The 51,368-nt window shown below is 31.8% G+C and overlaps 7 protein-coding genes and 1 long non-coding RNA gene across 18 annotated transcripts; all 8 read left to right on the top strand.

Moving 5' to 3' along the window:
- Nucleotides 1-1,857: 1,857 nt before the first annotated feature.
- LOC107897392 (uncharacterized) lies at nucleotides 1,858-5,420 on the top strand. Its single transcript, XM_016822845.2, has 7 exons — nucleotides 1,858-2,201; nucleotides 2,284-2,423; nucleotides 2,569-2,658; nucleotides 2,755-2,807; nucleotides 3,590-3,692; nucleotides 4,558-4,663; nucleotides 5,105-5,420. Exons 1-7 carry the CDS (start codon nucleotides 2,006-2,008, stop codon nucleotides 5,122-5,124), a joined length of 708 nt encoding a protein of 235 aa, XP_016678334.1. The 5' UTR covers nucleotides 1,858-2,005; the 3' UTR covers nucleotides 5,125-5,420.
- Nucleotides 5,421-6,232: 812 nt separating this feature from the next.
- On the top strand, nucleotides 6,233-7,066 carry LOC107896112 (cysteine-rich repeat secretory protein 38). The gene has a single exon (XM_016821248.2). It carries the CDS (start codon nucleotides 6,274-6,276, stop codon nucleotides 6,991-6,993), a length of 720 nt encoding a protein of 239 aa, XP_016676737.1. The 5' UTR covers nucleotides 6,233-6,273; the 3' UTR covers nucleotides 6,994-7,066.
- Nucleotides 7,067-9,136: 2,070 nt separating this feature from the next.
- LOC107896111 (uncharacterized) lies at nucleotides 9,137-11,315 on the top strand. Of its 2 annotated transcripts, none has more exons than XR_001683596.2 (4): nucleotides 9,137-9,387; nucleotides 10,177-10,246; nucleotides 10,335-10,473; nucleotides 11,072-11,315. It is a non-coding gene; the product is annotated as an uncharacterized lncRNA (long non-coding RNA). The 2 variants fall into 2 exon arrangements; XR_001683597.2 differs by having other exon boundaries at nucleotides 10,184-10,246.
- Nucleotides 11,316-15,484: 4,169 nt separating this feature from the next.
- Nucleotides 15,485-16,243, top strand: LOC107895727 (cysteine-rich repeat secretory protein 38-like; the record flags this gene model as incomplete). Its single annotated transcript, XM_041078477.1, is given in 2 exon segments — nucleotides 15,485-15,995; nucleotides 15,998-16,243. Coding segments are annotated over 2 exon segments (660 nt in total), but the record flags the coding sequence as incomplete, so codon positions are not given.
- A 2,452-nt stretch (nucleotides 16,244-18,695) lies between these two features.
- Nucleotides 18,696-24,924, top strand: LOC107897390 (DEAD-box ATP-dependent RNA helicase 20). 3 transcript variants are annotated; one of them, XM_016822842.2, is made up of 11 exons: nucleotides 18,696-18,993; nucleotides 19,443-19,519; nucleotides 19,601-19,708; nucleotides 20,948-21,127; nucleotides 21,224-21,385; nucleotides 21,583-21,737; nucleotides 22,579-22,671; nucleotides 22,980-23,065; nucleotides 23,165-23,391; nucleotides 24,057-24,290; nucleotides 24,641-24,924. In XM_016822842.2, the coding sequence occupies exons 1-11, from the start codon at nucleotides 18,938-18,940 to the stop codon at nucleotides 24,709-24,711; spliced, it is 1,449 nt and encodes a 482-aa protein (XP_016678331.1). In that variant the 5' UTR covers nucleotides 18,696-18,937; the 3' UTR covers nucleotides 24,712-24,924. The 3 variants fall into 3 exon arrangements, with proteins under 3 accessions (XP_016678331.1, XP_016678330.1, XP_016678332.1); XM_016822841.2 differs by having other exon boundaries at nucleotides 19,443-19,708; XM_016822843.2 differs by lacking the exon at nucleotides 19,443-19,519.
- A 612-nt stretch (nucleotides 24,925-25,536) lies between these two features.
- LOC107897391 (uncharacterized) lies at nucleotides 25,537-28,501 on the top strand. Its single transcript, XM_016822844.2, has 3 exons — nucleotides 25,537-25,695; nucleotides 25,818-26,003; nucleotides 28,015-28,501. Exons 1-3 carry the CDS (start codon nucleotides 25,653-25,655, stop codon nucleotides 28,326-28,328), a joined length of 543 nt encoding a protein of 180 aa, XP_016678333.1. The 5' UTR covers nucleotides 25,537-25,652; the 3' UTR covers nucleotides 28,329-28,501.
- Nucleotides 28,502-30,344: 1,843 nt separating this feature from the next.
- On the top strand, nucleotides 30,345-40,541 carry LOC107897388 (protein FLX-like 3). Of its 8 annotated transcripts, none has more exons than XR_005903712.1 (8): nucleotides 30,367-30,534; nucleotides 30,675-30,732; nucleotides 31,613-32,153; nucleotides 32,308-32,453; nucleotides 32,790-32,872; nucleotides 32,979-33,079; nucleotides 36,729-36,813; nucleotides 40,184-40,541. XR_005903712.1 is itself a non-coding variant. In XM_016822838.2 (7 exons), the coding sequence occupies exons 3-6, from the start codon at nucleotides 31,624-31,626 to the stop codon at nucleotides 33,051-33,053; spliced, it is 834 nt and encodes a 277-aa protein (XP_016678327.1). In that variant the 5' UTR covers nucleotides 30,345-30,534; nucleotides 30,675-30,732; nucleotides 31,613-31,623; the 3' UTR covers nucleotides 33,054-33,079; nucleotides 36,729-38,125. The 8 variants fall into 8 exon arrangements, 2 of the variants coding, with proteins under 2 accessions (XP_016678327.1, XP_016678325.1); XR_001684136.2 differs by having other exon boundaries at nucleotides 32,979-33,181; nucleotides 40,184-40,500; XR_005903714.1 differs by lacking the exon at nucleotides 40,184-40,541 and adding an exon at nucleotides 39,111-39,400 and having other exon boundaries at nucleotides 32,979-33,181.
- On the top strand, nucleotides 38,305-39,400 carry LOC107897389 (PRA1 family protein F2). The gene has a single exon (XM_016822840.2). The coding sequence runs from the start codon at nucleotides 38,657-38,659 to the stop codon at nucleotides 39,203-39,205; it is 549 nt and encodes a 182-aa protein (XP_016678329.1). The 5' UTR covers nucleotides 38,305-38,656; the 3' UTR covers nucleotides 39,206-39,400.
- Nucleotides 40,542-51,368: the final 10,827 nt, after the last annotated feature.

Raw genomic sequence — 51,368 nt, forward strand, 5'->3', positions numbered from 1 at the left:
CTCCAACTTGCATTATTTGTCAATTTATTCTCCTAACGTGAATTAATTAATTTTTTAAAGATTAACTTTTTTTACTTTTGAAAATAAACTAGCAAGTTCCATACGAACTTACTGGTTTAAAATATGAAAAGAGAGGATACTTTAGGGACTGATTTGTAATTTTAACTTTTTTCCTTATTAATTCCACTTCGATCCAATTCTTGATCTATACAATTATTTCATATTACTAATCAATATCAAATATTTTCATACTATACCATGATATGCATGATTTCATATAATTTTATATTTTTCAATTTTCCTCATATTTTATATTTTATTCAATTTAGTCCTTAAATTCGGGATAAGCATAACCTTCGCTTCCTAGCTTTGGATTAAAATCTAATTTCATATATTCTCATTAAGGACCTTATACATTCTATTTCTAACATAATTTCATGAAAAGTTTTACATTTATTCAATTTGGTCCCTAATGTGACAAAGTTAACAATAAGCTAAATTAACTTTACAATCTAGTCCTTTCATTTTCTAAGCTTAAAATCTATCAATTACAAGCCTAGCTCTTCAATAAGTCAACAATGGAAACTTTCTAACATTCATAGATCATATAAATCATGCTCAATTACTCTATATCATGCATTGACATACCTTGACATCTCAAGTAAATTGTTATGATAGCATGCAATCCTAAAGTCACAATTCAATTACTTAACATGTCAAATTTGCAGCTCATGCATTTCTAAGTGCAAAATAGGTTCATTTCATACCAATATGACATTTAAAACTTGTCCAAATGTTCAACATACCATTTGAGCATCTATAACAACATTTCACTAGTAGACATACATACCATTCATCATGCATCTTCAACAAACATGTCATGCATATTCAAGCATTAAATTCAATCAAACAAACAATCATAAAGTAGATATAAAATACTTGAAACAATCCTTAAAAATTTCATTACAACTAGCAATTAATAAAGTCTAACACCTTCAGTTTTGGTCCCACATTGCCTTTCTTATTGAAGTAGAAAACACAACACATACCCGTCGCAAGCTTGCCCACTTCTCCTCCCTACTCAATCTATTTTTCTGCAAAATATACATAAGAGAGTGAGTTTTTTTCAAGCTCAGTGAGTGCTCAAAGATTGCCATAAATAATCCACAATGTCAAGGTTAATTGAAAGCATACTAGATCATTTATGTATCATAGCAATTCATGTTAATATATTGACATATTGTGACTAGGAAACATATATAAACACATATGCATTGGATAAGTGGATCTCCCAATACACCTCACGACTCATAAAGCCCATACTAGTCCCATAAAAGTGTAGTATGAAGCTAAACACTTTCCAAACACACCAACTAGTCTCGTTGAATGGAAACATTCCCTTTATCTCTCCAAACCAATCCCAGGGCCTCAATTCCCTCACATACAAGCACAATAATGGAAGCTTAAGGTCTGGACTAGATGGTGCGTCAAGAGGGGCCTTTATGAATAAAACCTATTCGGGAGCCTATCAGCTTAATGAGGACATGGTAATGAACTCATATATGTGGCCAACAAACATGTTCACATACAACCCAAGACCACCAGCAGTGAAAGTGGTACAAGAGGAGGACTTATGATAAAATTGATAGAATGTGCAAATATTAGAAGACCAAATTTATTATTAAACCAATAAAAAGTCTACATCAATTTTCCTTAATTTCTCCAACAGGAAGTGGCTAAATAATTTATTTCAAAATATTCAGTGAATACATGAAAAAAATTAAATGACGAAAATAGAACGAAAATAATAATTTAGTGAGATTTGAGTTTAAATAGGAAAAAAAATGCCAAATTTGCACCATAACCTTAACAAACTACTAGTATTTGAATTTATCTTATTTGCTTATGACTGTACTTATTTTGGGCTCAGAACCCATCAACCCCTTTTAAACCCTCCCTTAAAACCCGTCTCAAAATCTTCGCTCTTTCAGATAACGGGGGCGAAATGGCAATTCTGACCTGGATACCACCATCTCCAGTGGCGGTTACCGCTTCATGGGACACCCAGCAAAGGCCATCTTACAACCCCAACGCTCCACGCAAGCTAAAACCCAGCCCCAACCTTAAACCGTCACCGCCAATCACCCTCCCCACCCGCACCGACCCTTCGGTTTTCGATATCCTCAAGCGTCCCTCTCAAGGTAATCCTTTCCTTGCCAATGTGTTACCATTTTGTAGCTAAATATTGAGTTATTATCTCATTTCCTTAACTATAAATTGTAGAAGTAACGCCCGTAAAGGTAGATTTGGATGACACTTATTTGGGTTATGAGAGATGGTTACCCACCCCACCTAAAGTGGAGAAACCTCGATCGGTTTTCAATGCGGCCACATTAGCCTATATTGGTGATTGCATTTACGAGGTTGTTTTATTCTAACATTTTCAACTTGTTAGTCACTGGGGTCATATCCTTTGTCAGAGTATAAGATGACAGTAACTTTAATTTTGAAGTTCGATTATGTCTTTCTGGGTATCTTACATGTAATGTTTTTTCTTGTAATCTGCAGCTATATGCGCGTAGACATTTTCTGTATCCTCCTCTAAGTATTGAAGAGTATAACGATCGTGTGACATCGGTAGTACGCTGTGAGGCGCAAGTATGAGTCTTTTTTAATGAATATTTAGTAATGTTGTGAAGACTACTTTGATTATTTGTGCATGTTAATAACCTTTAGTTCCGTTGATTCTTTTAGGATGCATTGCTAAAGGAACTTCTTAATGATAGTTTCTTATCGAACACTGAAAGGTTAGTAGTATGAGTGAGACATGGGTATGTTTAATTTTTTAAAAATGTTTTTTGCCATTTATATGAAGGATCCTTGGAGTCTTATTCTTGTATCCAAATTTGAATGTGTTGGACATGGTATATTGAGAAAAATGAAGAACTAAAGCGACATAGTCTTTGTTTCTATGTATATGGATGCCCCATTACAATACTTAAAAATTTGGAATTTCTGACTTCAGCATTTGAGTTGCAGTCAAGCTGCTATATAACTAATAAATTTAGAACAACTGAAGACAAAAGAACTGCTCTAGTTATTCGAATATTGGTTAGAATAGATGGATTGATTGGTGTAGACATCAAATGTCTTTGGCTTAAAAAGAGAAAAGCTTGATAAGTTTTCTACTCAAGTCTATGGTGCTCCATTAAGACATAAGAAAGATTAATTTTTCCCCTATGTGTTTTAAATGGTGATAAGACCAGAAGGTGTGACATTTAAGGCAGTTAAATATTCCATGATACATATAAATTTCTAATGTATTGTAATGGCAGGAGAAGTCTAGAAATAATAATAATAATTAGTATCTTTCAAAAAAATAACAATTAGTATTAGGGGCAATAACCAGTTGTTATGTTGCTTAAGTAGAGGCATCAAGAAACAGCCATGGATTCTTGTCAGCACAGATATAGAGATTCAAAATCTTATGTTTGCACTTTCCACAGCCTTCTAACATGAGCATGCAAAACCTAAACCTCTCATGAGTATAATTAAAAAAATATTATTGTATTTGATCATTTTACTGCAGGGATGTTCTTCGATGGGGAAAGAACATTAATTCCGCTAAAACACGGACAAAAAAGCGTGCTGGTGCGGCAGTTTATAATAGAGCATCTTCACTCGAAACACTGGTTAGTATCCTAAGTTATTGTGTTTCCTTTGGAAAGGTATTTGATTGATTTAGTTATCGTTGATTTGGCAAGGGGATTTGCACTTAAATTCTTCTTTTGGAGGAAATTGTGGACCAATAGCCTATGGACCTATGGCTTGGTCTGAAGTATTTCATTTATTGTAAACAAGAAATTTGTCAGATTTGAAATCTATTTATGACTTTATAATACCAAAAAAAAAAAAACAAAAACAAAAAAAAAAAACAAAGAAGAAAAAGAAAAAGGAGGCCATTCTGTTTTCTTCTTATAAAGGTTTTCTGGAATTTTCATTGTATTTGCACGTTAATCTTAGTCTTGTCAAGGTATCTGCATGGTAAAACAGGATAATGCCATGTATCATTGGGTATATCTTGAGATTTGACATAATTCCACCAGTCAGTTTATACGATCTTTATTAAAATAGTTTCACTTAAACGTATGCATCTATGAGATTTTTTTTTTTCGGGTGGGGGGGGAGTGTTTACAGAGTAAATTTAGGGGAGAACCCACACATGGTAATTACCACAGTGGGACTTGAACTTTGGTGTTCATCGACCCAAGGTCTCAACCTTGCTAAGGCATCATTGGCATGTAGCTATGATATTTCATTTAGTACCATAGAGTGTTTGATTCTCTAAAATTCGTCTTAGGATTTACCATGTTGTATATGCACTGTGTTTTGCCATTGTAAGTCTTCCAAGATCATGTATGATATGGTATCTACTTGATACGTAACCAGTTTCTTGCTGTTTAATATTTGGATTTAAACATGTTTAAAAGAAGTCATAAGTCGAAAATTCAAGAACCTTTTCTCTTGATTTAAGTTGTTAATCATGCAATTTTTCAGATTGGATATCTCTACCTTACAAATGTGAACCGTTTGGAAAAGCTCATGGTAAGGCTTGGATTTTCCACTGGTGCATCTGCAGAGATGATATTGAAGGAAATAAATGGTAAGTTAAAAGTTAATCCATGGTGCAAAAGCAGCTCCTTGTTATGTCTCACATTTGCATTCTTCTCTAGATAGTTGACTTTTTCCCCAAATGCTTATCCTTATGTTTTAGTTTTGGGAGGGAGGCTCATGCAACAAGCTTGCATGAATCACAGACACTAGGTTTTAATCTCTAGATAATGTTGCAACTTGCAAATGTGGTGTAGAATTATTGGAAAGTTAAAAACAGTAGTCATTTTCTGATCTAATTCATGATTGCTTGCTTGCCACTTTTTATCTCCGGCCTCTTGTAACAAAATGACCCTTTTATATTATAAATGGAATAAGAAACTCCTGCAATTTGACCAAGTAGTTTTCTTCCAAGTTTCAGCTCAGTGTTCGTTTATCTTTTCACTATCATCTGATTCAATAATAATCACCTTCTACTTTTTCCTTTAAACAGGTGCAAAACCAGTGCAGTAGATAAAGATGGTGCTCAACACTTTTGCTCAGTTCAAGCTGGCTCAACTGACATATATATATATAGAGAGAGAGAGAAGAGAATGGATAGTATATCATTTGTTTCCTTCTGGGTTTTAGCCCCTTAGGTTAAAGTTGAGGGTTCTTGCATAATCTTTAGACAAAGCATATTTGTAGGTTTTAGTATTGACATTTGCTTTTGTATCTTTCAGTTGTTTGTATCAATTTAAAAAGTATATATTTTTATATTTAAATTCAATTATAATAAATATAATGTTAATATAAAAATATTTTTTAAATTTGTAAATAAATAGTGATTTGAGTTTATAAATAGAAGGGAAAAAAAGGTTGACCAGTGTGTGGAGAAACATCTATGAAGCTGACAAATGAGATACAAAGTCAACTCTTCATAGGATTCTTACACTTATTATTTTCATCAAACCGTTGATTGTTAAAGCTGAATTTTTCATATAAAGTTGCTTGAAATCTAGATTTATGAAAAATACAAACAAGCATGCGATGAAGTTCTAAAACCAGAAAAACGCTTTCAATCTGTAATAAAATTCATAATCTCATAATTAAAAGATAAAATGAATAACCATTACATGACATATAGAGAATATTATTTCTTCATACGAGTTAATTCAAAAACGTAAATATATATTTTTATTTTCTTTCCTATTTATTTTATTATGCTTAAAATTTTCCTTTTTATTTTTTCATATTGGGGTTACTCATCTAAGCTTTGAGTTCCTTTCAGCAAAAACTTTATTCAGTTTAATAATATATATTTACCAATTTATCAACTAATATATTTTAAGTTTGTTTTACTGTTTAAAATTGCATCTTCATTCTCTTTTTAAAAACGAAATATCCCTTACTTGGTACACCCTTCCCACAATTTTACTACTAATTCTGCATGATAGTTTAAGAATGAGTGCGGTTTTAGCATACCCCATTATTTACAGCATTATTTTTCTGCCGCCGCCGGAGCCCGCGTTTGAAACATTCTCATCACCAAAATTTCATCGGCAAAAACTGAAAATGTCAACGCCATCAATCTCCTCGGTCAAACCTGGAAACGTTTCCCTATAAAAAACACTTTCCATTCTCCTCAACTTCAAACAAATAAGCTAAATATTGCAAATTACAATGTCTTCTTCCATTGTTTATCTATTAAGCCTTGCTTTCCTTCTCCAAACAGCGTTCGGAGCTGATCCTCTCTTCCATATTTGTTCCAACTCTGGGAATTTCTCCACCTACAATGATCCTTATGAAGCCAACTTAAATGTGCTCACTGGCTACCTCTCCATTCAAGCTCCTTCTTCAGGATTCGGCCTCGGTTCCATAGGTCAAAACCCCAACCAAGCTTATGGCCTCGCACTTTGTAGAGGCGATGTGTCGACCCCGGACTGTAAAACCTGTGTTGTGGAAGCAGGCAGTGAAATATGGAAACGCTGCCCTTACGACAAAGGTGCAATCATTTGGTACGATAACTGTCTTTTCAAGTACGCAAACATGGAGTTCTTTGGCCATGTTGATAACCAAAACAAGTTCTACATGTGGAACTTGAACAACGTGAGTGAACCCCAGTCGTTCAATGCGAAGACCAAGGAACTGCTGAGCGATTTGGCTACCCAAGCTTATGCAAATCCCAAAATGTATGCAGCTGGAGAGATGGAGCTGAACGGATCGAAGAAACTTTACGGGTTGACTCAGTGCACCAGGGACCTTTCCAGCACTGAGTGCAAGAAGTGTCTTGATGGCATAATCGGGGAGCTTCCAAGCTGCTGTGATGGCAAAGAAGGAGGAAGAGTGGTTGGTGGGAGTTGTAACTTTAGATATGAAATTTACCCTTTCCTTAATGCTTAATTAAACCTTCCTGAAACGAAACTATGCCCATCTATAAATAATGTTACTTGTATGTTGGTATGGAAATATATTGTATTCTGTCATTGTTGAATAAATAAAAATTTATGTTTTTTAAATTATAATTTCTTAAATTTATAAATAATGTTACTTTTTCCATGCAATCATTCTTTCATGGCAACAATTATAATCGGTATAACTTATCACTTTTTTTTTTCTTATCACTTGGAAATTAAGTTATGATTTACCTTTAAGGCTTAGTCTTTTTCGATGTTTGATTGGCTGAAAATGATTTTACAAAACACGGGAAAATGAGGTGTTTTTTGGGGGAAAATGTCTTACTCTTTTTATTTCGATAAGACATGTTCAAACCATTTTTTTGAAAAACGGGAATCGACTTTTTAAAACGAAAATTTAGAGTCGCCACTGATCTTTTTTGATGAAGTGTGATCAGGTCATCTCAAAACGTGATCGTTTTTCAATAAACAGTATTGATTTATCAAAACAACGATTTTGGTCTGTGAAAATTGGAAAAATAGGCACGGGAATCGATTACGTGCGAGGAAGGGTTATCACCCTCGTCGCGCCCAAATTTGATACTTAATTGATTATTCAGTGTCTTAATGTCGAAAAATTAAAAATTTGACAAGAGTTTAAAATACGATCCCTTTAGTGTTAATGCTTTTTTAAAGTATTTGGATGAATTAAAATGTATGTCAAGGACCGTTTCATCTCAAGGTAAAATGTTATATCCAGTACGTCAAGACACAACATCTCGACCCTCGAGTATGAGCTTGCCCTCTATTTCATTTAAAACTCATGTATTTAAATTTTAAAAAAGGATATTCGAATATTTAGATCAAATGAAAAATCGAAACCCAGTACGGGCACGACTACTCAAATTTCTAAATACGGAATATTACCTTTATTTTATTTAAAACTCATGTATTTTAATTTAAAAGGATAATCGGTTACTTAGATCAAACAAAAAACCGAAACTCAGTACATTAAGACACGATTTCTCGAATTTCTAAATACCGAATATTGCCTTTACTTGAAAAATCCAGACAATAATAATAATAAATAAAATAATATAGAGATAAAAAAAGGAATAACAAAAAAAATTCGAATGAAAATTTAATTTAAATCAGGAGTAGGCAAATAAACACATGTACAATAAAATATTGAATGAAATAGTTTAAAAATAGGACGGATAATAAAAATAATAGTAATAATAATATAATGGTAATAATATTAAAAAAAAGTTAGTATAATGATGATAATAGTGTTAAAAATAATAATAATAAAAAACAAACTACATATTAATGATAATAGAAAATAATAATAATAATAATAATAATAATATACGTGCTAATAATAATAACAATATAAAAAAAAAGAAAATAATACTATATTGATAAAAATAATAATTGTAGATTAATAATAATAGTAATAAAAAGGTAAAAGTAATAAAAATACTATTACGTTACTACTAATAATAATAATAAAGAAAACAGTAATAGTATATAGAATAATAGTAAAAGTAATAATAATAATAATAATAATATTAAAAATAACACTCTCCCCCTCCCTTCTAAATCCGGCCATTGGTCCAGCCTTGCTTCGATCACTGGACCTCCCGTGCCGCTGTCGGCACCACTGTACACGGCGGCCGGACCTAAAAAAAACCCTTTTTTCGGCAATTTCAAAATGTGTAAGCTTCTTCCCCTTTATTTTTACTTTCGTATGTAAAAAAAATTGAAAGATAAAATAAAATAAACAAAGAACTTAAAACTAGAATAGACAAAAAAAACAACTCTTTTGCTTTGATTTTTGATTAATCTCTTGTATTTTTTGTATTGAAAGTCTCTCTTTTTCTTGTATTCGAATCTCTCTCATTTTTTCTCAAAAAAAAAAACTCATTACAATGGTTTTGAATGACTTTTATAGCCAAATTTTACAACTTGTTTGCTAACCGATTGCCTCTTTCTTTTTGCAAGCAAGTGGGGTAATAGAGTTAGTGGTTGATTTAGTGAGGTGTTAATTGGACTGTTAATTTATTTGGTGTTTTGGGCTTTACTTGTTGGGCCTGGGCAAAATTTGGGCTTTTCCAAAGTTTTTCCTCTTCACATCCCAGCATCAGAACTTGCTAAAGGCTCTCTCCTTCTTCTTCTCCTTCTCCTCCCCCTTCCCTTCATTGCGTCCCCGACCTAGGATTCATCTCTGTATCAAAAACAACCAGTAGTAGTTTCGTTGACAAAAAGAAAAAAGCCTTAGCCATTTCTAGTCTTTTCAAAAATGAAACTTTCAAACAATTTGGTGATTTTTTCTCTTCAATTTTTTCATCTATTTCCCTTCAGCGATTTGCCACTTCAAGCGAAATCAGTTGAATGGAAGGTGAGACAATTAACTATAGGAAATAATAAGAAATTGAGAACCATTTTGGAATTATATGATTTGTTTGCTTGCTTCTTAGCAAAATGTAATAACATTTTTGTTTTCATATATTCATTTTTCTCTCTGGTTATTCCCCGAAAATAATTAAAAAGAAACCTTTTTGAATCGATGTGAGATTAAAATAGATAGTTTTAATTAATACCTACGTTTCAATAGATCCATTAAGTTGACAATTTAGTTTGTTTGTATATTTTTTTAAATGATTTTTATTTTGTGGAATTAATTAGATAGAATCTTGATTAGGTTCAATTTGTGATGAAGTTAATGATTTTGTGTTTGAATTGTGCCTTTTGATGTGTTTGATTTTATGGGTATTTGATTTTGAACCACTTCTCTTTATTAGATTATCTATTTTATGCTGCAACCCCGGAATGGATGTTAGCAAAGATGGGTGATTTGTGGTCACCCTTAATTTTGTAAAATGGATGAAATGGTTAATTCTTTGTTTTGTAGGATTACTTAATTTTATCCGCTTTGCGTTTCTTGATTCATGATGAGTAGTGTTGTATGTGTTGCCTGATTGTATTTTGTTGATCTCCTATGTATGAGAAATAGACATGGAGGAGTTAATTCTTGATGTGCTCCTCCATGCACAAAAAATAAAGAAGGGGAAACACTTATGGAATGCTTTTAAAACTGTTAGGACAAAAGAAAATTCAAGTAGGTTAAAATGTTAAAATCATAGTTTGATTTTATAAGACAGATATTGATTTCACTTTGAGTTTGAAGTCTCCAGCTTTATCAGATTCCAACTCCAATATTTGGTCTTCAGTCAATAGAATCAATAAATGGTAAAAAGGTTAGTCCTGTTGTTTGCTTTTAGAATGATCTAGTGTATGGAAAGAATGACATGAATGGGATTTCTGGTCTCTTTTGCTGTTGCCTAGGTATGGAGTGTATTTATGCGAAGAGAATATCATGTTGCAATGCATAGATGGATTGAAGCATTTATTTGCTTCAGTGCCGCAATGATGTGATAATGATTTGTACAAGTAATCAAGAAGTCTTGTTGATCCTGAAATTCTTGTAAGAGAGACCGTTTGTATTTTATCATTTTTTTCTTTTCTTTTTAAATATTTTTCTATATTCTTATGTGATAAATTCAATGCTTTTACTTGATTTAACATTTGTTTAGTCTTTGCCTGAGTTATTTTAGTTCTTGAGTTATTCTATTGAAATTTGTTATTTTGCTCATCTTCATGCAATTAATGTAAGTGAAATAGAAGCACTTTATGAGCTTGTCAAGAAGATAAGCAATGTTGTTATAGATGATAGGCTGATCAACAAGGTGATCAACAAGGTTTTTGTTTTTTCATAGTTCCCATTTTGTTATATAATTGATATCTTTTGTTATGTTTGTCAAGTTTTTTGGGTTGATGGTCATTCCTCATCTTGAGTTGGTTCTTTCCCTCTTACTTTGTAATATTTAACTTTTATTTATATTACTATTTGACAAGAGGAGTTCTAATTGGCGTTATTCAAAACAAACAAAAAGGAGAGTTTATTTGCTGATCGGGTATTTTTATCTAATGTTACTTAATAATGTCTCCATCCTTGAAAGAATAATTCTTGTTAGCATAATATTTCTTGAGTTGCTGTTAATAGATATTTTATTTCACTGCAGATATTAGACTTGTTTAATACAAAGCATAATGGAATTCTAGGTTTTGAAGAGTTTGCTCGTGCTCTCTCTGTCTTCCATCCAAATGTGCCCATTGACGATAAGAATGATTGTATGTGTTAAATATTTTAGTTTTTTGTATACTTCATCCATCTGTTTACCTCTCTTGTTGTAAATCATAATCATGTTAACATAGTAGTTAGATGTAAATGACTGGTATGGAAATGTAATTATGGACTTTTGTGCATAGATGATGTGTCTAAACTATGTATTCTTGTGTAATCTATTTTCTTAGACTAGGCAATTTCTTTTCGTAAATGATTTTTTTTCTCTTTGAATCCATTTATTTGGCACTGGTTTTTAATGTTTAATTTATGTATTTATTTATAAATAAATCATTGCGTAAAATATAAATTTAATAAATATAAAATAAACTCAATTAAACAATGTGAAGATAATAAATTCTTAAATGTATGTTTGTTTCATTTAAAATAGTTTTTATAAAATATTTTCAGAAAATTTACCAAACAACAGAAAATATTTTACACAGGTTTATCCAAATACCAGAAAATATTAGCTTATCTAGAAAAGTAAACCATTTTCCAGAAATCATTTTCAGTCAATCAAACTAACCCTTAATGTTTCATATGGATTTATATTTTGTATAACTTGACTCAAACATATATATATATATATACAGGGGGTAGTCAGGGGGGCTAGCATGGGCCCCGACCCCCCCCCTAAAATGTAAAATTACATTTTAGGCCTTTAAATTTTTTTAAAAAATTTAAATTAGTAAAGGTAAAATTGTACTTTGGCCTCCCTAAAATTATAAAAATTCGATTTAATCCTTTACAAATTATAAAAATATAAACTATAAAAAATTAAAATTTCATCCGGCCTCTCTAAAAATTTTTTTTGCCTTCGCCCATGTATATATATATGGATTTATATTTTGTATAACTTGACTCAAACATATATATATTATACATTTACAACATTTTACAATAAATCACTTATTGATTAAAGAAGTCTTAAAAAGTGACATGTGATTTGAGAATCTCATCGTAACACATGTGGAGGAACATGATTCAATTTTTAAGTTCTAATGTATAAATAGTTGCAAGAGATTTCCAAAAAAAAAAAACACTACTAGTGAGAAAGCGGAATCGTCTTCTTGACATTCAGTACAACTCTTTATGTGAATATCCGACACCTTCAACTATTATTCTTTATATATATAAATAAAAATTATTATAAGAATCAATTGAATTTTGAAAATTGTAATTAGTTTTTGTAATTTTAAGGCTTAAATAAAAAAAATGCCTAAACAATACTATTTTTCTTAAATTGGCACTTTAACTTTTATTATTATTATTATAAGTGATACTTAAGTCACACTTCGTTATTCAAATTACTTTCATTTTTTTTAAAAAAAAACTCTTAGTCATTCATTTTATAACACTTTTAAATTAAAATAAAATTAATTTAAATTATAAAAAAATACTTTAATTAAAAATTTTCAATTTTTACACCCTCTCCCTCCTGAGAAATTCTAGGGTCCCATAAGCTCTCTTTTAATACTAAATAGAGTTACTAGGTAATTTGGTAAAGGTAAAATGAAAGAAAACTTTTTCAATATTTTTTTGTATTCACTCATAATTTCTTTTGTACTTCTTCAAAAGTTTTGGTAATTTCTCACATTTTTTTTTACACTTCCTCAGAATTTTTGATATTCCCAAATGTTTTTTTATATCCCCTCATGATATTTTTATAATCACTCGTATTTTTTTGGTAATCTCTAATAATTTTTTATACTCCCTCACCTTTTTTAATACTTATCTCATATTTTTTAATAATCCCTAGTATTTTTTAGTATTTCCTCATAATTGCTATTCTTTTTTTCTTTTTCTTTTTTGTATTCCCTCTTTCTTTTATAGCCTCAAAATTCTTAGTATGAGAAATATATTTTTGAGTAATAAAAGTATTATTTTTGCATAGTAATAAATTTTATTGTGATTCTGTTTGCGAACCAAAATTTGGTAATATTTAAATTATAATTTTGCTTGAATATAATTATAATTTTTAAAAAATAATTTAAGGAAATAATATTAAATATTTTTTTTTATTTTAAATTAAAAATTATCACATGTTACAAAATAATTAGTTAAGAGAATTTTTTAAAAAAATGAATAAAATAATTTAGATGATATCACTTCAATTAATGAAATATAATTTAAATACCATTTATGACAAAAAAAGTTTAACTACTAAATTAAAAAATATATAATTTAGTTAAATTTTATGGTAACATTGTAACTATTTAAATATGTATATCAAAATAAGATTTAAAGTAGAAACAGTTTAAAGTAAGAGAATAAAAAACAAATTCATCTAACTCCTTATGAAGATTAAACAGTAGTTCCTATAACATATTCTTATTCCTAAAGAGGGAAACAAAGATGCTAACTGCATAACTAAAATAACTTTCCATAAAAATCTACATTCGATATTATTTCATGTCTTCTAACAATTTTGTTTCCTTCAAAAAAAAAAAAAAAAGAGAGACACACAAGGAGTAGCCAAACATTTATCCATGCGCAAGTTTTCTATTTGACACATTCTAAACTTTATTATAATTTTTTATATAATAATTTATTTCATCCTTCAATTTTATAAAAAAAATTATTTTATTTTTTTATTATTTTAATTTTTATTAAATCACCTTAAAATGGGTGAAAAATTAATGTTTGTTAATTTTGTTAACGAAGCATACACATGACTTGCCATGTGGATGATACGTCGACATTTAGTTACTTTTTAAAAATTTAAAAATTTTAAAAAATTTAAAAGGTTATTTTTTAAAAACTAAAAATTATTAAAATTATTAAAAAGTATAAAAATTATAATTTTTAAATATTTTTAAAATTTTTAAAATTTAATTAAATGTTTACATTTCATCTACGTGACAACCCATGTGTATACCATATCAAGAAATTTAATAAACATTAAGTTAAGAGCTAAAAGAGGTGAAAATTTAAATAAACGTTAAAATAATTTTTTTTTAAGTTGAAGGGGGTAAAAAGTGATTAAAAAAATATATTTTTTGGTAAATACTAAAATCATTATTTAGAAATATCATTATCACCATACTCGGTATTATACATGTTACAGAGGTTGGGTTGTTGTGTAGATCTAGTCTTGACAAGATTGTAAACCCAACATTTAATAATTAAAAAAATTATATATTTTTTATTATAAAAATAACAATGTAAATATAAAAAATTTGTTTAAGTAAAAAAAAGAGTGATTTGAGCTGATGGAGAAAAGCAGAGAAATGAGGTTGATGATACAAAGTCAAATTGATTGCATGATATTATGAATATAATAAACAAGCATCAGAAAATAAATAAACAAAATGATCCATGCCCTTGTGAATTAAAATGTAAAAGTAAAACCCTAAATAGTCTTATAAAATATGCAATGCTTTACTTCTTCCATTTTGAATATATTTCTTTACATGTTGCTTTATTCATGATTTTTTTATATTCAGGATTTATAATATCATCCTCTCTTCTAAAATTTCAACTTTCCACATTTCTACAAGAATGACTGCTGTTTTAGCTTACCCCATTATTTACAGCATTATTTTACTGCCGCCGCCGGAGCCCGTGTTTGAAAAATTCTCATCACCGAAACTTGAAAATGTCAACCCCATCAATCTCCTCGGTCAAACCCTGGAAACATTTCCCTATAAATAACACTTTCTATTCTCCTCAACTTCAAACAAATAAGCTAATTTGCAAATTACAATGTCTTCTTCCATTGTTTATCTATTAAGCCTTGCTTCCTTCTCCAAACATCTTTCGGAGCTGACCCTTGTTCAAAAGTCAAATAAGGTGGGAAGCAAGTTGTTAAAAAGGTGAGAAGAAAGTTGCACCGAATGTTGAAAGTGAAAGGGATAATTGCATTTTTAGTCCTTAATTTTTTAGGCCATTTGCAAGTTGGTCCTTGAATCTTAATTATAAGTAGGCCTAACCATTTCACTTTTCAACCATCTCAACCATTCATTCTCTCTTAGTTTTCTCTCTTCTCCCATTTGAGAATTCTTAAGTAATTCTATTTGTTTGTAATATTTTGGAGATAGTGAAGTTATCATCTGGTATTAGTGCCCGAGGATGTAGGTATAATTTACCGAACCTCATTAAAACTCTTGTGTTCTTTCTTGTCCTATTTTTCTTTCAATATTTAAGGGTATAATAGTAGTATTTAATTGTGCTATTAAATTACAATAGAAGGAATATTCTGACTAAGGAAAGACTTGGTACTTGAGATTATGATCCACCTCTCTTTCCTGGGAATTGAACTTTGTGTGATTTTTTAGTACAATAATTTACACGCTTCCGACCCTATTGAAACAACAACCCTCTCTTCCATATTTGTTCCAACTCTGGAAATTTCTCCGCCTACAATGATTCTTATGAAGCCAACTTAAATGTGCTCACTGACTACCTCTCCATTCAAGCTCCTCCTTCAGGATTCGGCCTCGGTTCCATAGGTCAAAACCCCAACCAAGCTTATGGCCTCGCACTTTGTAGAGGCGATGTGTCGACCCCGGACTGTAAAACCTGTGTTGTGGAAGCAGGCAGTGAAATACGGAAACGCTGCCCTTACGACAAAGGTGCAATCATTTGGTACGATAACTGTCTTTTCAAGTACGCAAACATGGAGTTCTTTGGCCATGTTGATAACCAAAACAAGTTCTACATGTGGAACTTGAACAACGTGAGTGAACCCCAGTCGTTCAATGCGAAGACCAAGGAACTGCTGAGCGATTTGGCTACCCAAGCTTATGCAAATCCCAAAATGTATGCTGCTGGAGAGATGGAACTGTGCGGATCGAACAAACTTTACGGGTTGACTTAGTGCGCCGGGACCTTTCCAGCACTGAGTGTAAGAAATGTCTTGACGACATAATCGGCGAGCTTCCGAGCTGTTGTGACGGGAAAGGAGGAGGAAGAGTAGTTGGTGGGAGTTGTAACTTTAGATATGAAATATACCCTTTTGTCAATGCTTAATTAAACATTCCCGAAACAAAAGTATACCCATGAATACTGTATGTTGGTATGCCAATATATACTGTAATCATTTCTCTGTCATTGCTGAATAAATAAAAATTATGATTATTAAAAAAAATCATGTTATTTTGTTTTCAATTTTCTTATTATATGAATTATTTTAAATTACAATCTTTTCAATAAAATCAATTATTATAAACATTACTTAATAACTAAGCACAAAAATTTTTACATTTAATTACCTACTTAACTTTAATCTTATCACTTATTTAAAGCATAATTTAAATGTGAATTTTATTTGTTGAAATAAGTATATAAATTTTACGACGGGAGATTTAATAAAATTTTCTTTTGGGATCGATCTGTATAAACAACAAAATAAAAAAGATTGAATGTACAAATTTTATGTAGAAAACTCTTTTAGAGAGGATAAAATCATGTGCAAAAAAGTTTTGACTTTTCACTAAATGAGTAAATAAATAAAAGTACAATATGGAGAAAATAAACCTAAATGTACTAAATGTACAAACTCAAATCCCAAAAATAAAACCCTAACTCTCATAGAGTTCTCTAAAAAAGAGTACAAATCTCAAACTCATATGTAACTACATCTTGTTACTCTTAAATAAAAGTAATTGTTAATTGACATGACTAAATTAGAGTTACAAAAACCCTTTAAATAGGCTCAATATTAAGGGCTAAAACGACTAAAATAACCTTGAGTTCAACTGACTTTGGTAAAAGGCATTACTACTTGGAGCCTTTAAAGGGGTTCAAATAATGCAACCTTAATTCCCTCGTTAGAAACAGGTTTGCTTAAGAGTTGAATTTCTTCCTCATTAAGATGCGGGAAAGCATTCGGAAGTAAGTCTCTCATTGGCGCCGAATGCTCTCTGTATAATTTCGTATAGAACTTGACCGCCTCAAATTTCAATTTTTCTTCATCAAAAATTCGTTCTCCACTATCGTTTTCAAGAGCGCCAATTTGATTATGTTTTCTCCTTCACAAAGTACACTATGAAAAAATTTGGTGTTGCGATCTGTTAAAAACAAACCAATCGTATCTTACCTTTTGACACCATAATAGTTGTTCATGATACAATATATTTTCCAATTTATCCCTAACCTCAATTTTAACCTGGTTAAGATAGACTGAATTTGTATAATTCAAAGCTTTTTGAATATTATTAAGTTTCCCACTCAACTGTCTTTTACAAGAAAAAAATGTGACCATACACTTTCTTATTTCAGAGTCTAATTTGATTCGTAAAGTCAGAGTAGATCTTCAACATGCTTCCAGGATTCTAATTATGTTTGACAAAATCAGAAAAAATTGGATGTTGAATCCAACATGCAAGAAATCTAAAAAGCCTCCCTCATTAAAGTGACTTTTAAGAATGAGGGATAAGATATTTACAATCTTTTAAAATTGGATCAGAAATTGAAAATCCAACTAATTTAATTTTCAATTTGGGTTTTAAAAGAGAGAGATTTTTAATTCCACTAAAACGCAGTTAAAATATTGTTGATGCAACCGTTAATAACATAACATCATCACCCGAAGCACTATCAGTATCCTATATATTGTAGATTTTGTAATATTTTTGTGTAAAATGAATTATACAAAATATTACTTTTTCTTTTATTAATAACTCCCAAGTTATGTTTATCTTTTTTTTTCCCTTTTAATGTTTCATAAGGATATTGATATTTTGTAAAGCATATAGGACTCAAATACATATGTTATACATCTACAACATTTTATAATAAAATCACAATAGCATTTGTCACCTATAGATAAAAAAACGACACATGATTTAACTATACGAATAAATATTATTTTGTTCTTAAATTTTGATAAATAAATACTTGCAAAAGATACGTATCTTTTTTTATTAATGAAAAAGACAATCTTTTTCTTAACTGTTAGCTCAATTCTCTGTGTGAATTTTTTCGCTTTCAACCCTTATTCTTTATATGTATAACCCATATGAAGTTCTAACTATTTATTAGAAAAAAAAAATGAATAGACCTTATAGAATTCCTAATAAATTCTTCGATTTCTTCTAGAAGTAGATGATCATTCATCCACTTCTCATGTTCCGTGAATAGTCGGAACATTAAAGAATATCCAAAAAAGTGCTTAGAGAATCGGTCTGATTCTATCTCCGTCCAATTTGAAAAAAGAAAGAATCCTAAAGAATAGACTAAGAATAAATTTTGAAAATTTGTAATTAATTTTCTTAATTTTAAAATTGTAAATATTTCAATATATATATCAAGACAAAATTTGAAGTACAACCACGGTTTTTAAAATCAGTTATATTATACAATTTAATTAAATAAATATTAAAAATAAACAATTGAATCTATTTGTAATTCAATTTGTACAAATCAACCAGTTTTTCTAAACCGATACCTCCAGCCAACCGGGCACAACAGCTTAAAGGTAAAAGGCCGTGACAAACAAGCAATGGGCAAACATTTATCCACGTGTCAGTTATTCACTGCATGTTTTTACCATTTGACGCGTACGCTTAACACACACAGGGCAAGAGCAGTCCACAACACGCTTCATCACCAGGGTGGAAAATTTTTCCCTTTCTCTTAACTTCTTTTCCTCCCAATTGAAACCAAAAAGGAGAGGGACAAAGCTCCATCGAGTAAAACCCTGACACATAAAAACCCTAATTAATTAGAACAAGGCCAAACGATAACACGAATTCGTTTTTTCGGTTACATTGACATTTATATTAACTTTTGATCATTTCTATGGACAGCAGCACATAAAATGAGTAGATATGATAGCCGCTCCGGCGATCCTGCCTCCTACCGTGACCGTAGAAGGTAACTACTAAAACTTTTGCATTTGCCCTTTAAATTTCAACTCTTTTTTTCTTTTTTCAGTTTTTTATGTTTAAGCTCATTTTTCATTCTGGGTTTTATTGTTTATGTATATAGATAGAGTTATTTGTTCATTCGTTATGCTCTTTTCCTCAAAATTAGTGTTTTTTTTTCAGAATTTTATGTATTTTTTTCCATCTGGGTTTTGCTTTTCTTTAATTTAGATTAACTTGAGACTGAATGACAGTTATCGAATATGTTTCTGTTAAATATTTCAATGAATTTTATGTTGTTTAATCACCCAATGCTCTAAATTCAAGTTCAAACAGAGTGGCATTTCATTAACTTTAACACAATGTCTTTGAGTCATTGGCAAATCTTCTACCTACTTTTGTAATACTTGAAGATTGTAGTACTTCGGAGTTTCTCTGTTTAATTGTGTGATGATATAGTGACTCAGGGTTTGGTGGGGCTTCAGCATATGGTGGTTCAGGGCGGTCCTTGTCAAGCAGAAAGGACTATGATGCTGGTGAACCACCTAGGAAGTTGGATTTGGATGGCTTGACACCATTTGAAAAGAATTTTTATGTTGAATCTCCTTCTGTGGCAGCAATGTCTGAGATGGAGGTGGAGGAATATCGGCAGAAGAGGGAAATTACGGTTGAAGGTCGTGATGTTCCAAAGCCTGTGAAGAGTTTTGCTGATGTGGGATTTCCAGGTAATTTTTGTTGTTTCTGTTAATAAGTTCAGCTTTTATGTCATTTAAGTTATCCATTTTATCTTATTTTGTTTGCATTTCTTTTACTGGCCAAGCTTTCTGTTTTTCTGTATCTGTGACTTATTGCTTTTATGACTGTGATCTTCTTCTTTTTTTTTTTTTTTGAGAGAAAGAGTATATGATGGCAGGGGTCATCTGTGTGAGATTCAATTGATAATTTGATGATTTTTTCACATTATTGCAGTAAATGCATGTAGAATTCTCTTGAATTGTCAGTTACATGAACCGCATAGTTAGTGAAAATGTATTGCAATTATTTTTTCTCTTCAGTTATTAAAATTAGTTCTTTCATCATTAGAGAAGCCAATAATTTTATTAGTTGCAGTATTAAAGAAAACTAGTCCTGTTTGCTTAAATCTGTTTTTATAAAAAGTTAAATTTAAAGCGTTAAAAGTGAAAGTGCAGTTTGAAAAAACTGGAACTCTCAGAAGTCCTTTTTCTCCTCCCCTTGTAGGATTGAGGATGTATAAAAAATTTACATTAAAGGAAATGGCTTTTTTGAATGACTAGAATACTAGGTGTACCATCTTATAACCTTACCATTTGGCCAAGTTTATTTAAAAGAACATAGTTGATGCCTGATGTTTAATTTTAACCTCTTTGACATTTACTAAACTGGTTTTTTGTTTGTTTGTTGTCTTTTTACCTAGCGATCTTTTGTTTTACTTGGCATTGGTGAAAAGAGGACAAGCCCAATATTTTTTCATTACTTGAAGATTTTCAAATATGTATATGCTTGCAGAAATAGAAAAAAAACATTTGCCATGCTTCATGACCGCACTTGAAAGCACTTTTGACAATAGTTGCTCGTATCCTCATCTTAAACTTAGCAACTAGTGTCATCTTAAATTTTCATTTTCCTATATCTTTGTTGATAAGCTTTTGTTGCCTCTAGATGTTGGATCATTAATATTTTCTGCTTCATTTTATGAATTGTTAACCACTGTAAGAGTGTTTTTATGACTTGCAAACGTTTTTTCTTATAGACTTCATATCTGAGTAAAATGATTATCATTTTGATAGTTAAGCTAATTGTTATTCCAAAAGCATTTTTGGTATTTCTTGTTATATAGGTTCTACTATAGCATTTGGAAATTATTGTATTTGTATGTATTTTGGATATTTCTTATCTCTTTATATAAATTAGCATGTTGAATTGATATTATTTTCGTACTACAGACTATGTACTGCAAGAAGTCATGAAAGCAGGGTTTGTTGAACCAACAGCCATACAAGCTCAAGGCTGGCCAATGGCTTTAAAGGGCCGTGATCTTATTGGTATTGCTGAAACAGGATCAGGGAAGACCCTTGCCTATTTATTGCCTGCAATTGTTCACGTCAACGCACAACCAATTTTAGGTAAAAAAAATTGACTTATGATTACGATTTAATTTTCTCAGCTTGTTTTTAATAATTGGGCCAGCATAACTCTTTGCCTGTTTGTATATATTTCAGCTCCTGGAGATGGTCCAATTGTATTAGTATTAGCTCCCACACGTGAACTTGCAGTTCAAATACAACAGGAGGCTGCTAAGTTTGGTGCGTCATCAAGGATCAAGAATACATGCATATATGGTGGGGTTCCAAAGGGACCTCAAGTGCGTGATCTCCAGAAAGGTATGGGGTAGCATGCTTGGGCTGACTGTTCCCTTGTATTTTGTTTTTCCTGAACTGCTTGTGATCTCCTATACATGGGTTTCAATTTAAGATGCTTTCTGACATGTTTATTGTTAGTTTAAATAATAAGTTGTTTCTTAGTTTGTAATTGCTTAAACTTGTTGACAGGAAAGTGTTAATATTGTTTGTTGGATCAGGTGTTGAGATTGTTATTGCTACACCAGGAAGGTTAATAGATATGTTGGATTCACATCACACAAATCTGCGAAGAGTTACTTATTTAGTCTTGGATGAGGCAGATCGGATGTTAGACATGGGGTTTGAGCCTCAGATACGAAAAATTGTTTCTCAGGTCTTTCTTCTTATCTTTCTGTTTCTTTTTGGTTTTCCGGCCAACCCTCTCCATTTTCCCTTGAAATTTACAATTTTTTTAACTCTATTTGGGAAAAGTACTGATTAGTTGCTGTTTATGTCTGAGAAAAGTTCATTTTGAGCATAATGGCTTCCTTTCTTACCTATCTTCTTTATCTTCCATGTTAACCCTTTTTATGTTACTCAAGTATTGCATTAAAAAAAAAAAAAGAGAGATGTCAGACTTTGCTAATTATACTTGTTGATTAAATTATCCAATTGATATGGTGGAACTCAACCTTTTAGGATGATAAGAGTGTTGATTTCAGAAGTCTAAGCTAATGTTATCAGAGTTAATGAAAGAATTAGATTCTTTGTTATTGTTACAATACAATGCAGCCCTCTACTGTCTGAACAAAAATTATTTAAAATAGCGGAGTTAGATTGTTACTCTCCAATTTTATATATAGTTAAGAATTTGTGCTTGTATAGAATGTCTATTTTTTATGTAGGCAATTAAATTAATTGGCAGTCTCACCTCCACTTCAGAGAAGTTCTAGGGTGAGCTTTCTGAAATAAGGTTTCCATCAACTCCAACTACACAAAACACTAGCCAATTACATAAATGTTACGACTTTTGTAATGTTTTGTTTAATTGCACAATTACACTAATTATTACAACATTCATAATATTACACAAAATATTACAAATCTTGTAATATTTTGTGTAACACGAATTACACCAAACATTACCCAATTACACAAAGTATTACAATTTTTGTGATGTTTTGTGTAACATTTGAGCTGATGGAAAGCTCATATTAAGGAGCTCTTTTATGCAGATACGTCCTGATCGTCAAACTTTATACTGGAGTGCAACTTGGCCAAAGGAGGTTGAACAATTGGCAAGGCAGTTTCTTTACAATCCGTACAAAGTAAGATGCTTCACATTTTTGGCAATTTTCATTACTTACCTTATCCTGTGAGGAAATGTTATCTATAGCTTCTATTTCCACATTTGACTTTCTATCTAATGCTAATCTGTGCTCCATGTATCTTATTCTTTACTTTCTCAATGTTTTTTTATAAATTGGAAGATTTTTAGTCTTTCCAAGTATAATTCTTGGTTTCTCTAATGTGGTAATCTGATGTTAAGGTAAAAGTAGGATTTCTGCAATTTACTTAGTTGTTTCTGATGCTCCGTTATGTGCTTAAATTTATTGTCTCGTTGGTCTTTATGCAGGTGATAATTGGATCTGCGGATTTAAAAGCTAACCATGCAATTCGCCAACATGTTGACATTGTTTCGGAGAGTCAGAAATATAACAAGTAGAGAACAGTTTCTCTTGTTCTTATGGGTTTTAATTCTTTTTACCATTAGCATATAATATTCTTGAGGCTATTTATTGATCTGTGTTGGTGTTTCAGATTGGTGAAGCTGCTGGAGGATATCATGGATGGCAGCAGAATTTTGATTTTCATGGATACCAAGAAAGGCTGTGACCAAATCACTAGGCAACTTCGCATGGATGGTTGGCCGGCTCTCTCAATTCATGGAGATAAAAGTCAAGCAGAAAGGGATTGGGTCCTTTCAGAGTTTAAAGCTGGCAAGAGCCCTATAATGACTGCAACAGATGTTGCAGCTCGTGGCTTAGGTATGTATATTCCTCAAATCTGTACTTTGGGCCATCTTTGTTCTCCCTAACTAGTACACTGTAAATGACTTATTGTTGTTATGGCCATTTTCCCTGCAGCTTTCAATTTTTTTATAGTTATAATTTAGGGTGGGTTTGGATGGGCGATTAGGTGCGGTGCGGTGCGTTTAGCTTACTTTTTGTCTCACGCTACAGTATCGCTATTTTTACACTAACCGCAGGTAAACGCACCGCCCATCCAAACTCACCCTTAATCTACCAGAAATTGGTTTTCTGTTAGTGTTCTTTATTCCCATGACCTGTCTCTTCTATTTTGTCAATTTTATGGTTAGCTATAGCTTAAGTGAACCAGGGCCATTGTTTTTAGTTTGTTCAATTGTGATCACAATTATGCTCCAACCTGAATTTGCGAATAATCCTTGGGTTCCTATTCAAAGTGGTACATGACATTCTTTATTATTATTGTTATTATTATTGCAATTTTGCCTGGCTAGTATAATTGCTTTGATTCCTTAGCAAAATATAAGACCACATGGTATGATATGGCTGCCTTTGGACTTTCTCTAAAGAACCATTTGCATGTTTAGAATAACATGGGACCATGCATTTCCAATTTGCAACTAGTGTTGTCATCTGGATTATTTATTAGATTTAGTTGGTGGCAGATGTGAAAGATGTCAAATATGTAATCAATTATGACTTCCCGGGTTCTCTTGAGGATTATGTTCATCGCATTGGTCGAACTGGAAGGGCGGGGGCAAAAGGAACTGCCTACACTTTCTTCACAGCTGCAAATGCCAGATTTGCAAAAGAACTTATTGCCATACTTAAGGAAGCTGGACAAAAGGTCAGTCCTGAATTGGCAGCAATGGGACGTGGTGCACCTCCTCCCCCATCAGGTTAGTTTACTGTGGTTCTCTTGGAACATGCAAGTTTATGCATATATCATCAACATATGACAGCAGCAAATTAAATGGAATTTAATAATTTTAGTTAGTTCCATGAAGGTGTTATTAGACAATACTAGTTTTTCTTCACTTTGATAGAAGTAATTGTTAATTGAACTACGTTTTGCTATTATTGGTGGTGAGTATAAAATAAATTTCAATGGAGCTTTAGTAGCTAATTGAACCGATTGAATTGCCCAATATGTTACTGGGCTTTCATGCATAAATAACAATGTCTATAACATGTAAACAAGTTATGAAAGCTTTATAAGCATACTCATCTTGTTCATCTGATGAAGCAGGACATGGTGGTTTCCGAGACCGAGACCGAGACCGAGGGAAGGGTTATGGGGGCAGCCGCCCTTGGAATTGATCAATGAAAAGACCACAGAGGGGTCTAAATTGTAAGACTATGAGGGTACAGTGTAGTGTAGACATACTTTTGTCAATTTGGTTGACTACCACTGTTTTTTCTGGGTTCAATTGTCTTCACCTGTAAAGACTAGCAGGAAGAGCAAGCATAGATGGAAACTTGTAAATTAATTTTGTCTTTATTTTCTGATAAATCATATTTTTCCCCGAGTAATCTTGAGTTGCTTTGATTTTTCCACTCAAATCAAATCGAATGTTGCTTTATATATATATATATTTGTATGAGAATCATATTAGACTACCCAACTTTTTGGGTAAAAAAATGACCTATTTTTCATATTTAATTCTTAATTATAATCTATTTTTTCTTAAATAAATAAAGTCCTTCAGTATAAACAGGAAATTTAAAACTTGCCATAGCTCTTGTAGTATGATCTAAAAGAATCAGAATTAATGTTGTATCAATTTATGGGTTATCAACCCTCATAAAAGATAAAAAATAACAACCATTTGATGGGATGTCTTGAAATTTTTGAAGTTGATGTATTCATAAAATAATCTTACTTTAAATTTTAAAAAATATTTACGTTTTTAGTTCAAAAAATTAAAATTAGAAATCATTCAAACTTAGAATACTGAGTGTTAAATGTAAATCTTGCATAAATCTTATTTATTTAATTTAATTTAATTTTTAAAAAAATCAATTAAAAAGTGTCTTTAAGTTAAAAAAAACTCTAATAAATTTTATTTTTGAGTGAAATAAGCACTTAAAAATGGTAAAAATAAGGAGTAGGATTAGTTTCCAAAGTTAAAAAGTTAAAATCCTTACTAAACCAAAATTTGGTGAGTAACCAAAGAATCAAAAGGCGTAGGCAGAGAGGCATAAGAGAGAAACGTGAGGGAGAGAGTAGCGAAAGCTTTGCTGGAAAAGGAATCTCAACCATGAGCCAAGGTCCAAAGCTCTACGACAACAAACCTAAAAAAGGTCTCACTGTTCTCAGTCTAATCTCAACACCCTCAAGTTATCATCTTTTCAACTTTTGCCTCTCTGTTTTTCCTTCTCAAATAGAGTTTCTTTCAAAATTTGTTTCTCTTTTCTGATTGCAGCTCAATTGAAACAATTTCAACAGCATCAAAAAGGAAAGGAATTTCCTTCAACATCATCAGGTGCAGCATCATATTCAATGGGTCAGCCGCCACCGCCACCACCACCTCAGCCTCCAAAGGAATCGTTTGCAAGGCGTTACAAGTTTCTTTGGCCCCTTCTCTTGGCTGTCAACTTTACTGTCGGAGGTCATTTCCTTTCCTTTTTCACTTGTTGGATCATTAGTAGTTTTAAATGGCTTCTTTCTTTTTCTAATTTGGCTCCAATTCTTGTTTTCATGCTTTTTAATTCTACTTCTTGGTTCTCTTTGTTGTTTCAAAGAAGTTTAGGGCTAATTTTAAAGGGATTCATATGATGATGAAACTTTGATTTCACTCTCCTTGTTAGTTCATTTCCCGGAACAGCTCTGCTTAACCAGCCTTAATCCCCTTGAGACCCCTTTGCTTTGGATTGGGGCATTGATATTATTTTGTTTTGTTTTAGTGCACATAGCTAAATTGAGTAATTTACAACTTCACATCTCTTTCTTGCTGCTTACTAATGGGAACCAATTCCCATTCATTGTTTGGCCAATATTTAGCATCACTTATTTTTAATATCTGCATATTCTGCATTCATTCTGATATTAGTTTTCTGTTTGTGTTGAACTACTTTGAGGCATGAAACATATTCCAATAATAATATATTGTTGGGAGGAAAAGTTTTCTGATCTCCTGCTAGTAATGGCATCCCACCCAAGTCTGGGTTGAAAACTAGTAGAAATGATAAGTTGGCACTTTTTCTAACTATGATTTCACCTGAGTAGATTGTTTTTCCAGCCCTCTAAATGTTTAATAAAGCTATGAAAATTTTACTTAATTTCTATGGTATTCATTCGAAAGAGGAGTTCTTGTTATATATAGGCAGTATAAATGTGTAATTCTTAACTTTTGGTACATTCACAGTCTAAATGTGTATCGAACTGACAGGGTTAAATATTTTTATTAAATCGGTCTGAATTAAGACTTATTATGAGGGTTAGTAAATATTTACATCTTAATACCATGCTGCAGTAGTCTCTTAAATCCGTAGTTACAATAATTAAGCAACCAGTATTGTGGAGTGATTATCTCCATATTCATTGGGGCTTATAATGATAATGACCGAGTGATATGATTCCCCATTTTTCTCTTACTTGCCACCCCCAAAATACCTGGATTGTCCAAAACTCGGGGGAAGGATAACACCATACAAGTTCTAATTTTGGGGAAATGCAAAAGAGTATTTCCCCATTTGTATGATCTTCATAAAATACATGAAGTTTTAGTGAATAGATAACAGAAATGCAAAAGAGTGGGGTTGGATTAGTGGGTAAAAGTGGATTAGGGTATGCTTAATTTATTCCAAGTGTCAGATATGAGTGTTGTAAAGGAAAAAAGAACCCAGGTAACATAGCCCTAAAGCAATAAGAGGTTAAAATGTTAAATCTCACATTTTGACTTTCCATTATAGAGAGAGTTTATGTGGTACTTCCATTCTTTCATAATTTCATATCCAAATTACTTGAAAAAACATTTCATTATAAATTGCAAAAATTATAAGCCGTAGGTTAACTAATGCGAGATTGCAGAGGAGTAACTAATAGCTATGGCATTCGCATGGAAATTGCTTTTGGATGAAGTTGGGTTCATAGTTTTCAATTACTGAAAGTTTTTCTTTAATGTTCTTTTTAGTTTTCTTTCCGGTTTTTTACACAGAGAGAATGAATTATGTTTAAATGAGAGTGAGATGAGTGGTTTCTCGTCTGTAAAAAGATGTATGGATTTTAAGAATTTTGTGATCTGATAATTGGTTTTAGATGAGGAGAGTGAACTAGCTATTGTTCATAAGAGATAAACTGGTTTTTCTTCGTATATTTGCATGAGGAGCACATCTTGATTGACTTTCATTGTTAGGCTGTAGTAACTAGCATTAACCGTATCACTTCTTTGATCGTGGTGTTTATCTTGTCTGACAAAAATTGTACACTGAAACGGGATTGTTGTTCACCCTCACCAACTTATGCTGCTTTCTCTGGTCCGAACTCAAATTTGTAACATAAGTTTGCTTTTTATTGTCAAATTTGTAAAGCTTGGAATTTGTAAGTTGGGCCTTGAGAATTCAATGTTTCAGAAACATGAATTGCTTCTTGTCTGTTAAAGATGTGTATGATTAATGCAGCTTATCTCTTCATGAGAACGAAGAAAAAGGACACGAACTTAGCAGAAGATGACGTTGATTTGAGTCCTCCTGTATCAACTACACCTGTCACTGCAACTCCAGTTACTGAAACCCAGTCACCTGTATCATCCATCACACAGCCTTTGAAGTTGCCTGAACCGATTCCGGAGAGCCAACAGCGTGAACTTTTTAAGTATATATTGGAAGAGAAGAGGAAAGTGAAACCGAAAGATCCCGAGGAGAAGAAGCGGCTGGACGAAGAGAAAGCTATACTCAAACAATTTATCCGAGCTAAATCCCTACCACAGTTATGACTTGATAATCCATTGTTTAAACTTGGATATATTGCCTTTGTTTGTTTGTTTGTTTAAGAAATTTGGAAGTTTGGTTTCCTGGATTTCATGCATTCTGTTTTCTGGTTGAAAATGTACAATTTTCTTGAGGAAGTACTCTCTTAATACGGAAGCAAGTATGCCATTGCAAATCATGTACAATTTTGCAGCAGGATGTGGAAACCCTAACTTCCCTGTCTCTTAATTTCATTTCATTTTTACAATAGAGAATAATTTTCAAAATATTTTAAAAAATTAAATTAAATTAAATAAAAATATTTTTATGAATATTGGTTACATTTAACGTAATCTTTTACATCGGTGTATGTAAATAATTTTTCTTTTTTAATTTTTTAAAAATAAATTTTTCTTTAAGTATATATAATTTCATAATATATAAATTTTGTACAATTAATGTTCTAATAATCTACCCATTGAATTTATCAGTATATTTGTACTTGTCATTCATATAAAATTTTTAAAGCAATCCGATAGTCATATCATATCGATCTAAAATATATGTATTAATATTTATTGAACGATTGAAAGTTTCTTTTTTACATAAAACAAATAGTTAAAATTTTTAAATATATATCAAATTTGACATGCATAATCTATATAAATAGAATATGAAATATGATAGTTGGATCCTTAAAATATTAATAATATAAAAAGATGTAAAATTATTTTAGCTTTACATTGGTATAAATAAATTCTTCCTCATAAAGTACTATATTAGTGTATATTTATATCTATCTATACTATTATTTAAAGGGTTGATTGAATTATTGATATCGCTCGTTAACCAGATTTTAATTCAATTAAAAAATTATTGAAAAACAAATCTTTTTATAAAAACAACAAACATATTTTTATAATTTTATTTTATAATTTATGTTGCCATTAAATATTTTATGCAAAATCTAAAAGGTATATAAAGAGATTTAGACCTAAATTAGTTTTTTTTCTCATGCGACGTATGTGTATAAAATTATTTGAATATAATATCTTTATAATAATTTAAATATATTATATATATAGGTTTTTTTGTCCCAGATTAATACTCAAATTTTGTTTTGTCAATTAAATCGGTACTTTTTGTAACGCCGTTAAGTTTAAGATAAACTGTAGAATAAAATTGTGACATGTGGCATAATGATACCATAATAATGTCATAGTCTATTTTTCTATTCAAGTGTATATTAATTTATTATTTTATTATTATGAGGGGATTGAAATAACAATTTTTATTTTATGCATACTTGAATATCTTGTGAGAATGTTAGCGAAATTTACTAAAATAAATATGAAAAATATTATATAAATACAATATTAATATTAATAAAATGAGTAAATTGATTATTTTACAGCAAGGTGGCTATTATGGAATATAAAATATGTTAGTTGATATTTAAGAAACTTTTTTAATAGTTGAGGAATTTCGAATCATTATATATATGGCATATAAAAAATAAAATAAATAAAATATTTAAGGATATATATTATATATGCCAAAGAAAACTTACCTGTAAATTAACAGATGAATATAACAGCCTCAATGATCTGATAAAATTTCAGAAAAATAAATTTGGAGAGTTGCAGTGTTGGAGTAATTGTAACCTTGTATTGAACCAGATACACAATTTTTAATTAGGGCTGGGACGGGGAATTTTAGTTAATTACACAAATTTGGGGTTAAAAAGTTTAATAAAATGATGTATCAAATGGGGAAAAAAAATTAAATGATTAATAAAGGATATAATTCAACTTAACATCCTAATTTTATATAACCCTTACTCGTTTATACATAATTTATGAAAATAGTTTGTAATTAATATTATTATTATTGAATAAAATATATAATTGTAATTATATTATATTAATTAATTGAACTTAACATAAAATTCATGTTAATTATAAGTGTGTGACACATAGGATTATTATCCTGCTTATATTACGTTAGTATATATATTAATCTAATTTTTATAATTAAAATATATAAAGAATATTTGCCTTTATGAATCACAGGTCTGGCCGACTGTCAGCTAACACCTTCGCTTTTTTCATCTAAGCCTCTAAGCTATCTTGTTCTTCTCAAATTTTGCGCCCAAGACAAGTTTTTTTTTCTTTTTAATATTTGAATCAACTCCCTTTTCACTAACCCTAATCATTCGTATCATTTTCGCAGGTTTCCGTTCATCTTCTTTCCTTTTTCTTTTTTATTATGCTTTGATTAACATTACCAGAAGCTTGGGACTCATATCCAAGATAAGGTTTCTTTTTTATTTTTCTTCTTCTTGTTGCTTAATTCTCTGTTTGGTTGTGCAGGCAAAACGGTGTTGAAGCAGAGAGAAGAAGCGGGATTTTCCCCCTCAATTGTGCTCAAGTGCGAAGAAAAGATTCTCTTTTTTTTTTCAATGTTATTGGGAATTCATGTTTCTAGTTCATCTATTTAAATGAATGGATTTGATATTCTAACTCTTTCCTTGCATATTTACTGGCAAAAAAACCCCTTCTTCCTTGCATCTGTTTGTTTATTTTTGCTATGTGTGTATATATATATTTGTCTGCCAGAAATTGCTAGAAGAGAAACTTAATATTGCAATCTGAAATAGATGATTAGAAATTTCAAGGTGGTTTAGGTGAAATAAGGTTTCTAGCGTTCTGGAGATGGGTATTTGATGACAACTTAAGGGGATTTTTTTCATGGAATTGGTGGGGGTCCCAATCGAGAGAATGGTAGCTTTCTTGTTATATTTCTGCCATAGGAGTTTTGAACATGATGAACTTGGGGGAATTTTAAGGTTGAATTAAGTTTGGCACCTTAAGTGTATGGAGTAGGGGATTTGATGGTTCAAAAAATGTCTGTCAATCCAGATTATTGATTCAAACATTAGGAAAAGTTAGAAAAATCTGGACTTTGTCACTTCTGATTTTTGGCATCCTACATAAGATTCATTTTGAATTCTCTTCAATAGTTGTATGGTAGACTCAGTTGAGCTCTTTTTATTCTGGTTATTAACTATAGATCATCATCGAATCCAGTTGCCACTTTCTGCGTGGTTAATGCGTTGTTTCCTCTTGGAAGTAGACCACATAAATTTTATCAAGGTTTTGATTAACACATTTTCTGTGAAAATGCTATGAGTACATACTAAATCTGTGGTCGGAACTTGGAATCATATTCATAAAATGCTGATTTTAGAATAATTCCAACATTTGTAAAAGCTGACTAAAGATTATTTTATTGTGTTACTTTTTCCCAGAATAATTTAAAATGGCTGGAAGAAATCGCATTCCTCGCGAAGCATTCAATGACCGGCATGGATTTCCTCCTGAAAGATCTTTCCTCTGTGGTCCTCCTCTGCCACAACAACGTCCTCATCCTGTGTTGTTGGAGGAAGAACTTGAAATGCAGCATGCAGAAATTCGGAGGCTTTTGACTGATAACAGCAGGCTGGTAGAAGATCGAATAGCTATACAACAAGAGCTTGGTGCTGCGAAAGAGGAAATTCATCGTTTAAATCTTTTCATTGGTGACGTTCGTGCTGAGCAAGAGCTGTACTCAAGGGGACTTATTGACAAAGGCTTGAAGCTGGAAGCAGATCTGCGTGCAACTGAGCCAATTAAAAAAGAGGTGGTGCAACTTCGTGCAGAAGTTCAGAAACTGAATAATAATAAGCAGGAACTAACTGGTCAAGTTCAGGCTCTCAAACAAGATGTTGGCAGGCTGCAAGCTGATAATCAACAGATACCTGTTCTGAGAGCAGAAATTGATGGCGTGCACCAGGAATTGATGCATGCAAGGTACATAACTGAATCCTTTCTCTCCTTTTTTTTTTTTTTTTAAATTTCAAACAAATAAAAGTATTTCCATTTTGTTGAGCATTTAATTTGTAGTGCTAATCATTAATATATCCAATCATATATTTAAATGCTAAATTTAAAACTTATTTCATAGGAATGCTATTGATTATGAAAAGAAGGCAAATATTGAGCTGATGGAACAGAGACAAGCAATGGAGAAGAACATGGTCTCCATGGCACGTGAGGTTGAAAAGCTACGTGCAGAACTTGCCATTGTTGATGGTAGACCTTGGGCTGCTGGTATGATCTCACTTGTATCTGTTTGGTTGGAGTTTCTCTGTCAAACTTGAGTACTGGGAATGTTTTTAATTGTGCTAGCTGGCTACATTCAGGACCTGTGTTTTTCCAAGATTTCTGTCACCATCTGATACGATTTTCTAACGTTTTCCTACTGAGACTAGTTGTATATAATGGTGTTTATCCACCCTTCCGGTTTTTAAAATTATGACGGTTTAAACTTGGGACTGTGAAGTGGAAAATCTAAGTTCAAAATGCTCGGTGTCTCTTCTGGATTCCATTCAACCAGGCAGTAGTGTTCTATGTTGCTTCTAATCTCACTGTCTTCATAAATGATAGCTCAAGGTGGACCATATGGCATGAAATTCCACAGTTCAGAGGGGGCTTTTCCAGCTTCATATGAAGGATACGGAGCTCGTCTGGTAGTGATGCTTATCTTCTTGTTTGAGTTATTTGTTTGAACTTTGACCTAAAGCTATCACGTCAGGATTGTTATTTTTGCAATTAAAACTTGTTTTCACTTAACAGGCTGGTGCTAATAAGGGTCCTTTTCACGGTCCTTGTCCTGGGACTTGGGAGAAGTCCCGCAATACTGATCGCTAGGAAAGTTATTGCTTGATGCAAGAAAGGTGAAATTGTTGCTCTATTTTGGAAGTGCAAAATATTGACCAGCATGGGGTTATAATCATCTATGTTTCATGCAACAGCAGTAATTTTTATCTTAATACATTGTTAGTCATCTTAAACTTCTTATTTAAGATTCTGTGTTGCTTTCTTTTCATTGGTAGAGGAAATGGTATCCCTCATGTATGCACAAGATTGTAATATGATAATTTGAACTTCTACTCGGTCCACTTCTTCGTTGCCATTTTTATTGTTGTTTGTTTTATTTTAACTGTTTTGCTTGAATATAACTAATATTACTTTAGGTAGAATTGCTGCCCCCTGAATATGGTAGTTAACTTAGGTCCATTTGAAATCTATTGCCTATAAATGAAGCTTTTGGTTACAACCTACAAGTTACATGCACCTTTTTGACGGAATTGGCAAAATTCCTGGAACCATTTGTGTGTGGTAGTAGATCATCGAAGGCTGCAATGAAGTTTTGTCTTGTTGCAGAAAGATAATGTAATGTCCACTTGGACACAAATTCCATGTCTTGGTCTTAGCAGATGATTTTATTTACTAGATCAGCTCATGCAACACTTGAATGCTAGTTTTTTGGTGGAGGGCTATTTCTCTTGAAAATTGGAAGGTGTCACTTAAAGGATATCATCGATGGGGGATATTTAATCTTGAGTGTATTAGTTTCTGTGAGAGACAAATGGGGCATCATTTATTGTGGTATATTTTGGTTCTGAATATATCCATTTTGAGTATTTTATACAGACGCTGAATTCCGTTCCTGGATATGGTTCAATTAGCTTCTAATGGTCACTTCATGGACATTGTTAGGAGTTGAATTAAATTTTGAATGCTTGTATTCCTTTGAAGTTGTGCAGTTTTGGTCCAAGTCTCATTTTTTGTCAGGAAAAGAAATCTGTGAGAACGGATTCTTCTCTCGAGCAATATAGACAAATCAGTTGGATGGTGAGAATGGTTGACTTGCTCTACAAGTATATTGTTTAGAGCATTCAGGAGCTGCTCTTTTGCATGCTTTTATTACGTCTTACTTCTGGCTTTCTGCTATTGTGGCATACCAAGTATGGTTGTTGCAAAAATTGGTGGATGTGCTATTAGGTATTTGGTGCTCTCCTTGCCAGCAACTCTTAGAGGAGAATCATTTGTCTCAAATTACTTTAGAGTGCGTTTTTCATCCATAGCCGTATGGTGCTGCAAGTGTTCGAAGCTTGGAAGTCAAATTTTATAGGAAATATATACCATGGCATGGTGTCTGTGACGAGGGACTTGTTTAGATATCTTGGATTAGTTTTTATATTATTTTTCCATTTTGGAATATATGACATGGAAAATTGGTGCAAGAGTATGTATTTCCTTATATGGTCTGTTGAGAATATGCTGCAGAGCTAGACCTTAATCGGTGTCGACTTCAGTGCATCTTGACTTGAGGTATCCTGGACAGAGAAAGTATTTATCTTGATCTTGTTTGTATAAGTCTGTAGAACTACTTATAATTTCCTCTGATGGTAAAAGTTGTATAAATAGATTTTCCCAGCTATGGAGTATGAGCCAATGTACATGTGTGTGCGCATTATCACTGCTAATCTTGAGTTAGTTAACATTTTCTCCCAAGTTTACTAGAATTACAAGAAAGTTTTGCAATAGGGTTAATTGCATTTTCTAGGGAATTCTAGTATTAAGCTGATGCAGCAGATGGCATACATGATGGAGTACTTGTTATGTACATAGAAAAAAGATATATATTTTGGAATATTAAGTTAGTTATTGAATCTGCTTGCTTAAATAGTCCAGTTCCATGGGTATATCCTCTCAAAACACTCGTGGTGTTTGAATACAAAAATCATGGCTCCTTGATTGAATGAAGGATTGTTTGCAATTCATCCTTTGAATAAATCTCATAGCTACCATCTGCAGTTTTATACCCTGTCCATAGAACCATCTGCAGTTCTGCAGTTTGTTTTGGTGCGAGTCTACAGTTCTGCTGTCTTTTTTTTTCTGCAAAGTTACTCAGCTGTCAACATATTCCAGCCACCTACATAATTACAAGTGGTTTCGTTATTCATTGACATTATATTTCAATATCTGAAAGATGATGGAAGCCATGTGGAAGAGGCTGACTACTGATCTGTACTTACATAGGCAAGTTTTCTGTCCTTTTTTATGTGTTCCATGGATCTTCAATATGATGTTTCTTTCTAAGTTGAACTTTCCTGACACACTACCTTTGATTTCATTCTCTTAATTTAGCATTTCCTGCTTTATATTGACAGACCTATCTGAAGTTAGGTGGCTAAATCTAATAACATTGTTGCTGTGAATAATGTCTTGATCCTATTTTCATACTTGTATCCTTGCCAAGTTTCTTAGGATTTGTACCTGGCATTGGTTTAATTAGGTTTCAGGTTAATCAAATTATAGTTAAATTAGCGGATATGCATTTGTCATTTGCCAACGGTTTGTCTGAAGATAAGGTCCTGTAAACAAAAATTCAAAGAGTTACAGGCACATGATTATACCAGTTTGTTGTGAAATACTGAAATATTCAATTGGATGTGCCTGGAACTAGTATTCTCAGATTGGAAATGGAAAAATTTTATTCCAAATGCTCAAGGATGATAGATATTGGGTTTACTTGGAACATTTGGTTGGATACTTCTAGTTTTATATGATTCACGTGAATACACATACTTATCTATTGTTCGAGGGAACTGCAACTGGTATCATTGCTGAGGATGGTTGTTTCTTTTCCCTATTCAAGTGGAAAGAAGTTTGCCCAGCAACTACTGAAACGAGGATATGTAAGAACAATCTGAATGGTTTCTTTAATTAGAGAAAGTATGTTAGAATAATGAATCACTCAGAGAAGCTAAAGCTTGGTTTGGCTCTATGATATTATTTTGATGCTAGGATGTTAGGAAGTGAAAATTTTGTATTTCTGACTACGTATTACAATTTCTTTGTTCTTAATGAGATCAAGGTCCAAGTCATTTTCTTCTATAGTTTGAGCACTGTATTTATAGGAGAAAGTAACTGTTTTCTACGTCTGAAGTTGTGAAAGGCAGAATTGGCTGGATGAAGCTGATTTGAAATGAAATTTCTGACTATATGCAGACTCATTGGAAAATAGTTTCCTCGTTTTCAGGATTATCGTTTCCTGTATCATGCTAACAATTTGAAGAAAAAGAGTGCTATTTGTCCTACGTGAATTTGTACTTGAACATAGGTAGTTGGATGAACATTACTAGAGTTGCCTATTTGCTTCTTAAGGCTTTCCTTCTTGTAATTGAAGGTATATGAAGACGATACCAGCAGTTCTGAAGAAAAGAGTGGACTTGTGGCTTGCCTGAAATTGTTAATTATGATCTCATGTTAATATGATTCCTATGTGATTGTAGAAGTGGAGGCCAGAGTGGATGTAATTCGTCTGCTGCATTGCTTGCAACTTCTTTTATACCAGTTAATAAATGATTGTAGCTTCCTTAAGATAATTTTGGTGGTTAAATAAAATTTGTTACTTGTTTACCACACTCCTAAAGAAGATTCTTGCTTCTTTTTTTTTTGAACAACTTTCCTTAGGACGAAAATTGATATTTCAATCTCTAGATTCTTCCTAATTTTGTAATTTTAATGTTGCAGATTGGTACCTGGTATACATCACACGAAATGGTGAAGAAAGATCATGTATGCATATACATGATGTTGAGGAAATATGATGAATGAGGTAAAGTTACATATGTTCTAGACAAACGTGGAAGAAGGTGAAAAAAAAAATCCTTCTTTCTGAATGCGTGTGAATTCATTGGTATATAAGCATTTCAATCTTAAAGGTGATGCATGGAACATTGTTGCATTTTCCGGGTTCCGTGCATGTGTCACAAGACCATAGTCTCTTGGTCTCATGACAAGTGTTTATAGGCTGACTTAGACATGCTAGGAAGCCACCCTAAGTATGTTAGGTTTGCCAGGCTGAAGTTCCAAGCCCCCGACACGAAATCAGGGATTGTAAGTCATAGGCTAAACAATATCATCCACCTCTTTCTATGACCTTTTCATTTTCAGGTCTCCTGCTCTCTAGTAATGGCAGGATTTGATTGCAAATCCCTGGTATGATCATTAATCAACCAATATAAACTTGTTTCAGTTAAAGCCAACATTGCCATAAAATGTTTTTTAACCTTATTAATCTTGAGTCAATAACAAAAGGGTTTATAGGGATGTCCTCAACAGACAAAAAATCAGTTTCTTTTATTTTTCTTCTTTTTTGGCCTTAAATCATTGGAGTTCAGTTCACCTACATTATTAGCTTGCATGCATGATAGAAAAGTAGGCCTAAATAATTCTGATTATTCTATGAAAAGCCAAGCCTCTAAATTACAAAACATAGAAAAATAACATTGTCAAAAACAAACTGACATACACAAAAGTTATTATTACAGCCTCTTGCATTGCATGATTTTGATAGTCAAAATCTTTGCTTCACATGCCATTGCCCATTTGCCATGCCCACGTCTTTCTGTTTTGAATCTCATCAATGTAGCCGTCCCTACAACGTTTTAGTGTGGTCTTATCTCTAACTTATCCTTCTTTGAGGGGAAGGGTGGTTTGGACTCTGAACGTCTTCAGGTTTTAATGTTTTAATAAAAATAAAATATTAGTGTTACTTAAAAGTTTAGGAAATTAAAGTCTAGTTTTTAGGTATAAAGTATGAAAATTTTAGTTAAAAGGAATGAGACATAAACCTTGTTTAATCATTGGCTTCGCCAAAGCCCTAGGTATTCGAGATTTGTTATGTGCAATTTTATGCATAGGTTTCTGAATCTCCTCATGTGTAGTTGCCATGAGTGGTTTTTAATTGAGTTAGTTTAGTTAATTTGTTGGTTTTAGTTTAGATTGTATTAGTTTTTAGTTTGATTGAAATGTATAATGGTTTGATTCTACTATTCAAACTTTTGGTTTGTAATAATTTGATATTTGTGGTTATTTGAACTTATATTTGTACTTCTTACATTTTAAAAGAAAAATGTTTTAAAGTATTTTCCTTCTAACTTTACTTTTACAATTTAATCAAATTCAAAGTTAAAAGTAAAATTTTGTATATCAAGTTAAAATAAATACATAATTTTAGAAATTAAAAAGAATTGCCTATCCCAAAAATAACTACTCAAAAGATTATATGTTTTTATAATTAAATTTCTTTGAAAATATTGTTTCACTGGGACAATTTTGTATAAAATCTAAAAAAAATAAATGCAATTTGAAAACACATTTGCTTTCTAACTTTTGATTTTCATCAAAATGTTTAATAAATCTATTATATAATTTGTGGGTGTGATTATCATGCAATTATAAGCATCTCTAAAAAATATATTTAAAAAATAAATGGAATACGTCTTTAAAACTTCACTTGTCCCGCCCCATCATAAATAATTTAAACCTCCCCTACCACCTTCCCATATTTCTCTTTTGATTTCCTCTCCCAACATTCTTCGACTTGTTGCTACTCTTTCTTCTTCCCCCAAACCAAATCCTTTGAGAGTTCAAACCTCCGCAATTTTTTCTTGGCTATGACAACCTACGGCACTATCCCAGCTTCCTCACTCCCTTCGGCCAACCTTGAATACCTATCTCGAGCCAAAGAACGTATCAAAGATGGCCTCGGAGCTCGACGTCCGTGGAAACTCATGTTCAACATCCACTCCCTCAACTTCCCTCGAACCTTCTCTGAAGCCATTTCCAGGTTTAGAGCTAACTTAGCTTACTTCCGCATGAATTACGCCATAATCGTGCTTCTTATTCTTTTCCTCAGCCTATTATGGCACCCCATCTCCCTCATAGTTCTCATTATCATGATGGCCCTTTGGTTGTTCTTGTACTTCCTACGGGATGAGCCATTGGCTATTTTCAACCGCACGATCGACGACCGTGTTGTGCTGGTCGTGTTGGGGGTTTCGACCTTTCTGTTCTTGCTGTTGACTGATGCCACCAGCAATATCTTAGTGTCAGTTTTGATTGGTGCAGTGGTTGTTTTGGTGCACGCTTCGTTGAGGAGGACTGACGATTTGTATGATGAAGAATCTACTGGCTTGGTGTCTGGACCTTCATCGTCCTCATAATTCTGGGTTTCTTTTTCACTTATCATTCGTGTGGGCTTTAAAGTGAGTCATATATTGCTTTCAGTGTGGTATTGACCTTTTTTTTTCTTTTAGTTGTCTGTTTCCAAGTGTTGTGTAGTTTAACATTGTTAAGTGCCAAATCAAAGATGATGTGGTTTTATCCTCTGAATCATGGATTGAATGGGATTTCTGCAAGTGGTTGATCCAACGTTGTTTTCATTTTCTTTTCTGGATAATTTCATTCATTCAAAGAACCGAAAATACAAGGCTAACCATTGTTTGAGTGAACACTTGATAATCTTTGGCTCAGCAAACTGTATATTGAAACAGTCTGATTATTGTTTTGGATGGTTGAATCAGAATTTTCCTTTTTTCTTTCACTTTCAGCTTCACTCTTAAGTTTCACTCTTATTCCTGGTTTGGCTCGCTTGGCTTTTCTCTTTAGAGGTTATTTTAAGGAAATGAACTAGGCTAGTTTTGTTAGATTTGAAGATCTTCGTTTCAGGTATAAGTATAACGAACGCTAACAGATCTTCAGTTGGATTTTGGTAATCTTCAGTTGTTTTTAAGTACTGAAAAATTAGTTTAAATTTTTGTTTAAGTCCAATTAAGATGAAAATACTAAAATTCGAGCTTGGTCTAGCATGCCCGTATTAAATTTTTATATAAAAATAAATTTAAAAATAAAATACATCAAATACACTAAATATATATATATATTTAACTAATACTAAGATAAGTATAACTTAGCAAGTAAATACCTCTAAAACAATAACAATAAAATAATAGTAATATAATAGGAAAATAATAGTAAAAAAATGAAAAATAGTGGAAAAACAATAAAAAAATAGCAGTAGTTTTTTTATAAATTTTTGGTCGGGCCTAAGCAAAAAAAAAAAAACTTTATTCAAGATCTAAACTCATTTTTTAAATTTATATTTTTTTCTAAACCCTCTCACTTTTTAAATGAATTTTTAGGCTAAATCAGATGATATTCCACGATGAACAATTGTAAAGGTGAGTAATCAACAAAAGAAGGGGACAACTTGTTGTAATGAAAGATTGAAGGCTTCTGGCAATTGGCATGTGATTTGAGGTTTGAACGCATACATACATACATACAGAGCCAAATCTTGTTATGTCAACAAATAGTTTGTCATTAAATGTTTGGGATGATCTCAATGTTTCCATACATTTTGGCTGTTGATTTTGCTAATGCCATCAACCATTCATCAACATGTAGGTTTAGTTACACATATATACAAGCAAAGGTATCTTACTTAACAGAACTTAAATTGATTAAAGGTGGTGATTTAAATTAAATTTAAGACTCTTCATTATTTATTTGTAAGTAGTTGTTATATATTTATAATGATATTTGATATTAGATCTCATTTGGTTGTAACTGCTTTTTTCTTGTTTCTAATAAAACACTTTAACGTTTAGATCACATATGACATCAACAATAATGAAGAAATGGAAAAAAATGTAAGGTGAAATATATGGAAGGATAGAGTGGTATAAGAACGTATAAATACATACAGCAATTTCACATCCATATTTCTCATATTTCGAGTTCAATTAATCAATTTTTTGTTACGATTTATGAGTTTCTTTATATTTTTTATTTTTAGCAGAATACTAAATGAACAATATGTAATTTTACTTATTAAAGATAATTTCATTTAACAAAATATGGCTAACATAATTTTTATGTGAAATTTGTAAATTTGATTGTTGTACTGAAATTCTAGACAAAAAATCGTTATAGAGAAATAATTTAGTAAATAATCTACTTTCCAATTATGGTTGTTATTATTATATGTGGAAAGATAAATTATTTGAATTCTAATCATATATATCCGACCGGTCCTTCCGTTAGTTCATTGAAACCGTAAATGAATTGCATGTTGATGAACAAAAAATGATGGAAATGGTAAATTTAGAGAAATGAGAAACATTCGGAAATAAATGTGGTTTTCTCACTAAGTAGAGAAATGACCTAAGAATTAATTTATGATTTTTCGAGTTATTAATTAATTGATTGATTGAAGTTTGAAAATGAGATTAAATTAATTGATTATAGTGAATCCATTGAATGTAGAAAAATTAAATATATTTTATCATAGATTATTTTACGGTAAAGTTGTCATGATTTTATCGGAATCAAAATCGGATTGAGAACATCATTTAATTGAAAAATTAATTTAATAAATAATGTCTATTTGAGAAATAGAAAAACATGCACTGGGTTAGATTGAATTATAAAGTGCTGTGTTAAAAATCCATAAAGAGTTTATATTTGGACCCAATACGGGAGAGGCCCAAAAGCCCCTTATGTTAATATATGGGACGACAAACCCTAGTATATTTAACTGGGATTGTTGCCCTCTCTCTCCTAGTTGGACTAGGATTTTGTTTTTTTATTGAAATAAATTTCTACTAATTCAACAATGTTTTCAATTCTTCTTATAAATAGATAACATCGGTAGGGCTAAATATACAACTTTGAGATATTGTTACTTTGCTCGAAAACAGTTGGAATTTATTTTCTAAGTATAAAATCTATTTTCCGAAATAATAATTCTATCGGTTTCTATTGAAGGGATTTTTGCTTTCCTGTTGAAAGTAAAGTAAATAATTTATCAAATTCATTTGAGCCCACACTCGAAGCAGTTCGTTGTATGAGAATAGAGGAGAATGTTGTTTGGTTGAAAGCCGAGAATGGAAAGGATCCGTCTAGCTGAAAATACTTGTGCAATTTTCGGTAAAGTTTATTGCTATAAATATCACAAATCGGTTCGATTTTCAAAATTTTATTTTTCGCTATGCAAGAAAACTATTTTCGAATTGGATTTTTTTTTCAACATTTTATCCATAAACTCTCTTACCAAATTGTAAACCTTAATTTAACCTAAGTTTCCAAATCTTAAAATGGTTTTATTGATATGGCAAGTGAACATCGCCAAACGTGCAAACGTTTGGAAATAAAATATTGCAGCAAAAGATATAGAAATAAAACAACAATGTCTGCAAGTATACTGGTCAAATTATAATATAGTAAAGTGTTACAACAGAACACAAAGAAGTATTCTGAGGATTGTACCCAAGGGAGGACAAATTAAATTCGAAATCTATTTCTACAATAATAAGTCTAAATAGTAATAATTAAAATCTATATTACGACAAATAATAAAATAGATTACAAGCATAAACTAAAGTAAATAAACAAAAAATAGGCAGACAACTAAATCAGGTTAACAAATAGAAGATTAACTCGTTTCAGTTGTCGTAGTTAACATTAGAATTTGGGTTTAAATGGAATTAACTAGTACCTCCTGTCCTCTACTAATTAACTAATCGATAGGTACTCTGTAACAGTCCGATATTTCAGTGATGTCAGGAACAGTAGTTCGAGGCCACCAAATCCGGCGAGTAAGATCATAAATATTATTATTTAATATTTACAAGTCAAATATGGTTTTTAAAAGGTTTTTGAATTGGTAATTTGTGTTTTATAATGATTTATTAGGTCAAGTAGTTTTAGAAAGTGAGGAATCGGGACCGCGTTTCTATAAATCGAGCCGTAAATATTTTTATAAATATTTACGGAGTGTCACTAAGGTAGTATTAAAATTTTGTTAAAAATTTTAACGTTTCAATAGTTAATTAATTAAAGGGGACTGGAAAATATATAAAACTTGTTAATTATAATATTTAAGTGATTAAATGGCTTGATTTATAAATGAAGGACTTAAGAAACAATTATACCTAAACTAAAATAGTGGGGCGGCATCTGAAGGTAAATTAATAAAATAAAGTGAATGGATGGCAAAAAAATTAAAACATACAAGTTGAATTTTAAAGTTTTCTTTCAATTCATCTTCCAAATTCAGCTTAAACTGACAAAGGAGACAGCTCTTTAAACTGGTTTTTCATACTTTTGCTTCATGTGAGTTTAACTCTTATCCATTTCTTGTAATTTTTATATTTTTGAGATTGTTACAAATAAGTCCAACTAAGCCATACCTTTGTTTTTTATTTTATTAAAAATTTTGGAAGTTGCCATTGATAAATATTAGATTTTTTTATGAATAACATGGAGATCTTTGATTATGTTGTATGATAATTTTATAAAGTGATTTTGTTAAATATTGATTTTAGGATTAAATTGTGAAAATGTTAAAATATTAGGGTTTGATAGTAAATTTTGGGTTTATTAGGGGCTATATGAAGGCCTAGAATATTTGAATAGATTACTGATTGAGGAAATTAGTTAATTTGATATATTAACTAATTAAGGGATTAAATTGCAAAAATTGTAAAAGTTTGGGGTAATTGTATAAATTTGAAAAATAAAAGAGTATTAATTGTAAAATAAATTGGAAATGGAATATATGCTAATAAGTGAATAATTTTATATTTTATATCAAGATGCAGTAGATATTCGTGAAAAAAGAAAAATAGCATAATAGTCCCTATACTTCTACAATTACTACAATTCAATCCAAGTAAGTTCGTACGGTTAAAATTTTATATTTGTATAAATTTTATGAACGATATTATGCATTTATTCTATTCTTGGAAATGAGTCATTGTTGGAATTATAAGATTAAATTGGAAATTCGATTTGAATGGAATGCAAAATTTGAGTACATTCGTAATTTGGGTATGATAATATTGGAAGGAGAAAACGACATTTTTCCCAAGTAAACAGGGGTTCAGCATTTTTTGCGAACTCTCGTGCTTTACTTTTTATTTGGCGTAATTAGGTGAATCAGCTCTTACGAGCTTCTGTTCAACTCTTACAAGCTTCTGTTCAGCTTTTGAGCTTCTGTTGGCATATTCGGGAGGACCAGCTCTTATGAGCTTCTGTTGATGAGTACTTTTATCCATAAGTCGTTCTTCAAATGGAAAGATTTCGGTAAAGTGATTTATTTAATGAATTTGAAATACCTGTTATTTATTTTTGTATTGATTTGAATATGCATGTATTTATCAAATGAAGTTGTGAACGACAGGGAATTGACATGAATGGTTTTCTTTATTTGACTTGTTATAGTAGGTTCGGTAAGATTTTTGTTTAACCCGTCGAACTTACTAAGCTTCATTAAGCTTATTTGTATTGTTTAGTGTCTTTGTATATTTTCAGAAGGTTGGACAATCGGATCAGAACTCGTCACACTATCCAATTTATCTCGGTAGTTTTTGAAATATTAAATACAATTGATATGGCATGTATAGGCTTTTGTTCGATTTTCGTCAAAATTTAGCTTATGTAAGTATTATGAATAATATTTTGTTTATATAACCAACATACATATTGATATGAAATTAAGATATGAGTGTGATGTTAGTATAAGTGATATATGTATGTATATAACTGAGTTAAAGTGAACTTTGGTAACTTGGTTAGATAGGTTAATTAGGTAAGTTTGGATACGTGGTTGACATGTTTTAAGTTGTCATATGAGGTTCCTAAGGGCATATTGGTTGTATGTGGTGATAATACATGTTTAAGTCATAAATTTAAGCTTGTGCTGAAGGCATTGTTATGGCTTGTTGGTGTGCAATTTATTAAGGCTAGGTTGATGTCAATTTGGGTAAGAAATGTGACTTAGAAAATGACCTATTTTTGTCTATACAAGTAGAGACACGAGCGTGTGTCTCAACCGTGTGTGACACACAGCCAGGTGACACGGCCGTGTGTCCCCTGTATCTTTTACGAATTCAAGTCAGTATACTCACACGGCCTAGCACACGGGCGTGTGACTTGGCAGTGTGACCCAAGTTAGAAAGTTACATAGTTTAAGACACGGGCTGGACACAGTCGTGTGTCCCTATTTTGAATGCCCACACGACTTAAGACACGGGCGTGTCTCCTGACCTGTGAGTCACACGGCCGTGTAACCCCTATAGTGTTAAAAATTTAAATATTTCTAAAAAATTCTCTGAGTTTCTGATTTAGTCCCAATTTGTTTCTAATATGTATTTCGGGTCTTGAGGGCTCGTTTAAGGGATAATATATATGATTTTGATTGGTTTTATTATGAGTATTAATATGTGAAAAAGTGTTTGAAATTTCTGTCTGATTGATTCGTAAACCTCGGTAATGCTTAGTAACCCTGTTCCAACGAATGATACAGGTTAGGGGTGTTACATACTCGGTTATCTCTTGTCTTCACTTTTCCTACCGGGATAAACTACGATTTACTCGGCAAACTTATCTTTCAACCTCATTTAACATAGATTACTTCCTAGGGTCATCGATCCTAGGGTTACATAGTTTAAAACTAATTCATTCATACGGAAACCTACATTCCTCTATTAACAACTTCCACATCCACTCGTTAATCTTCCTAGAGACTGAGCCTCTCATAGATCAAGATGTCATAACTCTTAGGTTTAATTTAAACATGCAAAAGAACGCAAGTAAATTAAGATAAGAGAAAAGTAAGAAATTGCTTAATTGATTGAATCGGATGTGCTCAAAGTCACGTAATCTCTTGATAATTAACTGATCTTCGATGTTTGCAAAAGAAAAATATATTGTTGAATACTTCAATAGAAAAGACTTAGGTTCAAAAAGAACCTAGTTGAAAGAAGCAAAAGTATTTTGAAACAGAAAATAAAACGAACTAAAACCTAAATCTACTAACTATGGCTCTTAAAGGCTTACCTACATATTAGTAATAACCTTTCTATTTATATGATGTTTAGAAACCATAATTAGGTCTATTAGCCCTAATCCCAAAAAATATTGATTGCGAGAAGAATTTTATTCTTGTCGAGTTTTGTTCCCTGCGTTCAGACTTGTGTCGCGACACAACCAAGGTGTGTCGTGACACAACACCAATTTCCCTATCTAGGATGTCCGATTTCACATGTTGCGTCTTGGGAAACTTATGCTACAATCGGTTGTCATCCCTAAGGCTATCGAGCAACTAAATACACATCCTGCACACTCAATTAAACATATTAGAACTACCTTAGGCCCTAATTGGCCTAATAGGTCAACTAACATCAATTATTGCATAAAAATGCTTATTTTGCAAATAATTAAACCTAGATTGCAAAAATTGAAAATAAAATAATTAAATATAAAATAGCCAGAAAACAAGCCCCTTATGTAACAGCCCGATTTTAGCTAAACTAGAACAGTGGTTTCGGAACCACAAATTTGAGGTCTTAAAATTATTTTAATGTTATTTTTTATGTTTATAGAATGTGAATATGTATGTGTGAAAATTTTGTAAAATAATTTTAGCGTTTGAGTGCTTAATTTGACGAAAGGACTAAATCGCATAAAATGCAAAAGTAGCATGCTATAAGTTAAGAGTGTCTATTTGCTATGGTTTATTAAACCAAAGGTCCTTATGTTGTGAATAGACCATTTATTGTGGGAATAGTCATAAATGGGCATATATTATGATGATTTTAAATGGTTTAGTAAAGGTTAAATATGTAATTTGGTAAATAAACTTAACATAAATAAAACCAAAATCAAAATTATAAGTTATCGTTATCTTTTAAACGAAATTAAAGAAGAATAAGAATCTTTTACACTTATCTAGGGTTCAACCCTTTGAATTTTTGATTAAGGTATGTTCTTTAATCGATTTTTGATAATTTTTACGTTTTTGTGATCGTTGTTTCGTGTTCTAGCTAGCCCATGCCCTAATTTTTGAGTTTTTTTATGATTTTGTAAAATTTCATTGATGAATACTTGAGCTTTGTGATAAATGATGATGAAAAATGAAAGATAAATGATAGATTATCATGTTTTGTAAAGTGATTTTTGGTAAAAATGCATATTAGGGATTAAATTGAGAAATGTGTAAATTTAAGGGTTAAAATGTGAAATGAAGGAAAATAATGGGCTACCAGGAGTCTATGAAGAATTCGAATAGCATGAAATTAGAAAGAAATTGTGTAATTTGTGTTTTTATGAATTGAGGACTACATTGTAAAAATGTAGAACTTTAAGGGCTAAAGTGTAAAAATTCCCAAATATGTATTTGAGGACTGAATTGAATGAGTTGGTGATTAAATAGATTAATTTTGAATATATATAGATCAAGAACAAAAGAAATCAGATTTAGATCGGTGGAAATCGAAAGTTGTCGAATAGTCAATCCAGTCCGTTTATCCCGAATACGAGGTAAGTTCATATGCAAATAAATGTCTTTAAATTGAATTATATATGTTTATTTTCCCTTGAACTACTATGAAGTTGAACGAGTAAATACAAGTAAGAATCGACGAAGTTATGATATCCGAACGTCCCGTACGATCCTTAGGAATAGTATAGGTACAAATGTCATGACATTAGGTTACCGAGATGTGATTACATTTAAGATCATGTCTGAGACATTGGCATTGTATCGTGGTTACGTGTAAGACCATGTCTGGGACATTAGCATCGTTAATCGATTTTGTGTAAGACCTTGTCTAGGACAGTGGCATCAATATGTGAAAACATGTAAAACCATATCTGGGATATGGCATTGTACGAGCTATATGTGATTGCCGAGTATCCTTAACAATTCCGAATGGTTCTATGGGCAAAGTCAAGTCGAGAAAGAATGTATAAATAAGTTAAGTGACTCAGGTATGTACGAGATTCATACGAGTATTGAAAAGGAAAGTATTTGATGAATTCAAATTATGATATTGAATATGTGTACAATGAGAAAGGTTTGTGAACTTGTATGTGTTTAGCTATGCTTAACATATTTGAATTGATATGCATTTATTTGTGTATGACTTACTAAGCTTTTAAAGCTTATTTCGTGTGTTCTTTCCCTATTTTATAGATTATCAAAGCTAGCTCAGACTCGGGGATTGTAGGGAAACATCATCACACTATCGATCATCTTGTTGGTACTTTTGAAGCTTTGTAAATATGGTATATGGCATGTATAGGCTAGTATTTTGATGATAAGTTTCGAGATATGATATTAGCCATTTGTATTAGCTTGTGAAATGATGTAAATATTGGTGTGTATGGCCATTTAAGTTAGCTTGAATTAGGTGTTTGGTAAGTAATTCATGATGTATAAGTTGTCATATGTTTTGGTTTGTTTGGCATGGTTATATGGTTGCTCAAGTAACTAGTTGTCATTTGGTGAGTTAATGTTTGAATGATGATATGTTGTGGCTTGGTTTTGAGATGATAAAATGGTATGATTTGAAGCATGAAATAGATGATAAGATGATGAGAAAATGCATTTAGAAATTATGTAAATTCGATGATTTTGGCATCTTGATTTGGTATGTTTTGGTTATGGATTTGAGTAGTTAAGAAAATGGTTTATAAATGGCATGAAATGTGTATGAATTGGCATATTTTGGCTGCCTATAAATGTATTCAAATGGTACCATATTGGTTGTTAGGTGTGCTTGAGAAAAGGGTGGCAAATTGGCTTTGCAAATAGCCTATTTTTGTCCACACGGGCAGAGACACGGGCATGTGTCTCAGCCATATGCGACACACGACCATGCTACATGGTCGTGTGTCCCTTAGGGCACCTTTCGAATTAAGTCAGTATACCCTAAAGGTTTGACAAGACCTAGACACACGGGCTGGCACATGAAAGTGTAGACGGCCGTGTGACCCAAGTCAGTAACCCCTCCAATTTTCACACGGCCTGGCACACGAGCGTGTCCTCGGCCGTGTGGTGCAAGTCAGAATGTATGCCCTATTTTCACATGGCCTGTGACATGAGTGTGTTTGGTAGCCGTGTGAGGCACACAGCCTGTTCATACGGGCGTGTGACCCTTAAATGATTGAAAATTTTATAAGTTTTCCAAAGTTTGCAAATGTTATCAGTTTAGTCCCGAACCATTTTTATGCATGTTTTAAGGTCTCGTAGGACCTTATAAGGGATAATGTGGATGAGTTGAATGGATATTGATTATGAATGCATAAATGTATGTGAATGATGTGTATTATCCAATAATACCTCGTAACCTTATTTCGGTGACGAATATAGGTTAGGGGTGTTACATCCTAAGTGCCGAAATATACTGAAACTACCACCATGTTTGGTAGCAAGTCAGTAAGACCAACATATATCTCACTTAAAAGGGAAATTTAGTTTGTTGCTATGAAATTTTGTTGTTATTAATTATTTTTAAGGTGTAATAAACTAATATTAATTCTTGTCATAATCATTAATATGTTAACAATCAAATTGTTCGGACCTAACATGATATGATTTCAAGTGTGTCAAACTCTTGAATCATCTCACAATTGTAAAGGGCTTATTTGTGTATATAATACAAATACTAAATTTGGTAGGTTTTTGTATGTATTGGAGTTTATTTTTGCCATAGTTGAATGATGGAGGCATGGAGGCCCAAGATCATGCCTTCCATTTTTCATGCAACTAGTGTATGGTAACATTAGAAGTTATAATGCTATTGACGAGTCATCCAAGCAGTGACGACAGAGTTCATTCTCGATGCAGAAAGCATTCATTGCATTTAAGCGTGTTTCTTAGGACGAAAGAGATTTCAATGGGATGCGAGTGGAATTTACATGATCTCGGAGGCTATTCGACAATCTCTCTGTTAATGCAATTGGGTTGAGATCAACCAACAGATTAGAGCTTACGTGCTCTAGCTGATCAAAAGAAGAAGGTTGATGTCAGACAAGTCTGGCAATCTAGTTTATTGACAATAACCATTTATTCTATTGAAAGGTAAAAATATAATCATACTTTTACAAAAGAGAAAAAGATAAGCATACTTTCCATTATGTTATAAAAACATATTACATTATATTTTTTTATGATAATACTTGTATTTAAAATTTGAACATATGGAGTAGCCGTTTGGATCATACCAATTATACAATGGATCTTACTTAAATTTGTTGCAAATATACCAATGCGCATATGAATGGGGAATTTGTTGGTAATATTTAATTAATATAATTTTTATCGTAAATGAACTTAATTTTTTGTAGTTTGTATGGATGTCACTCCTGAATGATGTGATCATTATCATTCTATTGCTAGAAGCACAAGAGAATGCTAATATGTGGAGTGCCTGCTTGAAACTTATATGCTTTCATATCAAGTGAAATCGACTTGATTAGGTTTTAATGTAGTTCAAGTTGGTCCAAAACATTCTAAGGGAGTCGAGGAAGCTTCATAGGATTAACTTGCATGAAAGGGCAAGCATTATTAATCTAATGCTCATTGAGAGTTGATCTTAAATGTTTTGGACCATTACACAAATTGTCATTCAAGATCCATACAACCCCAGTGATATGCTCAATATAAGGTCAAAATTGATTTGTAAGAGGTTTTGCTAAGAATCTTTTGTTAAGAAGTTTGATCTTGACATTGTCTTAAGGTCAAAATAATGCCATGTCATCATTATCAGTTATGGGATCCAGATTCTATCAAGGATATCTGAAAGATAAGTTTGATCTTTAAAAAGCACATTTTAATAAATAATGTTTTAAAAGTTGCATTAGACTTTAAAAACAACAAATCGTAACATCATCTTAATTAGTATACTAACATAGATTAAAACATCACATTACATTAGTACACTATCCAATACATTATCCTTTCAATTAACAGAACATTTAAATTACATCAAATGACATTTCTACCTAACTCTAACTTCGACCAACACCAACTTGACCTTGCCTTATAAGAATTAGAGAAGTACAAATCATAGATGGTTAGATTCATGTACAAGCATGGTTTTCTATAAGTACTAAACATTATTGGGTACAAAATTCTAGATTAGCCATAAATACCATGTTTGAATATTAACCTCATCATCTACGATTTATACATTCCCTAATTCCAACAAGGATTGTGTCCGATTTAGTTGAAATTAGAGTCAAGTACAAATGTACCATGATATTAACTAAAGGATAGTTCCAACAAGGATTGAGTCAAGTTTGGTTGAAATTAGAGTTAAGTAGAAATGTACAATGATATTAACTAAAAGGGTAGGGTTGAGGAAATGGAGGTTAAGGTTTTCGAACCTAACATCAATACTTATGAGTGTAAGGTCAAGATCAATTTGTACGAGATTCCTTTAGCTATATGTGATAAAGAAAAAAGATCTCGAGATTAATGGATCTCACGGCCATAGTAATGTCATGTATCAATTACGAAAAATGAAAAAAAAATCT

This window comes from Gossypium hirsutum, chromosome A10 (genome assembly GCF_007990345.1).
Source record: "Gossypium hirsutum isolate 1008001.06 chromosome A10, Gossypium_hirsutum_v2.1, whole genome shotgun sequence".
NCBI classification, from domain to species: Eukaryota; Viridiplantae; Streptophyta; class Magnoliopsida; order Malvales; family Malvaceae; genus Gossypium; species Gossypium hirsutum.

Excerpts from the sequence above, each read along its gene's own strand:
- LOC107897392 (XM_016822845.2), top strand. The coding sequence starts at position 2,006 with ATGGCAATTCTGACCTGGATACCACCATCTCCAGTGGCGGTTACCGCT. Across the intron at positions 2,424-2,568 it reads TTGGTGATTGCATTTACGAG|CTATATGCGCGTAGACATTT; the intron begins GTTGTTTTATTC and ends TGTAATCTGCAG. Across the intron at positions 2,659-2,754 it reads TAGTACGCTGTGAGGCGCAA|GATGCATTGCTAAAGGAACT; the intron begins GTATGAGTCTTT and ends TGATTCTTTTAG.
- LOC107896112 (XM_016821248.2), top strand. The coding sequence starts at position 6,274 with ATGTCTTCTTCCATTGTTTATCTATTAAGCCTTGCTTTCCTTCTCCAA.
- LOC107897390 (XM_016822841.2), top strand. The coding sequence starts at position 18,938 with ATGAGTAGATATGATAGCCGCTCCGGCGATCCTGCCTCCTACCGTGAC. Across the intron at positions 21,386-21,582 it reads AGTGCGTGATCTCCAGAAAG|GTGTTGAGATTGTTATTGCT; the intron begins GTATGGGGTAGC and ends TTGTTGGATCAG. Across the intron at positions 24,291-24,640 it reads TGCACCTCCTCCCCCATCAG|GACATGGTGGTTTCCGAGAC; the intron begins GTTAGTTTACTG and ends CTGATGAAGCAG.
- LOC107897391 (XM_016822844.2), top strand. The coding sequence starts at position 25,653 with ATGAGCCAAGGTCCAAAGCTCTACGACAACAAACCTAAAAAAG. Across the intron at positions 25,696-25,817 it reads CGACAACAAACCTAAAAAAG|CTCAATTGAAACAATTTCAA; the intron begins GTCTCACTGTTC and ends TTCTGATTGCAG. Across the intron at positions 26,004-28,014 it reads TGTCAACTTTACTGTCGGAG|CTTATCTCTTCATGAGAACG; the intron begins GTCATTTCCTTT and ends TGATTAATGCAG.
- LOC107897388 (XM_016822838.2), top strand. The coding sequence starts at position 31,624 with ATGGCTGGAAGAAATCGCATTCCTCGCGAAGCATTCAATGACCGGCAT. Across the intron at positions 32,454-32,789 it reads TGGTAGACCTTGGGCTGCTG|CTCAAGGTGGACCATATGGC; the intron begins GTATGATCTCAC and ends CATAAATGATAG. Across the intron at positions 32,873-32,978 it reads AAGGATACGGAGCTCGTCTG|GCTGGTGCTAATAAGGGTCC; the intron begins GTAGTGATGCTT and ends TTCACTTAACAG.
- LOC107897389 (XM_016822840.2), top strand. The coding sequence starts at position 38,657 with ATGACAACCTACGGCACTATCCCAGCTTCCTCACTCCCTTCGGCCAAC.